The sequence below is a fragment of the Hibiscus syriacus genome, unplaced genomic scaffold (genome assembly GCF_006381635.1).
Source record: "Hibiscus syriacus cultivar Baekdansim isolate YM2019G1 unplaced genomic scaffold, ASM638163v2 tig00111105_pilon, whole genome shotgun sequence".
Classification (NCBI taxonomy): Eukaryota; Viridiplantae; Streptophyta; class Magnoliopsida; order Malvales; family Malvaceae; genus Hibiscus; species Hibiscus syriacus.
In genome coordinates, this window is record NW_024062987.1 from 2,479,023 (window position 1) to 2,551,111 (window position 72,089).

At 35.4% G+C, this 72,089-nt stretch overlaps 6 protein-coding genes across 8 annotated transcripts in view; 2 read left to right on the plus strand and 4 right to left on the minus strand.

Annotated features, from left to right (window-relative positions):
• Positions 1-6,787: 6,787 nt before the first annotated feature.
• On the minus strand, positions 6,788-7,956 carry LOC120154168 (clathrin light chain 2-like). Its single transcript, XM_039165979.1, has 3 exons — positions 7,499-7,956; positions 7,239-7,392; positions 6,788-7,141 (listed from the first exon to the last, which is right to left on the minus strand). Exons 1-3 carry the CDS (start codon positions 7,849-7,851, stop codon positions 6,803-6,805), a joined length of 846 nt encoding a protein of 281 aa, XP_039021910.1. The 5' UTR covers positions 7,852-7,956; the 3' UTR covers positions 6,788-6,802.
• Positions 7,957-8,637: 681 nt separating this feature from the next.
• LOC120154125 lies at positions 8,638-13,092 on the minus strand. The gene is made up of 8 exons (XM_039165944.1): positions 12,501-13,092; positions 11,869-12,272; positions 11,138-11,626; positions 10,925-11,020; positions 10,139-10,840; positions 9,590-10,031; positions 9,187-9,315; positions 8,638-9,119 (listed from the first exon to the last, which is right to left on the minus strand). Exons 1-8 carry the CDS (start codon positions 13,090-13,092, stop codon positions 8,638-8,640), a joined length of 3,336 nt encoding a protein of 1,111 aa, XP_039021875.1.
• A 473-nt stretch (positions 13,093-13,565) lies between these two features.
• Positions 13,566-15,119, plus strand: LOC120154126. The gene is made up of 4 exons (XM_039165945.1): positions 13,566-13,597; positions 14,164-14,348; positions 14,455-14,781; positions 14,941-15,119. The coding sequence occupies exons 1-4, from the start codon at positions 13,566-13,568 to the stop codon at positions 15,117-15,119; spliced, it is 723 nt and encodes a 240-aa protein (XP_039021876.1).
• A 4,183-nt stretch (positions 15,120-19,302) lies between these two features.
• On the minus strand, positions 19,303-21,833 carry LOC120154169 (laccase-7-like). The gene is made up of 5 exons (XM_039165980.1): positions 21,711-21,833; positions 21,448-21,599; positions 20,800-21,173; positions 19,754-20,710; positions 19,303-19,483 (listed from the first exon to the last, which is right to left on the minus strand). The coding sequence occupies exons 1-5, from the start codon at positions 21,801-21,803 to the stop codon at positions 19,353-19,355; spliced, it is 1,707 nt and encodes a 568-aa protein (XP_039021911.1). The 5' UTR covers positions 21,804-21,833; the 3' UTR covers positions 19,303-19,352.
• Positions 21,834-38,516: 16,683 nt separating this feature from the next.
• LOC120153673 (7-deoxyloganetic acid glucosyltransferase-like) lies at positions 38,517-40,097 on the plus strand. Its single transcript, XM_039165585.1, has 2 exons — positions 38,517-39,020; positions 39,101-40,097. The coding sequence occupies exons 1-2, from the start codon at positions 38,534-38,536 to the stop codon at positions 40,030-40,032; spliced, it is 1,419 nt and encodes a 472-aa protein (XP_039021516.1). The 5' UTR covers positions 38,517-38,533; the 3' UTR covers positions 40,033-40,097.
• A 31,871-nt stretch (positions 40,098-71,968) lies between these two features.
• LOC120153983 overlaps positions 71,969-72,089 on the minus strand; it is a 1,906-nt gene continuing 1,785 nt past the window's right edge. For all 3 annotated transcript variants that reach the window (XM_039165842.1, XM_039165841.1, XM_039165839.1), the window contains exon 5: positions 71,969-72,089. This exon is cut by the window's right edge and continues 298 nt beyond it. The gene's annotated coding sequence lies outside the window, so the exon portion shown is untranslated.

The following is a 72,089-nucleotide window of genomic DNA, read 5'->3' on the forward strand; positions in this document are numbered from 1 at the left end:
TTTTGTTATATTGCTGTTGTATGTGGATGACATGTTGGTTGCAGGACCCAACAAAGATTATATTGAAGAATTGAAGACACAACTGGCTAGGGAATTTGAAATGAAGGACTTGGGATCAGCAAACAAGATTCTAGGGATGCAAATTCACCGAGACAGAAGTAATAGGAAGATTTGGCTTTCACAAAAGAATTACTTGAAGAAGATCTTGTCACGATTCAACATGCAAGATTGTAAGCCAATTTCTACCCCTCTTCCTATTAACTTCAAACTATCCTCCAGTATGAGTCCTAGCAGTGAAGAAGAGAGGATGGAGATGTCTCGAGTACCGTATGCATCAGTAGTGGGAAGTTTAATGTTCGCTATGATATGCACAAGACCAGACATTGCACAAGCAGTGGGAGTGGTTAGTCGGTACATGGCGAATCCAGGCAAAGAGCATTAGAATATTGTAAAGAGGATCCTCATATACATCAAAGAGACCTCAAATGTTGCATTATGTTACGGAGGACCAAACTTACTAATCAATGGTTATGTAGATTCTGACTATGCAGGGGATTTGGATAAAAGCAAATCTACTACAGGATATGTGTTCAAAATTGCTGGTGGAGCTGTAAGTTGGGTTTCAAAATTGCAGTCAGTTGTGACTACGTCCACAACAGAGGCAGAATATGTAGCAGCTACACAAGCCAGTAAAGAAGCAATTTGGTTGAAGATGCTATTGGAGGAGCTTGGGCACAATCAAGAGTATGTATCTCTGTTTTGTGACAGTCAAAGCGCCTTGCATCTAGCAAGGAATCCAGCATTTCATTCAAGGACAAAGCACATACGAGTTCAATATCATTTCATTCGTGAAAAGGTGGAAGAAGGAACGATAGATATGCAGAAGATCCATACCAAAGACAACATAGCAGATTTCATGACGAAGGCAATCAATGTTGATAAATTTACCTGGTGTCGATCCTCCTGTGGCCTGTCAGAAACGTAAGCAACATGAAGGTACAAGGTAGAAAGAATGGTGTGAAGATATGATTATTCCAATCAAATCTTCAAGTGGGAGATTGTTAAAAGTCAAATAATTTAGGCACCAAATTAGGCACCAAATGATGCTTTGTCAAATTCAAAAATTAGGCACCTAATTTTTGTTGAAATTGGGTAATGGGATAATTAATTTTAGTCATTGTAATTTAGGGTATTTATAAGATTAGTCCTTAAGTTTCAATTATAAATACCCTAGCTCATTTAGCTTCAAAATCATCCCAAAGCATTCTAGCTTTCTTCCAATACTAGAGACATTTTAGAGAGTTTCTTGAGAGTTGTTTTCTCCTTTTTATCTAGAGAGAATTATCATTGTTTTCTCCTTAGTAGATCGAGAGAGGTTGTAATTCCTATTTTCTTATAGTGAAATTCTTCTACCGTTGCCCGTGTTTTTTACCCTAAATTTTTAGGGGTTTTCCACGTAAATTTTGTGTCTCTTTTATCTTTATTTTTATTTTCTCAAATTATCAATTGCAATTTTGCTCTATCCGATAGCCGTCTTCCGCAACAAAACATTTAAGTAGAAATTCACGTGTTCCTTGACGTTATTTATTCTGTTACTTGGGCACTATATGAATATAGCTTTATTTGATATACCCAAACAATACAAGTCTTGATTGTACTTACGTAATAATGACAGAACCGAAGGGTCATTGAATCGCATGTTTGTGTGTAGCCCCTCAAGTTAGCTTGAAGTATATTTAGAAAAGGAATATTGATGTTAATTTATATTGCTTATTGTTTAAACATATTCAGTGATGTTAATTTATTTCTTTTTGCTTTATTTTTTAACCAATTAAATAGATGCATTTATTTTAACTGTTAAATTAATATTAATAGTTATTTTATCCCAAAAAAAAGTAAAATTACATAGTATTTGTTTTCTTAATGGAAGTGTATATGCCAAAAATTTAATGCGACTGAAACCACAACCACCTATGCATTGGGTATGCGATTGCTGTGCAGAAGAGGTCGATAACCAATACATTCAAAATAAATAAAAAATGCGATGCAAAAGTTGATGTAAACCCCACGAAAGGCACTTGAAAGAATATTGACCAATATACTCCACCTGAACTGAAAATGCAGTTTATGTTTCTGATGAATGAAAATTCAATAAAAAAAAATTGTAAAGCCAAAAAATATCACTTATTTAACATATTCTTTCTAATATTAATTTTAAAAAATATTAAATAAATATTAAATTTTAATTTTATTAAAAATAAATAAACATTATTAATTGTTGTTAAAAAATAATAATTAATGAATAATAATTCATTTGATCCCTCAATTGTAATTAAAAGTTTATTTTAATATTTTTTATATTTTTAAACAATTAATTTTAAAAGTCAATAATTTTTCAAAAATATATGAAATTTATAATTTTTTAAATTATAAAATATTTCTTATCATCGTCATCATCATTTTGTAAAAAAAATACTAGTTATAAAACTTTTATAAAATTATTCATATTTTAAATTACTTATCCTCAAAGTTTTACTATACTAGATTATACATCTTGTGTAATTTCATGAAAAAATTAAAATTTATCGAGTTATAAAATAATTTGCAAAAGAATATTTAAAGATTTAAATGAAGATTTTTTTTTTTGCTTACACAAAAAATAAATAAAAAAAATTTGACGTTTTTACAAAAAATTTACCGTAACAGAAATTAATTACATATTAGACACTATTTTTAAAAACATTACGAAACTAGCACCAAGTCTTTACACGTGTCGTAAGGTGCGGCGATGGCGTAAGGCGCGGTGCATTGGCCGTGCCTTTTTGCAAAGGGTGTTAAATCTGTAATATTTTCTCTAACGGTGTTTGACACGTAAATAATTAAAAAAAATAAGTGATTTTTTGAGAAAACAATAAGTGATTTTTTGAGGAAAAAAATCACCTTTTTAGAGAGAGTTTTTTTTTAAATATATTAATATACTTTTAAATGGTCTTGAATGATTATAAATAATTATTTGTTCATAGTCGTTATTAATTATTAATAGCTTATGTACTTTACAAATATAATTACTCGAACCTCAATACTATAAGAAGAGCAACACTTCTTTAGAAAAACTAGAAAGTTTTCTTCATATTTTTCCAAGCTAACTACGGGTTAAGTTTTTTTTATTAGTATGTTACTATTATAAGACCAACTCTAGCGCATCGTTGGAGTGGTTGTAATCTTCATTTTGGAGATGAATTTCAACTCCAGCCCATCGCTACTTTAATGTTGGATTGTGGCGACAGCTACAGTTGCACGCTACAACTGGCGTTACACTGTAGTTGCACTACATATTATATTTTTTTGTTATTTTTCTGATTTTTAGTTTTTGTTATTTTTTTACTTTCTTTTATTATTTTCTTTTTCTTTTCCTTCTTTGTTACATTATTTTCACTTATTCTATCTTTTTATGTTTTTTATTGTAATTTTTACACAATAAAATAAAAATTAAACATAATATAATAAATTCAAATAGATTAAATTGCAAGATATATAAAAATATATTGAAATTAGATAAATAAATACACTAATTTTTTTATTTGTATTTTCGCAATGTTATTTATAAATGTTTTATTTATGCTTTTTATCTTGATATTTATTAGAAATGTATATGTTTTATTTTATATTTGCAAAATCAATATTATAATAGTTAAATATTGTGAATAAAGTAGAGTTTATGGTAATGTAGAGATAGTGCTAGAGATGAATTATTGTTTCATTTTTAGAGTAGAGATAGAGATGTTGTAGAGATAGAGATGAGGGGTTAGAGATGGCTTAAGATAGTATATGTTTGAAAGACTCTCAATCATTATTATATGATAATATATGTTCGAAAAATTCTAAAAATAATAATAATATTTCTAAATTCATTTGGTTTGTACAACTACAAATTAAGTTATTGTAACTAGGTCTGTAAATGAACTGAACGTTCAGCGAACCGTTCATGAACCGTGCGGCGGGAAGTTCGTTTATGTTCGTTTATTTATTAAATGAACGAACATGAACAAGATTTTGCGTTCGTATAATTAAATGAACGAACACGAACAAAGGGCTTGTTCGTTCATTTATCTTCGTGAACGTTCGATTATATGTTCGTTTATGTTCGTTCATTTATGTTCGAACATAGGGCAAGTTGAATATGTTACGAAGATTATTGAAGTTGTTTGGATTTCAAGAAGATTATTGAAGTTGTTTGGATTTCAAGAAGATTGTTTTGTTGAACAAATTAACTTTAAGACTTTATTATGTTCATATAGCTTATTTACGATTTATGTATGTTTTTTCGTATTCGAACAAATTAACTCTGAAGTTGCAGGTTATATTAATGAATTTTAAGTTGTTATTCTTGTTGTTTACTTTTTTTTTACATTAATTTGTTGTGTTCGAATAAGTTTATTTTTTGTGTTTGTGTTGTTCGTTTATTATATTCGTTTATGTTCGTTTTTGTTCATTTTATGTTCGTTTATCATTTAAATGAACGAACATGAACAAACTATATTCGTTTACGTTCGTTTATGTTCGTTTGTGTTAACACTTTATCAACAGATTATCAAAAACTAACTTGGTAGTGTTCATTTCTATTTTAATTTGATATAATTTGGTAATAATTTAATATTACTTAATACCTTGTCTTTAAAATTATTAAAATTTATAAATTTAACGTATGAGTGTCTTTTTTTATTTCAGTTTCATCTTTGTTGATTAAATATTCTTCATAGTTCACATTATAACTTTTACGTTTTTATTTATTATTCTTTCATTATCTGACGATTATTTCAAACTTTCATCACATCATTACTTACTGGTGTCATCGTAACAACATTGTTGCTTATATGACGATTTTTCTCAGACTTCCATCGCAGTTTTGCTCATGGCCGCCATCACAATAATGTTTCCCTCATCTGTCATCATCACTGTTTTTCTACAAACGAAAACCCTTAGAACACTACCTTTTCATCGTTTCCATCAGTCGCTCTTATAGTCGTCTGATGTCTATTGGCCCAAACTTTTGGTTGTCTGTAGAGAACCTAGTTTTCAAAATCAACCCAATAACTCGCATAAGGTGCATCTGAATCTGGTGGTTGTAAGGCCTAAACGATGCGGTAAGGGATTGGCGAGGGGTGTATGATCAGTGTGGAGAGCCAGTGACGACGAGTGAACAAACATGCAGTGATGATGACCAAGATATAGGAGAGAGAATTTGGAATTTTATGTTGGATCAAATTGATATAATTTTTAAATATTAAAGATTTTTTGAATTATGATCCATTTGATAGAAGGTAGTATAAGTTTTGAGGATTAAAATTATTATTACATCATATCATTTTTATTTTTAAATAAATTTAATTCTTAATATATTTTTTATATATATTTGAAAGTGAAAAAAAATCAGTGGACGAAATTTTATTTTATCCTTATTAAGACTAAATTTATTTGATTCATTATTTTGATAGCGATTCCATTTCATAAATACATGGTCTGGAGAACCGGTGGCCCAAAAACAAGGACAAAATAAACAAACTGGTGAATTGAATAAATAGGCTTCGTTTTATTTTTCCAAATACAATATATATCTGATGATGATGATAGTAATAATTAAAATGGATAAGAAATAAGCAGATTAATAAGAGGCTGGTAGGGAGGCAGCGAAGGCGGCCGCTCATTCCCAATCTAATCCCCAATATTATTATCTTCCCCACGTCCTAAAGTTTAGGAAAACGACTATTCCTCTTCACTTCATTTGCACATCAAAACTTTATGTTTAGGTGATAAATTTTTAATTTCTTTTATAGAATAATTTGTAATTTTTTTTAGTATTTTTCAGTTTCAAGGCTTCACTTTAATTAATCTGGATCGATTTAGATCGTACATTTAATATTAATGGGTGAGTCTTATGATAAGGATTTTCTACATACACAGGATTCTAACACGAGACTTTGCTTAAGTGATATTAAGATGCTTATTACTTGAACTAACACCATCAATAATAATTTATAAAATTTTAAAAACAAAGATAAGTTATTAATAATATATGTAAATATATAAAAAATTTAAAACTTTTAAAAAAATAAATACTCTTAGTTGCCCTCGATCTATTACTACCGCCTATACTTGTTCCTATTTGTTCAGACTTGGAGCTTCTCCTGCAACAAGTTTTCTCACTTCTTGGCAAATCTATGCGTTTCAAAAAGCACTCGACAATTACATATATAAGTATGTCCAATTAATTATTATAATTAATACATTTTGTCGAACTAATGTACTCAAAACATTTTATTGCACTCTCCATTTATGCACGTAAAGCACTCTCTTGTAATCGTAAAAAATTCTGTTCCTTTATTTGATGGAGATGGTAACTCATATTATGGATATATGTTTTTTTATTTATTATTATAGACTCAAATAATGTTTAGATTCAAATATTGAAGTTAATAATTATCAGTTCCTTTCATTTTTTTCAATTCATTTAATTTTCTATTTTTATAATTTTCCCACTCTTAACATGTAACGAGTTTTCTTAATTTGTTTTGTTTTCTCCAACAAGCAAAAACCTGGATGTAAGGGAATTATAAATGGCTAGGCCAGATATTGGCTTCGAAAGAAATGTCCAAAGCAAAGTTGCCTAATTTGAGATGATAACTACCTACAAACAGAATGCAATGGAAGGATTATACAAACTAGTTAATTAACGTATATTACAATCATGTTCTCGTCAAATGGATCACTAGGATCCACCAATCAGCAGCTTCATTCTCGACCCTCAGGCAGCAGCAATCGACTCCGGATTAGTTGCAGCTGCCACCTTTGGTGGAGGAGGACCACCGGGAGCACCTTTCTTGGCCTCTGGTGGCGGTGGGGGTTTTGTGTTCATGTGGGGAGGGGGATTATGCTTGAGCTTCACAAGTATCTTTCGCATCCTTGCGAGATCAGTTGGCTTTCCGGGCTTAGGTCCCTGGATCACAACGATGGAAGGTTGCTTTTCTTTATCCTTCTTTCCCTTCTCTATAGTCGGCAACTCGTGAGGGACGAGCTCTGCAATTGCTTTCCAGTAATTTTTCTCCGCCTCGCCATGGAACTTCTCCCGGTTTTCTACGTATATCTGCCAATATACCATCCAAAATATGAACTTGATGGATAGAGTAAATTCAATGGAACAAACACATGGGGGTACGAGAATTATGATTTTGATCCATCACCTTCTCCTTGTTTCTGTTGGATGTTCTGTTGTTTTCTGCAGCTATACTTATCTTCTTATAGAATTCAGCTTTGTACTCATCTGCTTCCTTTATTATTTGCTCCACCATCTCCTTCTCCTTCTTATCCTTCTCCTGCAGTCGGATCAGGTTCTTTCTGCGAATCAATCAATCCAATCTCAGTAGCGTCCCTTTTAAAAATATAATAAAGGATAAAAAGTCTTCCATATTTATATAAAAAGTTGAGTTAATCGTAAGCTTACCTGCGCCACTCTCTCAAAGCAGAGCCTTCTTCTGGCTCCATCTCAGCTGGTGGAGGCAAGGTCGGCCCATCCGATCCTCCAGAATGATCTCCGTTGACTCCCTCTCCGTTCTGCTCCGATGAGAAAGCAGAGTGTCCACCGCCGCCACCGTAGATCGGAGGTAGAGAAGGTGTTTCGGGCATCGATTGAGATGAGAATACGACATCTGCACCAGTACCGTGGGACTGATTGTTGAACATCGGAGGGGGATCAGCTACCGAGTCCTTGACCGAGTCGGCGTCGAAGGACTGGGATTGGTGGGAAGCGAGGCGAGGGTCGTAGCCTAAGTAGCCATCATCATCAAAAGAAGACATCGATTTTTGAAGGCTCTATTTGTTCCGACCAGACCGACCCTACCCTATCGCTGCTGTTTCAGTGAATCTCCGTCGCTCGGTATGTGTTTCTTGTTCTTCGCGGGCTCTCAAAAATGGCATTCAAGTTGACGAAGAACTGACAGATGGCAGTCCAAAAATAGCTGGAATCTAGATTTTGAATAATTGAGCTGATGTCATGAATCAGTGTGTGTTGGGATACTGGTTCGACTTCGACCTTTTTCAAAAACCATAAAACATAAGCCTGCTTTTAAACACCCATTGAAATGACCACTAACCAGATAACCCATAAAAAAAAAAAAAGAACCGTTACCTCATTGTATCTCAGAATAGTTCCACGAGCGTAGAGCCCGTTAAACATAACAATTAAATGCCAAATCAGAAAGAAAATTGAACAAGATAAGAAGAACGAGATTGGGGTTCGAGAAAATTGGACGTGACGCGCTCTCCTTGGCGACCCTTCACCATTTTAGGCTCGAAAGAAGTCTTTTTTTTTTTTTTGGATAATTTGATTTTATAACTCAAAGAGCAGTGAACTGCTACAAAATACAATCAATGTTTGGATTTACAAAGATCATCAAAAAAGCAAAAAGGCTAATAAAGATAGAGTTAAATAATACCCCATTGGTTACAAAGAGAAATATTAGCATGATGTAAGCGATTAATGTGCCTTCCCCTTAGTTTGAATCCAACAGTTTCCTTGATCGAACTGAACATAGCTTTAACCGTTGAAGTTTGAGATTGAAAAATCTTCTTGTTTCTTTCTTTCTAGATTGTGTAGATCAAAGCATTCGAGGAGAGTTTCATGATTAAAGAGAGAATGGAGGATCCCTTCCACTTTACCGTTGCCCAAGCGTAGAGAGCATCCCATGAATGATGGGTAAACCGAAGACCACAATAGGAGAAGATTGCAAACCACAGTGCAGTAGCAATCTTGCTCTCGAAAAATAAATGGTTTCTAGATTCCATACCATTACCACAAAATGTGCACTGACAGTCAGTGACGATCCCCATTCGATGGAGCCTCTCTTTAGTGGGGAGTCGGTCGAGGAATGTCATCCAAGAAATAATGCTATGTTTGGGAATAAGAAGAGAGAACCAAAGAATGGATTGCCAATGAACTTTCGGGTTCTTAACCCTAATGTCATTCCAAATGTGACCAATTTTCTTGGAGATAGAAGGCAGAATTGAGGAGGCTTCAGTCCTAAGCATCAAAATCTGTTTTAGGCTCCAGCTCATGTATGGTTTGACTGAAACAGACAAAAAAATTATTAGTTTTAAACTTGTAGCTCTTAAGCCAAGCTACCCACAAGGAACCTTCACCAGCTAGAATGTTCTTTATTAGGCTCATCATGCAAGCTTTGTTCCAAGTTTTTAAATCTTTAAGACCAAGACCTCCCTCAGATTTAGGAAGGCAGATTTTCTGCCAACTTACTCTAGCACCACCTGCAGGTTTATAAGCCCCTTTCCAAAAGAATTGAGAACATAATTGTTCTATCGTTTTAAAGATAAAGAGCGGTAAGAAAATTTGCATGCACCAATAGTTAGTAATGCTAAATAAAACATTTTTAATGAGATCTAATCTACCTGCATAACTTAAAGTCTTACCAGACCAGTGATGAAGACGATTTTTAATGATGGCAATGAGAGCAAAACAATCTTTTTCAGTAATTTTCCCTAGTAACCAGTGGAATGCCCAAATACCTTATTGGCAATCTACCAAGATTGAAACCAGTAATCATTTTCAGATCATTAAGAGTGGAATTAGAAACACCAGTAGTAAAGAGTTCACATTTTGAAGCATTTAATTTAAGGCCAGAAATTTCATAAAAAGTATCAAGAACAGAGGTGACTCCGATGATAGAGTCAACAGAACCTTTGCAGAAAATTAAAAGATCATCAGCGAAGGAGAGGTGAGTAAGACCAATGCGCTTGCATTTGGGATGATAACTGAAAAGGCCTTTAGACGCACCCAGATTCAAGAGCTTGGATAGAATATTCATAGAAAGAACAAATAAGTAAGGGGATAGGGGATCCCCTTGCCTAACACCTCTTGCTCCTCTAAAATACCCAGTTAGACTCCCGTTTAAAGAAACTGAAAAGCTTGCAGTCAAGTAGCAAGTTTCAATCCAAGAAGTAAAATTAGGAGGGAGGTTCATAGCCTTTAAAATAGCAGATAAAAATCCCAATTAAGAGAATCAAAGGCTTTATGGAGGTTAATTTTCATTGAACAACGAGGAGAAATATTCTTTCTATTGTATCCTCTCACTATTTCCTGAGCAAGAAGGGTGTTATCAACAATGGATCTGCCCTTCACGAAAGCGGTATGGTTGAGGGTGATAAGATGAGGAATTAAAATGGACAGTTTGTTAGCAAGGATTTTAGTAATAGCTTTATAAACCACAGAACAACAAGAAATAGGTCTAAAATCTTTAACCGTACTAGGATTAGGAATCTTAGGAATCAAAGCGATAGTTGTGGCATTGAAAGCAAGAAGAATAAAAGATTCCTGAAAAAATTGTAAAATAGCAGCAGTGGTGTCATCACCAATAATAGCCCAAGACTTTTTAAAGAAAAGGGGAGAATAACCATCAGGGCCAGGGGCTTTGTCATTTCCTTGACTAAAGAAACCATCTTTAATTTCATTCTTAGTAACGTCTTTGCTAAGATTTGCAGCCAAGTCAGCAGGCAAAGAGGAATGAAGGAGATCTTTGAGCACATTATGATCAATACACTTAACCATTGGGTCAGTAGAGCCAAGGATATTTGAGAAATAATTGATCACCTCAGAGGACATATCATCAAAAGATTCTAATCTATTGCCATAATCGTCAATAAGCAGTCTAATGGTGTCTCTTTTATTTTTAAGGGCAACAGAAGAATGGAAGAATTTAGAACAGTTATCCCCTTTTTTGAGCCACTGAACCTTAGATTTTTGCTTGAGGAACATAGCTTCAGCATCCTCAAGAAACTTGAGTTCTTTATGCAAGGGAATTTCCAAATCATAATAGGCTTTCCCTTTGAGGGTTTTAAGCTACTGCTGATCTAGATCTACTCTTTTAAGATTAACACGAGAAGAGAGATCACTAAAGAAAGAATTATTAAGGGCTTTAAGGAGAGGTTTAAGGCGTTTAAGCTTGGAAAAAAGAATCTGCATAGGGTTGCCCTTAATAGGGATAAGCCAAGAATGTTCAATTAGAGGAAGAAAATTAGAGTGGAGAGTCCAGAAATTAAAAAACTTAAAAGGCTTAGGACGATTAACATGTACCTCTTTGTGAGTCCAAAGAAGGGCAAGGCAATGGTCAGAAATGCCAGGAGCAAGGAACTCGACATGGGAAGAGCGAAAGGAACTGATCCAATTATGGTTGATAAAGACCCTAACTAGTTTTCTAGCAAGGAAATAAATTTGTTGTTTATTGCTCCAAGTAAAAGTAGGGCCGGTAAAGGGATGATAAAAAAGATCAAGATCCGAGAGAACATCCTGAAAATCTCTCATATCGGAGGGAGAAGGACCCAAAAGATCAAAGTCAGAAGATTCATAAGAGTTTAAGATGATGTTGAAATCACCGCCTATGATCCAAGGGAAATGGCCCAAGATCCTATCTAAATCCCGTAGTTGCTGCCACATGAGCCTTCTTTCCCTACCATCGTTGCTACTATACACAACAGTAAGGATAAAAGGGGAACCAGAATGCAAACCTTTAATGGTTAAGCATTGTTTGGAAGCATGACAGAGAGTGAAATCTATACCCTTTCTCTATAAGATCCAAATTCAACCATTATGCGCAAAATCATAATTAGTGAAGGCATTCCAATTAGCAAATTTATTTTGAAGAATAGACAAAGATTTGGCAACTTTAACTCTGGTTTCAAGCAGACAAAGAATATCAACATTATTAGAATTAGCTCTTCTAATGACACTAGCTTGCTTACGAAGACAATTAAGTCCTCTAATATTCCAAAAGACGCAAATCATGAAGAAGAATCTAGGGTAGTTACACTACCTTCTAACTCAACTTTTGTAACTTTGGTTAACTTATCTTTCTTTTTTAGCTTTAATTCATTAATAAGATTGGCAACTCCTAAGGAAGCTGATCTAATTTTCCTAGGCTGACTTTCAGGAAATTTAGAAGGGTTTTCCACAGTACTTAGAATGTCAAATATATTGTTAGATTCTGATGAGGTTGATTTGTTTTTTGATGGTATGCCCCTACCACGAATAAGATTAGGAATCTGAGAATAGCTTAAAATTTCAGAAGAACCAGCAGTAGATTTATTGGTAGTCAATTCTTTACTTACGTAAGGAACTGTGTTAGGAACATCATGAAATTTAGGAGAATCTACCGAACCTTCAGCTAATGTAACAGTTGGCTTAGGCACAGAGTCAACTGAAACACTTACGACTGGGATAGGAATAGAGGGTTTAGGTTCTTACAATAGTTTAATGCCTCCAACAACTGGAACAGACGGAAGAGAAGGATTAGGAACTTCCTTCTTTTTTCAAATTTGTTGTTTAACAGGTGCTATATTTTTCTGGTAATTACAATTCTTATCGCTATGACCAAAGACACCACATTTTTTACAGGAAGAAAGGAGCCAAGACACATCGACCACTACAGTGATGAACTTACCATCCTTAAGGACCACATCAATAGATTTGGGGATAACATCATTAACCCCAATCTCAATACAAACTTTAGCAAATTCCAAGTGAGTTTTAGCAGCGATGACAGAATCCATTGTGAGGGGGGAGCGAATGGCACTAGCAATATAACTCAAACCAGTTTTAGAGAAGAGTTCAAGGGGAACGTTAAAAAGATTAACGCAGCGAGATAAGTCAAAATGTAATCTTTTCCAGTTGGGTTCCCACTTCCTAAGGATTAAGGGCTTATTGAGAATATGCCAGGGTCTTGATTCGAGAACCCAATCCCTAATAGTTTCAGAATCGAAGGAAAAAATGTAGTGATTATTACCTGCGAAACTTACCTGAGTTTTACTGCCCCCGAGTGCCATTTTCCAGAGGTTATTGACGATACGTTGCATAGATGAAAGATTTGGAGCAGCACCGAGACATTGGCCAACAATTGAGAGCTTCCATTCATCAATTCCAGCGTCTAAGACCTCAGGAGGAGGGTGAACGGAGATAGACCCATCGCTAACCCTAGGTGGGTGATATTCTAAATCGAGGCCCTCTGAGCAGCCAAAGAGTTTTCTCCAGTCCATTGGAGATCGTTGAAGGAGTGAAGGACGGACGAGGAGAGAAGGAAAACTAAGAGCACCGAGAGAGGAGGGCTTGAACACCGGAGACACGATCGAAGTTTTCAGGAATTTTTAACCTTGCTAACGTGCACCCAGAGAAAAACCTAATCGTGCGCCAATGGACTAAAAATGTTTATTATTATAGGCTTTTCACCATTGGGCCTTCGTTTACCCATTTTAGCCTGACCCAATGTTCTATGTTCACCCCTGCGCGAAAGAAAGGGAGAAAACCAGATAGTGGATTAAAAATGTTTATTATTATAGGCTTTTCACCATTGGGCCTTCGTTTACCCATTTTAGCCTGACCCAATGTTTTGTGTTCACCCCAGTAATCATTTTACGTTGGTTAAATTGGAGTTCTGGTCCCTTTATTATGTTTCATCAAATAAGAGTGGCGTTTTTTGCATCAAATATAAATTTATATTTTAAGCATCACTATGACCTGGAAATATACGAAAACCGAAGGAAGGTTAGAATCTTAAGTTGTCAGAATTTATAAACATAATTATTATCGTATTATAACAGTTTTTGCTCATGTAATTTCAACTGCCTTTATTGTAAGCTAATTTCAGAGGCTGTGATGCCGTAACAGCTGTTCACATTAGATATTATCTGCAACTCCTACGTTAAAACATATGCCACTTTATTTTTCCTACTATTGGAGTTTCTTAAAAAATAAACTGAAAACAATTATTCGAAGAATTCCTTTGATTCCAAAGCTTGTCACATGTTTGCGTAGAACACACTCCAAAACTGAAAGGGAAAAGCCAAGCTTCTTTAGTTTGAAACACAGACCGGTATAGTTCCACGACGACATTTTTTTTGTTTAATTTGGTTTTAGTCCCTCTACCATGTGGAAATTTCGGGTTTAATTCACAAATTTTAAGTTTACATAGCAGGGTTTCCTTATTCTTACAATCTTAAACTAAACGAAAGAAGCGAACAAACCGTGAGACTGGTAAGAGGTCAAACGCGTCCAAAGGCAAACTAGAGGCTTTAAACAAAGCCCGTGTTTTTGCTTTCCTCTATATATAGAAACTGTAACATTCCCCTTTTTGTTTCATACAATACATTTGACATTCCCTCCACCAAAACATTCTCAACTATCTTCAAACTCAATTCCCATAGAAAATTAGCCTACATCTCTATTTTAACCATGCCTTCCTTCAAATTCCCTTTCTTCCTCTTCCTTTCTTCTCTCTTCCTCCATTCTTCTCTGGGTACGTAATTGTAGACGGAAACATCTCTTTTACATATATGTATATGTTCACGTAGTGAGCGTTTTTTTCTTATACTATATCGTATTCATGTTGTGAATTCCTGCAGCTGAGATTGTTTGCGAAGATTTGCCCCATGATGTCTGTGCGTTTTCGATATCATCTTCGGGGAAGAGATGTTTGTTGGAAACGGCGGTGGATGAAGATGATAAGGTAGAGTACCAATGCCGGACTTCGGAAGTGATGGTGGAGCGAATGGCGGAGCATATCGAGAGCGACCAATGTGTGCGTGCATGTGGTGTTGATAGGAACGCCGTTGGCATTTCATCCGATTCCCTTCTCGAGCCACAGTTCACCAACAAGCTTTGTGCCCCTGCCTGCTCCCACAACTGCCCCAACATTGTCGATCTCTTTTTCAATTTGGCCGCCGGTGAAGGTACTGAATTTTCCAAGCTTTTCTTTCTTTATAGGTCAAATTATGGTTTAGGTCCCTCAGCTATGCTTTAATATGAGATTTAGTCCCCCACAGTGGGAGCTATGTTGTATTCAATCAGCGGAATAAAAATGAATGGTATATCCCGATTGTTGGTTGCAGGAGTGTTTTTGCCAGATCTTTGTGAGGCTGTTCTCATCAACCCACGGCGGTCCATGGCGGAGTTCATGTCGAGCTCTGGGGCTGCCGCTGGTCCCGGTCCCATCGAAGCAGAGTTGTTGGAGGGTGATGCTTTAGCTTCAGTATCAGCTCCAGGTCCAGGTCCAGATTCCATGGAATGATCAAATTCATTTGTGGTTTTTTGTTACCATTGAATAATCAGTTCCATCAGAATTGCATTGATTCGAGATGTGAATTGATTTGAGGAATAACTGCTGAGAAAAGAGAGAAATCGAGGTTTGTTTATAGGAGTGGAGTTTGATCACAGGGCTGCTGCGTATTGTTTTCCGGATAGAGTTTCATAGACCACAATGACATTTTCATGTCTTCCATTCCACTCATTATAAATAAAACAACTATTCTCTCCCAATAAACTGGAGTTTACCCAATTCTTCCATCATTCATTTTATTGCATTCTTTTATAGAAGTATGCTTTTAGTTTCGTCCCTGCAATTATAACTACACTTATTACGCGTCTTTTACCCAAAAAAAATCATAAAAAATATGATTTTAATTTTTTATATAATATTTAAATTATTCATAACTTTATATCTTTAAAATAATTAAATAGAATCGGTTACACACTTCAAAACATATAAACTTAAAATCAATAAAAAAAAAGCAAAGAAAAACTTTATTTTACTTTTTTATGTTATGAATTGATTATTTTTACTTAGGATGAGTTTGCTAAGCTTGACGAGTACCGCTTAGTACAATTAACGATCAGTATCGTTCAACATCATTAATTTAATTTATAAAATTTTAAAATCCTCAAGGACTCTGTAACACCCTAAATTAGTATGATACACAGTCGACCGACTAGGATGCTACCCGGAACCACTGAAGGGGCTAACCAAAATTTTTCTCATTAATTTACTTTATAAAGGACTATTTTCATAAGAAAACCAACCATAAAATATAATTAAAACTTTACATTGGGGAGCTCCTGAAATAATTATAAACATTCAAAATAATACGGACCGACCTGAAATAAGTTTGTGACTCAACTTTACAACAAGGTTTATAAATATACATGCCCTTCAAAACTTGAGACGTACTCTGATCTGCTCTTGGTTTGGACCTCGATCACTCTAGGGCTTCCTCAAAAGCTCCACCTAATTTGCGTAAGGAAAAAAATTCCAAACACTGAGCTAACTAGCTTAGTGCCACACTAACAACTAGAACATACTAAAAGTGTGTCACTGAAAGGCTCAAGCTATCAAGTCTATTGCACTAGTTAGTATACTTGTATACTCACTCTCTACTCTATGGTATACATCATGGTGCGGCTGAGGGTTCTGCATCTCGGAGCTCCACACACCCTTCTAGTCTACCGAGGATGATTGCTCGGAATCTCTGCATCGGTCAAAACCCTCGACTAACCCACCCCTTGCGAGTGTCAGGACTTGGCCCTAGTTAGTCAGCTTAAAGTGCCTTGCACACTCCCTAAGGATATCCAAACTGATTTTATACTTTTGACACTGCTAGCTTTTCTAAAGGAACTTGGGTGTCATGCTCGTTTCCCGAGCATTCAAACAAGGTTAGTCTTATTTCACCATACCTTATCCCGTTTCTACGTTTGAATTAAGCATTATTATTGTTCTCACTTGTAGTCTTATTTTGGAAGAAATTAAAAGCTTTTGGGAAACCTCGCTTGCATCTATAATTTATCTCGATTTAAAGCCCAAAACATAACATTGGTATCAGTACTGGCCTTACAGTATCGATACTGGGACCTTAGGTATCGATACTCCCTAGAGTACCGATACCAAAATGGCATTCTGGAATCCCGATCTCAATACCAAACCCCCTAGTATCAATACACCTTTAAGGGGAATCGATACTGTTCTTTAACAACTCTAGATTTTATGTCTGAAACATGAACATTATCAATACTACTTCTTACAGTATCTATACTCACCCTTAAACATGCCCTATTTAGGCACAAATTAGTTATTTAAACTCCCTAATCTTTTTCTTTGAGGTTTCCTAATTGTTATTAAGTCTTATATGAATCATAAGGGTCATAAATAAGCCTTTAAACATGCTAAAATAACTTTAATAAGAATCTACCATGAAAACTTACTCAACAAGCTTCAACCACAACTCTCAAGCTAAAACTCATTTCTAATGACCCACAATCAATATGAGGAATTTGTGAGTGTGTTATTGTTTTCCTTGGCTGCTAAAACCTTTCCAAAGGGTCACCATTTCTTTACCTCTAGCCTTGGAACTTTCTCCCACTTCCTTAGCTAAACAAAGGTAAGAAAAATGGCTTACTAACTCATCTAAGACTTAAAACAAGATTAAGGATGCTCCAAACAACTCAAATTTACTAGAATAAACTTTAATCATTTGATTCCCTTAACCTTTCTTAAAATCCCATTTCTTAAAATAAGCAAGATTAAGGCTCTTACCTTGATTGACTCTAACTAGGCTTGAGATTCAAAAGGCTTCTACCTTTTTGTTTACTTTAGGAGTGTAAAAGAAGAATAAAGAGAATAGGAAATGGAAGAGTGTTTGGGAAGTTTGGTTCACGTAAAATCCTTCTATAATAAGGGGGTTTTATCCTCTAAAATAAGCTATGCTTAAACTACACTTTTGTTCCCTCTCCTTTTAATTCCAACTTAAAACCACCATTAACTTTTAACTGTTGGGCCGAACTTAAGCCCAATATCCTTTTGACTCGGTCAAAACTAATCTAGGAGATCTAATGGGCTCGGCTTATGGATCTCGGGTTAACCCAAACTACTAATCCAGAATTTAGGGTATTACAGACTGAATGTATAATTATAAATTAGTTAAAAATAAAATATTAATTATATTATTTTCCATAATATTTTTAAAAACAATTGGATCAAATACCAACCTCTAAATTAAAAACCCCTAAATATTTAGGGGTTGGTATTTGATCCAATTATTGTTAAAAAAGATTATGAAAAAAATAATGTACTTAATATTTTATTTTAAATAATTTACCTTTAGATTTTTAACTAATCTATGATTATACTTTAAGTCATTTAGGATTTAAATTTCTATAAATTAAATTATTGGTGCTCAATGGAGCTCATCATTAGTGGTGCTCAGAGGTACTCATCGAGCATTGTAGATTTTTTCTTTTCCTTATATATATATAAAAAAGTTTTTTTTGTTAATATAATAAATTGTTTGTTAATTCAAAACTTTACAAATGTAATTATATAAATAGATTAAAAATGAAAATATCATATAAAAACATTAGTTTTACACAGATTTAGGATTGTTTGATGAGTATAAGTGAAAGATTAAGATTAATTCCTTATATTTTCGGTGAATATTTTTTCATTTCCTGCTATTAATCTCAATCTTCTAATTTCACTCACCTAATGATTTTAAATTTGTGTAAAACTAAAAAGTTTCACATTATCTAATGAATCCTGAATATACAATATATATATATATATATATATTTACATCCTTCAATCTCGTGATGCTAAGGCGTGATATTTTTCTCTATTTGATCTTGTGACGTCCTTGTTACGGTCGTAGTCATGGTTGTTCACCTTCGATACCCCATCCATTAGAATGCTTAGTGTGTAATCATCTAGTCAAACCGTTCAGATATCACAATATAATTATTTTTTTTCAAAGGATGTATGTGATATGATGTATAACGTTATCATTTTCAAACTATATAATCTTTCCTTTCTTTTCTAATACGTGATTAATGTTAATATTTTTCTAGGAATAATATTAACGCTAATTATAATAAAATTATTAGCAAATTATTATATAATTAAGTTGTCAAACACTCAAATTAAATTTTGTTTTTAGAGAAGTTGTCAAATTGTTGAAGTTTTCCATGATGTGGACTTATTACTCACTCGTTAACTTATAAAGTAATAATGAGAACAAAATATAATCGTGATTAAAAAAAAAGAACGAGAGTATCATGCTATTTTTGATATTTCTCCAAGGATAAAAGACAATTTTACTCCTATAGTTTTTTTTTTCAGATATAGTTTTAGTCTACAATGGAAATCAACGATCACGTTTATAAATAATAAACAAGAACCTGCGACACGCAAATAGGGAAAACATTACAACATGATTGCGGACCAATTTTATTACCAAGCATTACCAACATAAACAATACAGGTTTTGACGTTTGGCAACAGGTATAATGAATAATGTATATATTATTACATCCACAATATCTTATCTTGTCTTGGAACGATGAAAGTGAAATTCAAACATAAACCAAAATAATTTTTAATTAAAAAAATCCAAATTAAATGAAATCAAAAAATATATATGTACGTATTGTCATAAAAAAAACATTTCCAACAACGATTTTCGTTGTCAATTAATTATCTCTAGCATTGTGGTAGATCCGCCGGCGGTGGAGGCAAGATTGTTTCCGGCGTCGGCCCATTCTCAACCAGGAACGCAGTGGCAAGGCCCACCGGCAAGTGCGCGTCTAAGTGGCAATGCAGTATCCATGCACCTGCACATGCACAGTTTGAGATCATGTATTAGGAACAATAATTTAAAGAAACCTCTTGGTCTAATTCTAGTCTTAGTCCTTCCACTATATATTTATTTGAGATATATCCTATTAAGATGACATTTAAATATTAACTAATTATTTCAGTAAAAGAAGAAAAAAAAAAAGGATTGATTGAACTTTCATTTTCATCTCCACTGTTACCCTAAATTAACAATTAGAGTTGACTAATCTAAGTTAAGAAATTAAGTAAATGATAGCGAAACTAACCTGGATTATTAGCAACGAATCTGATGACGGCCCATCCTCCTACTGGCACAGCAACTGTGTTGCGTATCTGTGGGTTAATCAAATTGAATTTCTTTCTATCAGTAATAGGGTTGTAGTTTCCAAACCCTTGAGCCAATATATGGAAATCAAAGCCATGTAGGTGCATGGGATGATTCTCCGGTCCGATGATATTAGTGTTTTGAAATATTATCTCCACAGTCGCGTTGAATTTAAGCTCGGTGATCTTTGTACTTTTTGGAGCGAACAGCATCGGAAGGTTGTTGTTAACGGTATCGTTGGCGTAGTCGAATTTGATGGGGGGCTTGATGGGGAAATCAGTGGTGTAAACGCCTTTGACGTTGTGGTAAAAGGCTTGCCCCAGGGAGACGCTAGTAGGTTCCACGAAGGATTCATTGTTCATGCTGGCCGACAGTTTTGGACCACTGCAACTTGTGTTCGCCGGGCAGGGCGCGAACGCCAACCCGATGGTGACGAACATTTCGTGGTCTACCTTAAGAGGGACCGGAACCCAGAAAAGTGCACCGACTAACGCTTTGAGGCTGGTGTGAAACTTAATCGCCGTGGGGGTGTCGTTGAATGCGGGGAGGTCCGGCATTAGCGGTGTCGCTTGTGACGGACAGCCATCATAGATGAGGACACCCCTTGTGGTGGTATTAGCAAATGGTACAAGTGCACCGGCTACAACTGCAGTTGCATATGGTCTAGCGGCCATGTAATATGACCCAACCGACTGATCCGTGGTTAACAAAACATCGACCGTCTGACCGGGGCTGGCTACCACGACATCGGTGACGTAAGGCTCGGTGTAACTGGAGTCAACGGCAACGACCGTCAACTTATGATTGGCTATCTTGTAGAAGAGCTGGCTATTGAGTGCGGCATTGATAATTCGTAATAGATAGGTTTTCCCTTGCAATACCTTAAGCTCGTACATTTCTGATCGGAAAAACAAGATTAAATCATACTCAAAAACGAATACTTTTACTTCAAGCAACTATATATAAATATAATCATCGTTGACTTACGTTGTTTGGAGCATGGGTAGAGGTCACCAGGCCATCCATTAATTGTAAAAGCATCAGAAAGGTTAGGGGAAGCGCCCGTAGCAACTGCCAGTCTCTGCACATCAACGACATTAGCGTTCCACAACTCACCTAAAAGGATGGGAACTTCCTTGTAGGGCTTAGGGAATGGATAGGAGTGGCCGTCTCGGGGGCTGATGATGAGTGCACCATAGACGGTGGCCCGGAGAAACGAGACGTGAGCATGCCACCAAAGGGTTCCCTCTTGTTTAGTGACTGTGAATTTATATGTGTATTTGCTTCCGGGTTGAATCGGACATTGAGTGATCATGTTAGGTCCATCTGCCCAGTTGCTCAGAATCTGAAACACTCCATGCCTGCTCAATCAATAATCACTAATTAATTACTCCATATAATTATTTTATGTGTATTAGCAGTGCTATTGAAAACCCATGAAAGTGTCTGAATATTATACAAATAACTAAAAATGATAATGGACTATAAAATTAGTTGTAGTACACATCAGTAGCAGCTGGACTTGTGCAATCATTTATATACTAACAATCAAACTAACTAAAATGGACCACGTTGAATAAAATATACCCAAAACCAAACTAAGCTTATTTTTTTTTTCATGAGAAATTAATTTACCAGTGAATGGTCATATTGTAAGGTGAGAGATTAATGACATGAACAATTAGTGTGTCCCCCTCTTGAACGCGAATCGTTGGTCCAGGATAGCTACCATTTACTGCAGTAATCACGTGCCTTTTGCATAGCCTACTAATAGTCAAATTCTTCACCTGCCAACAAAAATAAAAGTAATAACTAATGTAAAAATCATATTAACGTGCCATTTACACACTCCTTTTTGCTTCAAAGAAAACATGGGTTAAATTACGTAAAGAGATTACATAGAATGTGTGCTCCACTATTGCCATGGCTGAAGCTGCGGAAGCAGCAAAAAGAAGAAAACTGCAGGCAAACAAGAAAACATGGCGCCCCATCTTAATGGGAGAGGAAAAAAGAAGAAGAAGAGAGCCGGAGAATGAGATGGTAAGAAAAATGAGAGCTTCTCACTCTCTATATATATGTCAAACTACATCCATCCAAAATAATAAATAAAAAGGATGAAGCTTTGCCAAACCAATTGCGTAACAAAACTAGCTAAATATTTTATGCTTTTAAAAAATTGACGCGTTTATTATGATAGAATTTCGGTTGGTGAAGCAATATATATATATATATATATATATATATATGAGTGATAATAATATTTCAATGTACAGTAACAGTGCAATCTCTGAAATAATGTATTCAATGGATTTTTGCCAATATATAACTGAAGAAAGTGATGTAAACAACTACCCGTAGATTAGGATAATCTTTTGTGTATAGCTCAATGTCCTATAATATATGTGCAAAAGTTCAAGCAACCTGCAGCGTGTGTGGAATAAAGTCATCTGCGACGTTTTATATATGTATGTATTTGTACATTATTTTAGTGAGTCTAATGATATATAATTGGCCCAAGTAATGATCTTTAGAAACTATTACATGTCCAAGTCTGGATGCCTCACCCACTGATTTGATTTTTATTTTGTAGGAAACGTTTTGGGATTGGGTTGTTAGTTATCGGCGTTGACCAGATTATATAAAAATAGAGTTTGGAGATATAGACGGGGTTTGCTATACCTTGCGTTCAGGAGTATTACTCTTCAATTATTTATTTATTATGCTAATAATTAATTAAAATAAATGACATGGATTAAGGTTGCTTATAAAAAATTCATTATAGCGTATCGAATAATTATGTTTACAGATGTATTACAATTATAATAAATAAATCTGAATAATTATAATTAAACACAATCATTGTAAAGTATAGTCAAATTTATGATACGAATGTAATTGGATTTACTCTAGAATAAACATGCATAAATCCATATGGATAATATATATAAAAAGAAATCATATGTGATTTGCACTAGAGTCAAAAACCTTTGAGTACTTCACCATCATGCCGATGCCTTATGAGCTAATTATCCATATAATTAATTGAAATGAGACAAAAGAAATTTGTACCAGAGTGAAATTAAATTTTAAAGTGTTGAAAGTTCAAAATGCAAACTTTCAGTTATATTAATTTAAAATTTAATAACTTCTAGAAAGATTAAATTGAATTTTTCTCAAAAACCCTGGTGCCGCCCTGACATTAAATCAATCTGTTCTGGCACCTAACCTACTACCGTATGACTATGTAAATATTGTTGGCTCTTTTAAGTTGAAATTACATGACAAATGGAGACATCATTGAGAGGTGCAGTTACCCAATTCGCTTGAACTCCAATCAAAATACAGTCATCAGTATATAGCCATAGAGTAATAAGCATTAGCAGGAACAACTTTCTTCCCTTCATCAAAATGCCAAGTAATCAAATCAACTTTGAACTCAATCACTCTTTTAACAGCTGCAGGACATGGACGTCAATTATTAAAAAAAAAGACCGCTTAAAATGGCGAAACTGTTTATTTGCAGCAGATGCTGTGCTCTTGGCATATACGATGGGATAAGTTTGATTAAGTCCTGAATAGAAAATACAAACAAAAAACGAAAAGGTCAATGGATTTTCGTGCAAGTTTCAAGGAAAATGTAACCTGTTGCCGTTGGAACCTAAACATTCCTCCAAAGCAACTGAATCAAAGCCTGGATATTCTATTCTGAATCTGATATGGGCATATGGCACTAGGGCTACAGTTTGAGCATTGATTAATATCGAAGTAGCTGAATTATTTAACCTATCAAACAATTTCAATGGTTAAAATTAATATTATTTTTCTTAGAAAATACAATTATGTCTATAGAATATATATATATATATATATTATTAATGGTTTATTTTTTTAAATATATAATATCTCTTATAATTATCATTTACTAATAATAAAGTATATGAATTATCAAAAAAAAATCTGGTAGAGTTTGGGAATGTTGAGATGTATTTTTCACAAAAATATATTTAATGCACAGTGATGAGTATGTCTTAACTAATTTGAGCAGATCTATTTTTTTATATTTCCTTGGCTGCTGAAAGAAAGAAAAGTGTAGTGTGTATAGTTTATTTTTATTTTCCTTGGAGGAAAAGAAAGGCGATTACAGTTTGGTCCCTGGATTTAGTCCATATAAGTTTAATGGGTCTTTGTTCCGTCTACATTTTCACGGTTATTATTATTTAGTTTAATTAAGTAGTTCTGTCGTATCAAATGAATCTTAATGGAGGAAGATCCAAGAACAGGAGACTACATGTCGTTGCAGGAGGAACATAGTATACAACCTTCTCGTGAAAGATCAGGTTCACATACCACCCTGGAGGAAATAAGGGTAACCGATAAAGTAAAGAACAGGGATAATGGAGGGGACTGAAACCATGCATGAGTCGGTCAAGAACTCACAAGACATATCCATGCAAGACGTTAAGGGATGCCAAGTAAAAGCTGTTAGATTTGTCTAGAAATTAAGTTGACAAGTTGGAAATTTCATCTTAGTTGGTGGCCAACTTATTGGAAATTTCATCTTGGTTGGTGACCAAACTTTGAACATGTGAATTTCATATTTGGTGGCTAACTTGTACACATTGGAAAATTCTTTGGTAGGTGGCCAAACTTTGAACATATTGTTCTTAAAACTCAACTATAAATAGGCCTAAATATTTCCATTAGAAATCATCCCAAAAACAAGTTCTCTCTTCCTCTTGTATTCTTCATTCTCCCACTTTGAGAATTTTAAAGAATTCCATTTGTTGTAATATTGGCGATATAGTGAAGTTATCATCCGGTGTGGTGCCCGAGGAGTAGACAATATTCTCGTCGAACCTCGTAAATTTGGTCTGTTCTCTCCTTTATTGTTTTTATTCGGTTCTTTTCCATTGTGTTTCAATATCCAATAGTTTGACAGATTTATCCGCTGTGCAACCTTTGGTGGTTTTGATCTTGACATTTTAGGTCAATTTTGAAACTACGTTCGTGTGGGAAATAACTCGATTTCCCCAACAATTGGCATCAGAGCTTCGGTTGAGGTTATCCTGGTGGTTCCATTGTTGAAAAGATACAGTTCGTGCTATTGAATATTGTTCGTTGGAATTAAAATGCCAAAATACGGATCAGTTGAGACATCAAGCTCTTCATCCGGACCGGTGAGGAGGATGATGTCAAATGCAAATTTCTCGGTGAAATTGTTCGATGGATCCGATCATTTTGGCATGTGGCAAGGTGAGGTGTTAGACGCTTTATTCCAAAAAGGTCTAGACATCGCCATTGAGAAAGAAAAGCCCGAATATATGGAGGAGAAAGAATGAGGAACAATCAATCGCTTGGCGTGCAGCACGATTCGATCTTGTCTTTCTAGGGAGCAGAAGTATGGCTACAAGAACGAGACTTCTGCAAGTAAGATGTGGAAAGCATTGGAGGAAAAATTCCTAAAGAAAAGCTCTCAGAATCGTCTCCACATGAAGAAAAGATTGTTCAGATTTGATTATCAACCAGGCACCAGTATGAATGAACTCATCACTGCGTTCAATGAGCTAGTGGCAAACTTTTTGGGCATGGATTATAACATCCGCAATACCGGGTTAGTGACCAAATTGTAAAGTTTCAGAATTTGGTGACTAAAGTATAAGAATGAAATAGTTCAATGATTATTGAATATATATGATGAAGGTTATTTAGTAATTATTAAAAGAAGTTAAGGGTTAAATGGTCATTTGACCAGAAAGATTTTTTATCTTTCTTTTAAATGTGATATAAACGTGGGAAATGAGAAACATCCAGAGTTCTCTTCTCCTTTCTTCTTTTTCATACGTGGGAGAGCCAAGCTAAAGGTGAGTTTTCTTGTGGATCAAATTCTTGATGAATTTAAGGTTGCTTATTGATCCTTAGATAATAACTAAGCTTAAGGAAAGCTTAGATTATCTTAAAACCATAAGATGAGGAGTATATGAAGAATTAAAGAAAGGAAGTAGAAAAGTGAAATCTTGAAGTAGAGTTCATTTCTTAAATTGGAAGTTAAATTTGACTTGTCAATGGTTAAATTAAGAGAGTTGGAGTGATAGAATTGGATTTAGAACATATAGAAAATTTGGTATGATTCTTGAATCTCATAAGGAAGATAGGATTTTGAGGTTAAAGATTATTTACATGGATATAAGTTGGTTCAAGTAATGGTAGTTGAGTTTAATGTCATAAGAGGGTCTTAAAATAGAAGAATTAAGGGAAGAGTTGATGATTTACGTGCTAAAATGTCAGTTCTGGGCAATGTGCATCGATGCATATTCATTGTACACTGATGAATCGATGATAAATCCCAGAAATTGTTTAAGGTGCATCGATGCACATGCAGTGCATCGATGCATTAATTTAAAAAGAAAACATCGAATAGGATTTATGCATCGATGCATGGTGTAGTGCATCGATGCATACATTCATTAAAAGATAAAAATGACTCTTCTTTTAGCCCAAGAAATGATAGTTTAAAATATATTAATTAGTATACTGATTAGTATCAATGAAATATTATGTAGATACAGAGCCTAAACAAGTTCTGGAACTTATCAAGTAAGATCGATCAAGGAAAGATAACAGATCGATATTGACTAGTGAGGCCAGGTGAGTGCGTACTATTAGAATATACGTATTGTATATGGAAATTTGACTTGCGACAAGTCTGTTTCCAATATGTTGAATATGTGATTGTATGATTATGTTTGATATTACATGAATATGTTTAGTTGTATTACATGTTAGTTGGTATGAATTTATAAGATATGTGTTATATGGCAATGATTTATGTATTATAGGAATTAGATGAGTTATATGAACCTGAGATATAAATTATAGGAGCATGAACTATGTAAAATAACAATGATTTATATGATAACAAGAGAAAGGATATAAATTACATGAGTTAGATATATATATATATATATATATATATATATATATATATATATACATACATATATATAGGAATTTGTATAACCAACTTATGAGATTAGATGAAAAGTGAGATAAGTTAAATAACATTGATTTATAGGACAATATAAGAATAATATATAAATGAGGAGACATTGACAGAAGTGATTATATGAACATGTAAAATAAGTTATATGGAGAGGATATATGAGCTGAAATGAACATATAATACATGAGTCATATGGTAAAGATTTATGAATCTATAGGAAAATGTTATGGGAACTATGTGATGATAAGTTATGAGAAAATATTTATATAGGTAACAAGCTATGTGAAATTGAATTAAGTAATATATGAAACTAGAATATAATTAATGTGAAATAAGTAATTAGGTAAAACTGTGAGAAGTTATAGGGCATTGTTATTCGAAGTATATGAAAGTATGTATATGGATACCTGTATAAGTTTATATGTTATACTATGTGCTATGTGATATACTTGATGTATGAGAATCATATGAGAATAAGAGATGACAATGAGTTACATGCCATATGAACACAAGAGAAGTGTTATAAGCTACGTGACAGATGATTATGAAATCATATGAAAAGTGAAATGTACATGTGAATATGTGAAGTGATATGAATATAATGCCCATGTTATATGATACGAGAGCTATAGGTATAGTTGGCATGCCAAGAGTCGAGGGTTTTACCTATGTCTTTCGAGACATATGGACAGTATACCTATGTTCTATGGAACATATGGACAATTTACCTAGGTTCTTTGGGACCTATGGACAGTTACCGAGGTTCTTTATTACCTCTGGATAGTTATCGGGGTCTTTGTGACCTCTGGATAGGTCCTTCGGGACATTGATCGAGCTGTGGTGACAGCATATGTGTGCACAACCTCAATATACTCACATACCTTAAGTTCTCACTAGTGTACATGGGCTAATAAAGAGATTAAACAAACATACTGAATGTGATATGTATACTATGAGTTTATAGATGGTTATCAAAGGTAAATGGTTTGAAATGTGTTACATGAACCATATGATGTTATGTGTGTTTCTTAATGATAATGATAGAGATTATGATAATGATGGTATATGTTTATGTATGCTTTATGTTATATGAAATATTATATGTTTTATATGCCTCACTAAGTCAACGACTTAGCGTGTGATTGTTTCACACATAGGTTACAGAAGTGAGAAGAGTAAAGAGCAACGTGGAGCAAGACAGGTCAGTTCTTCTTACCAAAAGTCAGATCAGAAGAAAGATAAATAATATGTATTTGAATATATAAAGTTCTAGTTGGCATGTATTCAAGATAATATATTGTATAAGCTCTGAATAGTTCGATAAAGGTTTTGAATAAGTTATATGTAATAATAAATTTTAAATTACTCACTATTTTATACAAGTAAAGGTTTTTGAAAAGTCCATGTGGCACTTCGGACTCGGATCCGGGTCGGATATGGGTTGGGGTGTTATATTTAATGGTATCAGAGCTACGGTTTAGCCGATTCTCGGCATAAACTAAAGTCCAAAGTGTCATAAAATATGTACATGCCAACACAGAGTGAAAGTTTCTGATCTGATAGGGTAAGGAGTATGTTGTCTTGCCAATAGAACAAGATTTGTATAATATAGTAGAAATTGATTATAGAAATTGTCGAAGTGAATCGATAGCTGACAAATCTGATGGTGATAGCAATTCACTTGCCCTGGCCAGGCAAGATGAATAGCAGAAACCTCAGAAAGTGTCTTCTAAGATTAAAGGTTGATTTCATAAAGTTGAAATCATATTAGAATAGTGAAAGAAGATCTTTATTATTTTGAATCGGAAAAGCGATATAGATTAGTTTTGTTAGTATGTGGATAAGATAGAATATGGTGAACAAGTGTCACCATAAGAATGTTAAAAAGATCTAATGACGTGGTGAGTACTTATAGAAGAACTCAAGGATAAGTGCATCAGTGACAAGTGTATAAGATGTATAAAGTCAGAGCTTATGAGTTTGATGAAGTGATAGCATTGAGCATAAACAAGAGTATGTTTATGATAAGGGTTTGCAGTTAAGATGGAAAGAGTTAGCGTTGGCTAACCAGAGTATATGATAAAAATGTACTGGAATTATAAGATTATAAGATATTGTCAGGATATGATAACCAAATGTGAAATGGATCTGGATATAGTTGCATATTTGGATCATAGTAATGTGGTATAGTAAAGGAAAAGGAAGTAAGAATTTGTATATTTGAGTAAAGCTGAGGATTGATAAGAAGAGTTTGAGAATGTGTATATCGATGATCAGATTATAGGACACAGGAAGTCAGAATGTTGAGTTTGAGCAAAAGAAATTTTAGGATGTATGAGAATAGAGGTGAAATTGATAAGTTGAGTAAGCGAATTTTGAGATAATTTAGATTGGAAATGATGTATATGATTGGTATAATAGGGCTTGTGCCCTAGATTGAATAAAAGTTATTATCTAGCTGTCAAAGTAAAGGTGCTAGAGTTATAAGATTGGAGGAAAGATAAAGTGGAGTTAATCAAATATGATATGAATCTGGATGTGGTTATGTATCTTGATCATACAGATATGATGTAGGCAAAGAGATAAGCATTGGTATGTTTTAAAAAGTGGCTTTAAAGAAGAAAATACAAATACAAGAGATGATAAAGAATAAAGTTCGGTATAAGAAATAGGGATATCAAAGTTATGAGGATGCAATGAAGATTGTTACACAGAGATGAATATAGGTGATAAGACAAGAGTATGTGAACATGAAAGGAAATATATGATTTGTATATAAGGAATAAATAAAGGAAGAATGGAATAAAGAAATGAAAAGGGATTGAGTTAAAGGATCAAATACGATAAAGATTATATAGAATGTAGATGATAATTTTGATATAGAAGTAAGAAAAGTGTGTAAGGTTATGTGAATAGATTCTTTAAAAGGGTATGTTGAATCATATTTAAAGAAGATTTAAGGTCGTGTTTTGGTTAAATGATGATGGAAAACGAATTTGGTTAGAGATGGATTTAGGTTGTTGATTGATGAAAATGGATTGAAGTTACTGGTTGCTGTTTAAATGATAAGTGACATGATATGAATATATATATATATAAAGGAAAAAGGTAATTGAAAAGCTAAAGGATTGAAAAGTAAGTTTCTGATGATGACAAGAAAGATTAATTAAATGAAGCAACATGAGAACTTTAGAAGATATGTTTCTATCAAGATGTCCAGTGAAAATTCGAGGATGAATTTTCTTAAAAAGGAGGGGAGATTTATAACATCCGCAATACCGGGTTAGTGACCAAATTGTAAAGTTTCAGAATTTGGTGACTAAAGTATAAGAATGAAATAGTTCAATGATTATTGAATATATATGATGAAGGTTATTTAGTAATTATTAAAAGAAGTTAAGGGTTAAATGGTCATTTGACCAGAAAGATTTTTTATCTTTCTTTTAAAGGTGATATAAACGTGGGAAATGAGAAACATCCAGAGTTCTCTTCTCCTTTCTTCTTCTTCATACGTGGGAGAGCCAAGCTAAAGGTGAGTTTTCTTGTGGATCAAATTCTTGATGAATTTAAGGTTGCTTATTGATCCTTAGATAATAACTAAGCTTAAGGAAAGCTTAGATTATCTTAAAACCATAAGATGAAGAGTATATGAAGAATTAAAGAAAGGAAGTAGAAAAGTGAAATCTTGAAGTAGAGTTCATTTCTTAAATTGGAAGTTAAATTTGACTTGTCAATGGTTAAATTAAGAGAGTTGGAGTGATAGAATTGGATTTAGAACATATAGAAAATTTGGTATGATTCTTGAATCTCATAAGGAAGATAGGATTTTGAGGTTAAAGATTATTTACATGGATATAAGTTGGTTCAAGTAATGGTAGTTGAGTTTAATGTCATAAGAGGGGCTTAAAATAGAAGAATTAAGGGAAGAGTTGATGATTTACGTGCTAAAATGTCAGTTCTGGGCAATGTGCGTCGATGCATATTCATTGTGCACCGATGAATCGATGATAAATCCCAGAAATTGTTTAAGGTGCATCGATGCACATGCAGTGCATCGATACATTAATTTAAAAAGAAAACATCAAATAGGATTTATGCATCGATGCATGGTGTAGTGCATCGATGCATACATTCATTAAAAGATAAAAATGACTCTTCTTTTAGCCCAAGAAATGATAGTTTAGAATATATTAATTAGTATACTGATTAGTATCAATGAATTATTATGTAGATACAGAGCCTAAACAAGTTCCGGAACTTATCAAGTAAGATCGATCAAGGAAAGATAACAGATCGATATTGACTAGTGAGGCCAGGTGAGTGCGTACTATTAGAATATACGTATTGTATATGGAAATTTGACTTGCGACAAGTCTGTTTCCAATATGTTGAATATATGATTGTATGATTATGTTTGATATTACATGAATATGTTTAGTTGTATTACATGTTAGTTGGTATGAATTTATATGATATGTGTTATATGGCAATGATTTATGTATTATAGGAATTAGATGAGTTATATGAACCTGAGATATAAATTATAGGAGCATGAACTATGTAAAATAACAATGATTTATATGATAACAAGAGAAAGGATATAAATTACATGAGTTAGATATATATATATATATATATATATATATATATATATATATATATATATACATATATATAGGAATTTGTATAACCAACTTATGAGATTAGATGAAAAGTGAGATAAGTTAAATAACATTGATTTATAGGACAATATAAGAATAATATATAAATGAGGAGACATTGACAGAAGTGATTATATGAACATGTAAAATAAGTTATATGGAGAGGATATATGAGCTGAAATGAACATATAATACATGAGTCATATGGTAAAGATTTATGAATCTATAGGAAAATGTTATGGGAACTATGTGATGATAAGTTATGAGAAAATATTTATATAGGTAACAAGCTATGTGAAATTGAATTAAGTAATATATGAAACTAGAATATAATTAATGTGAAATAAGTGATTAGGTAAAACTGTGAGAAGTTATAGGGCATTGTTATTCGAAGTATATGAAAATATGTATATGGATACATGTATAAGTTTATATGTTATACTATGTGCTATGTGATATACTTGATGTATGAGAATCATATGAGAATAAGAGATGACAATGAGTTACATGCCATATGAACACAAGAGAAGTGTTATAAGCTACGTGACAGATGATTATGAAATCATATGAAAAGTGAAATGTACATGTGAATATGTGAAGTGATATGAATATAATGCCCATGTTATATGATACGAGAGCTATAGGTATAGTTGGCATTCCAAGAGTCGAGGGTTTTACCTATGTCTTTCGAGACATATGGAAAGTATACCTATGTTCTAAGGAACATATGGACAGTTTACCTAGGTTCTTTGGGACCTATGGACAGTTGCCGAGGTTCTTTATGACCTCTGGATAGTTACCGGTGTCTTTGTGACCTCTGGATAGGTCCTTAGGGACATTGATCGAGCTGTGGTGACAGCATATGTGTACACAACCTCAATATACTCACATACCTTAAGTTCTCACTAGTGTACATGGGCTAATAAAGAGATTAAACAAACATATTGAATGTGATATGTATACTATGAGTTTATAGATGGTTATCAAAGGTAAATGGTTTGAAATGTGTTACATGAACCATATGATGTTATGTGTGTTTCTTAATGATAATGATAGAGATTATGATAATGATGGTATATGTTTATGTATGCTTTATGTTATATGAAATATTATATGTTTTATATGTCTCACTAAGTCAACGACTTAGCGTGTGATTGTTTCACACGTAGGTTACAGAAGTGAGAAGAGTAAAGAGCAACGTGGAGCAAGACAGGTCAGTTCTTCTTACCAAAAGTCAGATCAGAAGAAAGATAAATAATATGTATTTGAATACATAAAGTTCTAGTTGGCATGTATTCAAGATAATATATTGTATAAGCTCTGAATAGTTCGATAAAGGTTTTGAATAAGTTATATGTAATAATAAATTTTAAATTACTCACTATTTTATACAAGTAAAGGTTTTTGAAAAGTCCATGTGGTACTTCGAACTCGGATCCGGGTCGGATACGGGTTGGGGGTGTTACATGGATGAAACCTTCAAAGATGAGGATTTGGCCTTGATATTGTTGTCATCTCTTCCAGATGAATTTGAGCACCTTGAGACAACGTTACTTCATGGTAAGGATAATGTTACCCTTAAAGATGTAACTGGTGCTTTGTATAGTTATGAGCTCATGAAGAAAACCAAGAAGGAGAGCAAGTACGAAACAGCGGGGGCCATGGTGGCAAGAGGTCGCTCGAAAAGTCAAAAGCCAAAGTGGAGAGGGAAATCAAAGTCGAAGTCCAGACTGGGAAAAGATGAATGTGCCTTTTATCATGAGAAAGGCCATTGGAAGAAAGATTGTCCGAAGTTGAAGAAGAAAGGAAAAGCTGCTCCAGATGCATGTGTTGCAGAGCATGATACAAATGACTCTTACATATCATTGGTTGCTTCATCAACAATATTCCATTCAGATGAATGAATACTAGATTCGGGTTGCACCTATCATATGTCCCCTAATCGGGAGTGGTTCTCCGATTTAGTAGAACTAAATACAGGAGTTGTTTATATGGGCAATGACAATGCATGTAAAACTGTTGGGATAGGTTCAATTCGATTGAAGAATCAAGATGGATCAACCAGAGTTATGACAGATATCCGATACGTGCCCAGTTTGAAGAAAAATCTCATCTCGTTGGGAGCCTTGGAATCCAAAGGCTCAGTAGTCATTATGAGAGATGGAGTTTTAAAAGTCACATATGGCGCACTTATGATGATGAAGGGCATCAAGAAAAATAATTTGTATTACTACCAAGGTAGTACAATTATTGGAGCAGTTGCAGCAGCTTCCGGAGGTGATGATTTTGACGCAACCCAGTTGTGGCATATGCGGTTGGGACATGCTGGAGAGAAATTCTTGCAAATTCTGGCAAAGAAAGGATTGTTGAAAGGTGCAAAGGCTTGCAAATTAAACTTTTACGAGCATTGTGTTCTGGGAAAGCACAAGAGAGTGAAGTTTGGCACTACTATACATAATACAAAAGTTATTGTGGATTATATTCACTCAGATGTATGGGGTCCTTCAAAGACATCGTCTTTGAGAGGAAACCATTATTTTGTAACTTTTGTAAATGACTTTTCCAGAAGAGTTTGGGTGTATCTGATGAAGTCTAAAGATGAAGTGCTCTAAATTTTCCTAAAATGGAAAAATATGATCGAGAACCAGACTGGTAGAAAGATCAAGCGTCTTAGGACGGACAATGGAGGGGAATATAAAAGTGACCCATTCTTTGACGTTTGCCATGAGTATGGTATTATTCGACACTTCACTGTTAGACATACACCACAACAGAATGGGGTGGCAGAGCGTATGAATCGAACACTATTGGAGAAAGTTCGATGTATGTTGTCTAATGCTGGGTTAGGCAAGGCATTTTGGGCTAAGGCTGTGACATATGCTGGCCATCTCATCAATCGTCTACCGTCATCAGTGATAGGATGAAAAACACCATTGGAGGTATGGTCTGGAAAACCTGCTACTGATTATGATTCCTTACATGTATTTGGATCCACTGTTTATTATCATGTGAAGGAGTCCAAGCTTGATCCGATAGCAAATAAGACTCTCTTTATGGGAATCACCCATGGAGTGAAGGGATTCTGCCTTTGGTGTTTATACACCAAGAAGATAATTTGTAGCAGAGATGTTATATTTGATGAATCTACCCTAGTAAAAACGGTAACAAGTGAAGCTGTCCAGACAAGTAGTACTCCGCAGCAGGTGGAGCATACTCCAAAACAGGTGGAGTTTCAGCAGACGATGATCCCAAAAGTTGATGCAGCTGATTCTTCAACTCCAATAGAAGAATCAGAAGATGAAAAGGTTCAAACCCAAGAACCATTGGAGACACCAGAACCACTTGCAGTTACAAGGCCAAGGAGAGAAATTCGTAGACCTGCTCGATTTGTTGATATGGTGGCCTATGCTCTTCCAGTTGTTGATGATATCCCTATCACTTACCAAGAAGCAATACAAAGCTTGAAAAGTGATAAGTGGAAAAGTGTCATGGATGAAGAAATGCAATCTCTCCAAAAGAACAACACTTGGAAACTAACACAATTACCGAAAGGTAAAAGAGCAATTGGATGCAAGTGGGTATTTGCAAAGAAAGATGGATCTCATAGCAAGAAAGATGTTCGCTACAAGGCACGGTTGGTAGCTAAAGGCTACGCTCAAAAGGAGGGAATCGACTACAATGAAGTATTTTCCCCTGTTGTGAAGCATTCCTCCATTAGAATATTGTTGGCCTTGGTAGCACAGTTGAATTTGGAGCTAGCTCAACTTGATGTAAAGACGGCTTTCTTGCACGGTGATTTAGAAGAGGAGATCTATATGACTCAGCCAGAAGGATACAAAGATGGTGGTTGTGAGAAATGGGTTTGTAAGATGAACAAATAGCTATATGGATTGAAGCAATCTCTGAGGCAGTGGTACAAGCGATTTGATAGCTTTATGAGGAGGCAAAAGTACACTAGGAGAAAATATGATCATTGTGTGTATTTGCAAAAGCTTAAAGATTGATCTTTCATTTATATTCTCTTATACGTTGATGATATGTTAATCGCTTCGAAGAGTCAAAAGGAGATAGATAAATTAAAGGCTCAGTTGAATCAAGAGTTTGAGATGAAAGATCTAGGTGAGGCCAAGAAGATTCTTGGTATGGAGATAAGCAGAGATAGACAGAGAGTGAAGCTTTGTTTAACACAGAAGCAGTATCTGAGAAATGTATTACAATGTTTTGGCATGAATGAAAATACCAAACATGTAAGTATCCCACTGGCTTCTCATTTGAAACTTAGTTCTCAATTATCTCCTAAAACTAACGAAGAAAGAGAGTACATGGCAAAATTTCCATATGCTAATGCAGTTGGGAGCTTGATATATGCAATGGTGTGTACGCGTGTTAACATTTCACAAGCAGTTGGAGTTGTGAGCAGGTATATGCATGATCCTGGAGAAGAACATTGGCAAGCTTTGAAATGGATTCTACGGTATCTCCAACAAACCGTGGATGTTGGTTTAGTTTTTGAACAGGATGAAACACTTGGTCAGTGTGTGGTTGGATATGCTGATTCTGATTATGTTGGTGATTTGGATAAGCGTCGATCAACTACTGGGTATTTTTTTACTCTTGATAAAGCACCAGTAAGTTGAAAGTCTACATTGCAATCTACGGTGGTCTTGTCTACTACAGAGGCATAATACATGGCGGTTTCAGAGGTTGTAAAGGAAGCAATTTGGCTTAACGGGTTGATTGAAGACTTGGGAGTTGTTCAAAGTCACATTAGTCTCTATTGTGACTGTCAGAGCGCTATTCACTTAGTGAAAAATCAAGTCTACCATTCAAGGACTAAGCATATTGACGTGAGGTATCACTTTATGCGGGAGATCTTTGAAGAATGAAAGATTCTACTTCAGAAAATTGCGACATCAGAAAATCTTGCAGATATGATGACCAAGGTGGTAACAGTAATCAAGTTCAATCATTGTTTGAACTTGATTAACATCCTGAAAGTATGAACACCTTCGGGTGTGTGGTGCTTGTGAGCGCAATTAGAGGCACTACAAATTTGGGGAGTTGAAGAAGTTGAGTAGGCTTGGTAATTTCAAGCCAAGGTGGAGATTTGTTAGATTTGTCTAGAAATTAAGTTGAAAAGTTGGAAATTTCATCTTGGTTGGTGGCCAACTTATTGGAAATTTCATCTTGGTTGGTGACCAAACTTTGAACATGTGAATTTCATATTTGGTGGCTAACTTGTACACATTGGAAAATTCTTTGGTAGGTGGCCAAACTTTGAACATATTGTTCTTAAAACTCAACTATAAATAGGCCTAAGTATTTCCATTAGAAACCATCCCAAAAACAAGTTCTCTCTTCCTCTTGTATTCTTCATTCTCCTACTTTGGGAATTCTAAAAAATTCCATTTGTTGTAATATTGGCAATATAGTGAAGTTATCATCCGGTGTGGTGCCCGAGGAGTAGACTATATTCTCATCGAACCTCGTAAATTTGGTGTGTTCTCTCCTTTATTGTTTTTATTCGGTTCTTTTCCTTTGTGTTTCAATATCCAATAGTTTGACAGATTTATCTGCTGTGCAACCTTTGGTGGTTTTGATCTTGACATTTTAGGTCAATTTTGAAACTACGTTCGTGTGGGAAATAACCCGATTTCCCCAACAAAAGCACCAGACAAAGTAGATAGTCAGACAACTGTGTAAAGAAACCGTCGTATGCAGCAGTGGCGACCAATCAACAAACGAATGACATCAATAAGACTGAAATTTCTTGAGGATGAGATTGTCTTTCATGAAGGGGATGTAAACATAGATCGCGGTGACAATGGTGGAACTCAACGTTATTGTCTAGGAGCAATTTAAAAAAAAATTGTCTATATCAAATAAAATATTTTAATATTTTTGTCGATATAAATTATATATCAAAATATTATAATAAAGGAAAATTTTATAAATCCTTTAAATTCATTTGTTTATATAAAATTTAAAGAAAAATATATTAATAATAATATTATCTAGAATTGTGTTTTAGTTTTTAAAGATAAAAACCCATGTAATAAATAAAGACTTTTGAAATAAAATTACAAATATAAATTGAATTAAAAATATTTAAAAATTACTTTCAACTGAAATGAAATTAAAAATTAAATATTTTATAACTTGATTGAAGTCCTAACTCAAAGAAGATGAACAACAACAAAAAATGCAAAGTTTTTTTTTTGAAATCATAAATAAAAAGGGAAAATTAATTTGCATTTATTGATATTTAAGTGATTTCTAAATTTTATAGTAAACACAGGAAAGTCTCACGTGCGGTAACCTAATATACGGTTAAGAAAATGCGTTATAGGAAATGTTATTATTTTTTTAACATTACCTAAAAAATTATTATTTCTACTGAAAATATTATTATTGGGTGATTTACCGAGTTTGTTAACATATCCGATAAAACGTTACCTAAAATATTATTTTTTATACCGGAAATGTAAAAAAATGTTAATGTTTTAGGTAAAAAAATAATGTTTTAATTAATTTTTTACTGAAAATATTAAAAAAAAATAACATTTCCGATAACGCATTTCTTTAATCATATATTAAGTCTACCGAAAACTTTATAGTAAACACATTTTATGGGACAACCAAATTTAGTAACCTATTGTACAGGTTTTCTGATGGGTCAGACTTAAAAATATAATATTATATATTAGAGTAAACTATACATTTAGCCATATATATTAGAGTTATTGGCATGACAGGTGATCAAAAACAAATATTCATTTGATAAATGGGGCCAGCCAAGTTACTGAAAGAAGTGGTGTACGCAATCTCCCAATGCGTTCACTAAAACATTTTGCATAAAACAAACACCCTTGATCAGATATCACGCTAAGTTGTTCAATCTCTGTAATTAAACAATCTCATGCAATTGGGATTGCTTTAAAGAATCTATAGATATAATCATAACAAAAGTGTGACTGGGTTATTCAAAACCCATTTTATAGCTATTGCTACAAAAGTTGAAGATCAATTAGCTTTCAATTTATGTAAAAGTTGATCAGAAATGGAGAATCTAAATCCCCACGTAGTCTTCTTGCCCTTCCCAGCGCAGGGCCACGTCAAGCCCTTGCTCAAACTAGCAGAGCTTCTCAGCCATGCCGGTTTCCAAGTCACCTTCATCAACACCCAATATATCCACCGCCGTCTCCTACTTTCCATCGACGTCGACGCCTTCCAACGCCGCTTCCCCAACTTCCACTTCTTGTCCATCCCCGACGGTCTGCCTCCTCACCATCCACGCTCCCTCGAATATCTCCTCCCATCTATAGGCTCCGCCACCTTGGCTGCACTTCGTCGGTTGTTGGTTTCTGATCTCCTCAACCGTACAGCCACCTGCATAATAGCAGACGGGATTATGCCTTCTTCTGCCGTAACCGCCGGTGAAGAATTCAGGATCCCTGTATTGGCGTTCCGCACGTTCAGTGCTTGCTGCACCTGGACTAACTTTCATTTGTCCAAGCTCATTGAAGAAGGGGAAGTTCCAGTACAAGGTTAGCTTAACCCTTGTATAGTTTTGTTCTTCTTTCAATCATATACATATATGTATTGTTTTTGAGTGAACAATTTGCAGATAAAGACATGGACAAGCTGGTGACTTGCATTCCAGGTTTGGAGAATGTTTTAAGACGTCGAGATCTTCCAAGTATTTGCAGGGTCCAGAAAGCTGGGGATCCCATCTTGGAATTCTTTATCAAGGAGGCTAAGGCCATGCTGGGAGCATCTGCTCTAATACTAAACACATTCGATGAACTTGAAGCTCCCATGGTATCTAAACTCACCTCTTTCTTCTCCAAAATCTACACTATCGGCCCTTTGCATGCCATCTCAAATGTCCGTATCAACGACGACCGATCACATTTAGCATCCACAACAGGTATTCTGTGGAGAGAAGACAGAGATTGCATCACTTGGCTCGATTCCCAGCCATTAGAATCGGTCGTCTTCGTTAGCTTCGGCAGCATAGTGAGCTTCGCGCATGACCAAATGCTCGAGTTTTGTCATGGCTTGGTGAACAGTGGAAACCCATTTCTGTGGGTCATACGACCCGACTCAATCATCGTAGAAGATGGTGATTCGGGTCAACTCCTGATGGATCTCCAAGAGAGGACGAAAGGGAAGGGGTTGATAGTGAGTTGGGCCCCTCAAGAGCAGGTGTTGGCTCACCGAGCCGTCGGAGGGTTCTTGACTCACGGGGGTTGGAACTCAATCATGGAAAGTACACATGCCGGGGTGCCCATGATTTGTTGTCCTGTTATATCCGACCAACAAGTGAACAGCAGGTTCGTGAGTGAAGTGTGGAGAGTGGGTTTGGACATGAAAGATAGGTATGAGAGGTCAGTGGTTGAGCAGATGGTAAGAGATTTGATGGAAGCTAAAAGAGACGAAATCATGACGATGATGGATGGGGTTGCAGAGCAAGCTCGGGAGAGTGTTAAACAAGGTGGATCTTCTTATCGGAACCTGCAGATATTGATCCAAGACATCAAGTCGATGACTACTTAATTTAACTCCACCCTACTTAAAAGTTTTAAGTATTTTATTTTATAATACTAATATTTAATTTATTAGTGAGTTATTTGAATTTAGAAATGTTAAAAGTTTTTTATATAATAATGCTATTTAGAAGATTTATGCTTTATTTTTTTAATACTAATGTTGTATTTAATTTAAAGAAGGTTTAAGGGTTTATTTTGTATATGAAGTAAATTAAAGTTAATGGTTTTTATTATTTTTCTAATTCCGTCAATTTGGTTTTTAAAATTATTTCATTGTATTAATTTTATCTTTGAATTAACATCGATTTTTGTAGTGTTGACATGATATTAATGTTTAATTTATTATTAAGTTAATTTAAATTTGAATATTTTAATAATTTATTGTAACATGAACTAAGTGACTTTAGTAATCAAATATAATATTGTTATTTTTAGAAGTCCTCGAATCAAGCACCAATGATTAAAGAGAATTCAAGCATTTATTGTCAAATAATAGAAAGTTTTTAGAACATGCTAGATTAATAAAAAAAAATATTATATAATAATATTATTTTTAAAAATTAATGTTTTAATTTGAAGAAAGTTTAAGGGGTCGAACTGATTCACTTGAATTTATTGGTGTAATGATCTTGTTTTAAGTTTTTCTCCAAATTTTCTCTATTAATATGTGGTTTATCCTTTTTTTTTTCTTTATTGATCAACCGTAACACCAACTTTAATGTTGGTTGTCGATCTTAAGTATTTTTTATTGTCATTTTTTATTTTCAATAAATCTACCAATATAACACATTTTTATCTATTTTTTATGCCATATTTTTGTAATAGTTTTTTTGGTCGTTTGGTTGTTGTTTTCACTTATCTTTTTTAAGGGTTGATTTGATATCGTCATGACTAATTAAGATGACGTTTATATGTTATATTGTTGATCTTTTTTTGCTTTGGACACTCGAATGAGATTTGGATATACGTTATGTGTTCGTGAATAGCTTTTTATGTCGCTCAAGTATGATTTGCGATTTTTCGGTGGTCTTTTAGTAGCTTAATTCCCTTTGTGATTCATTTACCGATGTGATCAGATCTGTTTGTATTTATCTTTGTTTGAGTTTCTTGGTTAGATTTTAATCTTTCCTTTTATGGTCTTTATGTGGTATTAAGTTGGTAATTTTGTTTTAATGATTATAGGCAATTGCTCTAATTTTATGCTTAATTCATGATTATGATTGTAATTCTTCATTGCAATTTTGAATATTTCCTATTTCTAATAAAATTAGTGGTTTCTATAAAAAAGAAAGAAAGTTTAAGGATGTCCTAAATGGTAATGGTAGAAGGAAATATTGTCCTCTCTAGAGGACTCAAGTTTGAGCATTTGTATTTGTAAGGTTTGTGCATTGTCGATAAACTAAAAATTCTAAATATATATTATATTGTAATCACCTTATATTATAATTTTTAAAAGATTCGATAATTTTGTCTCTTCTTTTTAATTGCATTAATTTAGCCATCAAAATCATTTAATTGTATGAATTTTACTCTTTGACCGATATGTGTCAATAGGCTAACATATCGATCCATTGAGTTAATGTGTTAATTCACTATCGTGACATGACAATCAGTGTGTGAATGATGAGGTGACATGAAATTGAACTGATTTTTAAGTCATCTTTAAATGCATAATTAATTTGTTGACCGAATTTAATGACATAATTAATATAATTGAAAGTTCATCAATTATTTATAATTTAAGAAAAGGTAAAAAAAAATATTAGGTTCGAGGCACTATTGTTCACTGGAATAAATTTAATAAATTCTTATTGAAAGATTAAACAAACCCTTGATATATTGATTATAATCAATTATGCATTTGAACTCAATCAAAAATCAATTATGTCCTTAAAATCAATTAAAATTAATAATTTATTCTCTCAATAATGTTATCATTCATATATCAATTGTCATATCAGAGTAAACCATCAAATCTACAATATTAACTACCACGTCACTATCGTAATGATCAATGTCAGTCGAATAATAATAAAATTTAATTATTTTAAGAATATAGTTTATTCAATTAACCAATTAAATTAAAGGTAGGCCTCTTAATATTCCACCCTTTCTACGTTTAAAACACGTGGAATATCGAAAACGGAAAATAATTCTACATCAGTCATGTCATTAAATTTTTAACAGTGAAATATTAAAATAAAACATAAACTGAACGTTACATATGATTTTGAAAACAACTAAATTCTGTATTAAAATAGGACAAAATTATTATTTTTCTAGTTATACATCTTATTTTTCTTTTATTTTTGTGTGATAAATTTAAATATAAGTTTTAATAAAATATTAGATTTAACTTACCGGATAAGAGTAAAACCCATCTTTCTTTTGACAAGGGATCATGGATTTGAGTGAAATGTATTTTAACTTCTTAATTGATTGTCTTTAATAACATGAGTGTCTGATAGGCTTCCAAAATGCATATTTTTATTGGAAACGTGTTCCACAAATTTTCATGAATAAAGCGTCTGTTTGGTTCCAAAAATAAAGGATATGTTCATTTTCTTAGAAAATAGAAAATGTTGGAAAACGTGTTTAGTTGTAAAATAAGAAAAAAAATTAAAAATGAAAATTTAAAAAATATATAAATGGTGTTTTCAATGTTTTCTTAGAAAATTATTTTCAGAATTCAGGAAATTATTTTCAAAATTTAAAAAAATGAAAAGTTACAATTTTACGTTTTAACTTAAGAAGGAAACAAAACATCCATGTTTATTTCTACAAATAGATTATGAAATCTAGGTTTCAATGACGGAATCAACTTTGAAAACTTTAAAGCTTATGTTATTCTCGTCACTCATAACTTGTATTTTGAGGATTTTTCAATAGTATCGATATTTAATTTTGTTTTGTTAAAATTTATGATATAATTGGAGGATCTTTCTGCATTTTTTTACTTTTGTCGTAACCGTTTTTTTAAAAAAGGAAAAGTGGAATTTGAAAACCACGTCATTTTTAATTTATTTATTTTGATTGATTAAAAAAATAACATGAAACAAACCTCTCATTTCGAAAATTTAGAAATTATTTTACAAATAAAAAACATATGGTTCGAAGAGTCGCCACCAATCTTTGATTAGGGTGTGATTGGACACCAAAAAATGTTGTCATTTTAAATAAAAATTAATTTTAATTAAAACGACAAATTTGCGGTCTATGTTACCAAAATATGGGTTCGGGAGTCGATGACGCGTGGGGAAGGATTAGCACTCCCACAGCGCTCTAAATCGGTACCTCGTCGATTAATTAATGTCTTTGCAATGAAATTTATAAATTCAACTTTAATTTAATTTTTGATCTCTTAAAACAACAAAATACGAATTTTATAGCATTCAAAAGCCACGAAATAGGTTAAATTAAAATTACCAAGCCATTAGAAAGATAAAAAATATTCGATTATTTAAAAATATTGAGACCAGATCTTTAGGTCAGTTCTAACGACTTTTTCTCAACAGATTTAAATAGTCGAACATTTCTTTTTCTTTCACTCCCAAATTTTAAGGTGAAGAATTAATTTTTTAGCGACAATGATGGGATACACTTGTAATTTAAAATCGTCAAGAACAACTTTCCTATAAGTTGAGAAAAATCATTTTGACAGTTTTAAATTAAAAGGGTATTATCCTTAATCCGATTATGTGACTTGGTTGAATCGTACATATGAGGCTAACATGCAAAAAAATAAATAAAAAAAACACTTAACAAATAATATATACAAAACATTCCTACAATATGACACTTTAAAATAAAAATTATATACCTATTTTATTACCACACATTATACTGTATATATATATTAATATGCATCACAAATATGAATCAAATGCAGAAATAAAAACATAGCCTACCAAACTATAAAGAAAATAATACATTTTAAAATGATAACTAAATTATATTAGACATAATTTTACTATCTAAAATACAAACAAAATGCTAATTGAAATGGACACATGAATAACACACATAATAAATAATGGAACCAAAATTAAAACAAATCATTACCATAAGGGACTAAAATTAAAATTACCAAAAGATGTAAACCAAAATTAAAAGGAAAAATAAATGAAGGCATGACTAAGTGACGTGGAGACAAAATAAGAGGGACTGCATAACTTATTTACCCTTGTTTATAAAAGTATGGTTTGATGCACTGAATTATTGCCATTTTAATTAAATAATATTTATATTATTTTAGAACTAAGCTAAACCCTATAGCAATATCGCACTATTCTTTTCTCTCAGGCAGTCCCTCTCACTCTTTTCCATCTCTCATGTACTGCCGGAAATAATGGCTCCTCAAGCCAAATAAATCTCGACCGGCCACCATCTCTTCTTCACTCACGGCCGTACCCCAAAGACCCAAGAGTTGCCACCGGCCACCGCACGGCCACCATACCGGTGAGGCCCGAAACCAAACCAAACCCTCTAAACCTAGACCTAGCTACCTCAACCGATTTCTCTCAAAAAACTACCCGAAACCCACTGTTCGGGATTTAACCACTTAGCTCTCGTCCTCCACGCTCGCTCGACTCCGGTGAGAACAACGGCTAAACAGGTAAGGGTCTAAATCTCTTTTCTTATTTCGCTTCGAGCTTTAAAGTCTAAAAATCAACTCTCTAACTCCTCCCCTCATCTTCAACAGTGGAACCCGAACAGCCACGAAACGGAGCCGACGAGGCCCCACCGGCGTTCACAACCTAGGTAAATCTGCTCTATTCCTCTTCTTCTCTTTATTTGTTTTGAACACACACACACATCTGGAAAAAACGGGAAAACGAAAACAAATAAAAAATACCTTAAATCTCAACTTGTATCTCAATTGCTTTCTCGACTTCCCTGAATACAATGGTCAATTTTTTTTACAATCTATTTCCACGGGTTTTTTGAAATACCCTGATTACATAGAATTTTTTTTTTGACGGAACTTTGCTCAACTGCCCCTCCTTTTCTTGATTGCTAACCTCTCGTTTTTTCTCTCCCGTGATAAACGATCCCCTATTTATAATTGTTTCGAATCCACCTTTTCCTTTGATTAGTGCTGAAGCAGGTATCCCTAATCCCGTAATTTTCGGGATTTTTTCTTTATTTCAAAGGTTTAGGTAAACTTTTAATCTTTTGTTGACCTTGATTTTGATCCACTCACATTTGCTGAGATGGCCAGATGATGACAGCTTCTAGAGGCATTTGGTGGTGGCTCTATGTTGGCTTGGCAGTTCGGCGAAAATGATTCTGAATGGTTATGTAATTGGACTGGCCTACAAAATATGTAAATTATTAAATTATTAGCATTAATAATAATAATATAATAAATATATATATATTTTTAATCCCGATCAAAAACGGGTGTCTACAGCTGCCCCTCTTTGCGCATTCTTGTGTTAACAAGAATAGGGAAAAGATGAAAAAGACAACCAGTTTTTGTCCAGTCTTCCTTCGTTGTTAGATTGAACAAGTTCTTCGCATTATGAACTTCTTCTCTCTTTTGGATGAGTTTTTCTCATTATGAACTCTTCACTGAAAATGTTGATCCCTCAAGCGAGGCGTCCCTGACTCGAAATGCTGTGAATCGAGTGATAGGTCGAACAAGCTCTTCTCATTATGAACTTCTTCTCCCTCGTTGGATGAGTTCTTCTCATTATGAACTCTCCATTGAAAATGTTGATCCCTCAAGCGAGGTGTCACTGATTCGAAATGTCATGAATCGAGTGATAGGTCGAACAAGCTCTTCTCATTATGAACTTCTTCTCCCTTTTTCGGATGAGTTCTTCTCATTATGAACTCTCCATTGGAAATGTCAATTCCTCAAGCGAGGTGTCACTGATTCGAAATGTCATGAATCGAGTGATAGGTCGAACAAGCTCTTCTCATTATGAACTTCTTCTCCCTCTGTCGGATGAGTTCTTCTCATTATGAACTCTCCATTGAAAATGCTGATCCACCTCTTTTTGTGATGGAACCAAACCAAGGTTGAACAAGTTCTTCTTATTATGAACTTTCTCCTTTAGGACGAGTTCTTCTCATTATGAACTCTTCACTGAAAATGTTGATCCACCTCATTCTGCGGTGGATCATAATTGTTATTGACTCTCTCTGAATTTCTGTCAAAACATTCAAAGCATTTCAATGAATATGAATGAATGAGCATGCTCCTATTTATAGATGCCTATTAATGTATGCATGATATCATTTTAATAATATGAGCTTTGTGGTCTTGTAAATCTTCATTTCAAACACGTCATTCAACCTTTCATTTGCACCCCACACTTTGCTTGGGCTATTTCTCTTGTTCCCATACAAATCTTTTTCTACTTCCTTTTGATCTGTTCATCTTTGTCAACGTATCAAAATATCAGTGTTTTCAATGTGCTTTTTCTCAGCTCACATGCATTTTCTTTGGTCATGCCTTACCCTACTCTCTTCGAGTATTAGGGGTTAAAATTTCTGATATGGAAGTATTAATTCAGAGTAATACCAAGAAGTCTTTTATTTATTTTTAATGCCATGTCAATCTACTTATAAGAAGAATGAATAAAATTGAGACTTGAAATAAAAACTTTAAATTTACTGACAAGGAAATGAATTTTCAAAGTTATGACAATCACATAAATAGTAGAAATTTATAACCACAAGTCAAATGTCCCTATAGAACATTAGCATGAGTGTTCCTGAATCAATCCATTTGATATAACTATTGAGTTGAGCTTCTGTCTGAAGGATTTCAAGGTTTGCCAAAAGTTTTGTAAATGTGAAGCTTCTCTCAAAATATCAGACTTTCGAGAAGATTTAGCTGCCTGATGCCTAATCTCAAAATGCCTTTGAGCCGCCATTTCAGATTTTCAACTCAAAGTCTTCCTTTGGTTTCAAGATGTCCTTTGTGGATTTTCATCTCGAACCCTCCTTCTTCATTTTTTCTTTCTTTTTTTTTCTTTTTTTTTCTTCTTTTTATTTTTTCATTTTTTTTCTTCAAGCATAGTACTTCTTAACAGAGTCTGAGTTTACCGGATTTCTCAGTTTTTCCCCATCTATCTCTGCTAAAATCAATGCTCCCCCAGAGAAGGCCTTATTGACAACATATGGACCTTCCCAATTAGGCATCCATTTTCCTCGGAAATCTTTATGAATTGGCAGAATCTTTTTTAGCACTAGATCACCCTCTCGAAATTCTCTAGGATGAACCTTCTTATCATGAGCTCTCATCATCCGTTTCTGATACATCTGACCGTGGTAAATAGCTTTTAATCTCTTTTCTTCAATGAGATTCAATTGGTCAAACCGAGCCTGAACCCATTCAGCTTCATCCAACTTCACCTCTTTCAGAATTCGAAGTGATGGGATTTCTATTTCCACTGGCAAGACTACCTCCATCCCGTAAACTAAAGAGAAAGGTGTTGCCCCTGTCGAAGTTCGCACTGTAGTACGATATGCATATAAAGCAAAAGGTAATTTGTCGTGCCAATCTCTGTAAGTCTCAGTGGTCTTTGTGATGATCCTTTTAATATTTTTATTTGCTGCTTCCACTGCCCCATTCATCTTTGGACGATAGGTCACTGAATTAGAATGCTTTATCTTGAAATGAGTACAAAGTTCTACTATCATTTTATTGTTCAAATTGGTGGCATTATCTGTGATGATTCTTTCTGGCAACCCGTACCAGCAGATTATCTCTCTCTTTATGAATTTGCAAACTGTAGATCTTGTGATATTTGCATATGAGGCAGCCTCAACCCACTTAGTAAAATAATCAATTGCCACAAATATGAAGCGATGTCCATTCGAAGCCTTTGGTGTAATTGCCCCAATGACATCCATGCCCCACATAGAAAACGGCCATGGTGCAGTCATCACGTGCAAAGGTGACGGAGATGCATGGATCTTATCACCATAAATTTGACATTTGTGACATTTTCTTACATAATCAACACAGTCTGAATGCATAGTGGCCCAATAATATCCATATCTCATGATCTTCCTGGCCATAGAAAGCCCACTTGCATGTGTTCCACATATCCCTTCATGCACTTCTTCAAGTATACTTCTTGCTTCTCGGGCATCTACACATCTCATCAAAACTTGATCACTACCCTTTCTGTACAAAACTTCCCCATCTAATACATATTCAGCAGTCATCTTCCTTATTGTCTTTTTATCGATCTCAGATGCATGTAGTGGGTAAATTTGATGCTTGATGTATTGCAAAATGTCATAATACCATGGACGATCATCTACCTCTTCTTCGATATCATAACAGTGTGCCGGGGTTTTATATATTTGCATTTTAATTGGCATCATATCAACTCTTCTATTTGCTTGGAACATTGCAGCCAGTGTGGCCAAAGCATCTGCCATTTGATTATCTTCTCGAGGGAGATAATTGAAATTGACATCTTCAAATTCTTTTACCAATTCAAGGATCAATCTTCGATATTCCACTAACTTTGGATCCTTTGTCTCCCATTCTCCTCGCAATTGATACACCACTAATGAGGAGTCTCCATATACTTGGAGCACTTTGATTTTTCTTTCTATAGCTGCTCTTAATCCCATAGCACAAGCTTCATACTCTGCCATATTATTGGTGCAAAAGAACTCCAATCTGCTTGTAAAAGGATAATAGACATTTTCCGGGGAAATCAGTATCGCTCCAATTCCTTGTCCTAAAGCATTAGATGCCCCATCAAAATACAACCTCCAGGATTTATCATCTAAAATTGTTTCCTCCTTGGTTGTAATGCACATCAAATCCTCGTCTGGAAAATTAAAGTTCAAGGACTCATAATCATCTGAAGCACGACTTGCAAGGAAATCTGCTATGGCACTCCCTTTGATTGCTTTTTGATTCACATATACAATGTCAAATTCTGATAACAACATCTGCCATCTAGCCAATCTACCAGTTAAAGCCGGTGATTCCATTAAATATTTCAAAGGGTCAAGCTTAGATATCAACCAAGTAGTGTGGTATAACATGTATTGCCTGAGCCTTCGAGTAGCCCATACCAAAGCACAACATAGCTTTTGAATTGGCGAGTATCGGATCTCACAATCGGTGAACTTTTTGCTTAGATAATAGATGGTTCTCTCTTTCTTTCCAGATTCGTCATGCTGCCCCAACACACATCCCATCGAATTCTCAAAGACCGTTAGATAAAGGATCAATGGTCTACCAGGAACTGGTGACACCAGAACTGGAGTATTAGACAAATATCTCTTGATTTTCTCCAAAGCCTCTTGGCACTCGTCATTCCAAACTTCGGGGTTGTTCTTTCGAAGTAATTTGAAAACTGGATCACATTTTTCAGTTAATTGTGAAATGAATCGAGATATATAATTTAACCTTCCTAGGAAACCTCGAATTTCTTTCTGTGTACGAGGTGGTGGAAGATCTTGAATGGCCTTTACTTTATCTGGATCGATCTCAATTCCTCTTTGACTAACCACGAAACCCAGAAGCTTCCCTGATGTTACCCCGAAGGTGCATTTAGTTGGATTGAGTTTCAATTGATATTTTCTCAGTCTTTGGAAAAGCTTCCTCAAGTTTTGAATGTGTTCTCCTTCAGTCCTGGACTTGGCAATCATGTCATCCACATACACTTCAATCTCTTTGTGCATCATGTCATGGAAAAGAGTCACCATAGCTCTTTGGTAAGTTGCCCCAGCATTTTTCAAACCAAATGGCATCACTTTATAGCAAAATATGCCCCACATAGTCACAAATGTGGTTTTTTCCATATCTTCAGTGTTCATTTTTATTTGGTTATACCCCGAGAAGCCATCCATAAAAGAAAACCACGAATAACCAGCAGTGTTGTCCACTAAAGTATCTATATGAGGCAATGGAAAATTATCTTTTGGGCTTGCTTTATTAAGATCTCTGTAATCCACACACATGCGAACTTTCCCATTTTTCTTTGGCACAGGGACTATGTTTGCGATCCATTCCGGATACTTTGCCGCTTGAAGAAACCCTGCATCAATCTGTTTCATCACTTCCTCTTTAATTTTTAATAACATTTCTGGCTTCATTCTTCTGAGCTTTTGCTGAACTGGCTTACACTCAGGCTTTATCGGAAACTTGTGCACCACTATGTCTGTACTCAGTCCTGGCATATCTTGATAAGACCATGCAAAGATATCCTTGAATTCTCGGAGCAGATCTATCAATTCTTGCCTTATCTCAACAGAAAGTGTGCTGCCGATTTTAACTTCTCTCTTGTCATCATCAGTTCCCAAGTTTATAACCTCAGTTTCTTCCTGGTGAGGTAAGATCTGTTTGTCCTCCTTTTCTACCAGTCTTAATAGTTCGTTAGGAACATCACATTCTACCTCATCCTGACATTCATTGATTTCTTCCAAACATATGGGCTGCTCAAAGTTTATCTCAGTATTAAATTCAGAAACATTCATGCTATTGATATTGTGACACCTGCAAATGGAAATATTGAATCGAATATATATTTGAAAGGAGACCAAAATTTATGAAATGAATATAAAGAATGAAAATGTAAATGTAAATAATGATAGCCATTTAAGAAACAAAAGACTGTCTTTTATTGAAAGCAAGTAGAGTTAACATAGCTGCCCTTATGAAAATTCCTTAATACTTGCGGCACAAGTATAAGGATTAGTACTGGGTATTACTCTGAATTAATCTTAAAAACTACAGGGAGATCCTCTGCAGTCCAATTTTTCAGTGTTTCCCCTGGGAAGCAAGGACGGATTCCAGCCAAATATCTTCCCGCTTTATCATCCCCAGTTATCATGTTAATGACCAAACCCTCCATAGCTTCATTGAACAAGTCTCTGTCTTTCATCTGCTCTTCTTCATCAATTGCTCTGGCTAACTGTTGCTCTATATCAAAAACTCCCCCAAACATGAAAGAGCTTTCTAGGGGAGGGAAAAGCATACGCTCCCATGGAATATCCTCTCCTTTTAGTCTAGCTCTTCTCACTTCACCTCTCTTTTTCATTTCTTTCTTTCTTTGCTGAAAATCAGGCTTAAATCCCAGCCCGAAGCGATCGTTCTTCATCATGACAAATTTGGAATATAAACTCCCTTGCAAGCATATACCGAGACCCTTTCCTGTCTTGGCTCCTTTTCCTAGAGTCTCTCGCACAGTCATCTTAGTACAATCAGATAAACGCGGGCGAGGAATCTTGTTTCCTTCAGCAATGAAAGTAGCGTTGACAAATTCTAAAGTTCTGAAGGAACACTCTAGGGCATTCTCATTCGTCTCAATATATGGGGCGTCAGTCGTCACAGAAGCAAGAATCTCTTCCTCTGCCCCAATACTAATCAACTGGCCATTTGTCACGAATTTTAATTTTTGGTGCAAGGACGAAGGGACTGCCCCTGCAGAATGAATCCATGGCCTCCCAAGCAAACAATTATATGAGGGATTGATGTCCATCACCACAAAATCAATATTGTAGACAGTTGGTCCAATCAACAGTGGTATCTCTATCTTTCCAAGCACATCCCGTTGGGTTCCATCAAAAGCTCTAACAATGTTTTGGTAGGCCCTCATATGTGAGCTGTCCACCGGTAACCTCCGTAATGTGGCCATAGGCATAACATTAAGTGCAGACCCATTGTCAATCAAAACGCCTGACAAGACATGACCATGACAATGAGTTGTGATATTGAGGGCTTTTACTGATCCCATTCCACCATCAGGAATTTCATCATCAGTGAAAGTTATGTAGTTGTCAGCAGCTATGTGCCCTACAATTCGATCCAACTTGTTCACTGATATATCCTCAGGCACAAATGTTTGATTGAGCACTTTTAACAAAGCATTCCGATGTACTTCTGAATTTATTAACAACTCCAGAATCGAAATCCATGCTTGTTGCTTGTGTAGCTGTTCAACTACATTATACTCACTATGTTTTAAAAACTTCAAGAATTCTTGAGCTTGCGTTTCTGTTACCGGCTCATTGATCATTGGTGGGAGTTCATCATCAAATATCTTTTGCGGTACCACCACAGTTTTTCCTTTTGCCTTCACTTTGTCCATTTCTTTTGACATCTCAGGAGAATAACACCTCCCACTTCTTGTGAAGTGCCCGACTTCATTCACTATTCCAGTCATCAAGTTGCCTACTGGTGCTTCACCTTCAACTACCTTTATTTTCTCTAGCGAACCAGATTCTCTTATTAATGAAACATTGGCCGTGTAATTCCAAGGCACCTTGCGGGTGTCTTTAAACGAAAATGGTGAAGGAGCTGTGATTACAACTTTTGGCTGACGACCCAGAATTCATTGCTGATGATTTCACAGTGATGACTACTGGCTTGTTTGTTTTGTGAACGGGCTCAGAATTTTCTGTCATGAAGACGTCTTTTTCTCTTTTTTCCTTATCTTCCTCAAAGAACTCTACCTCCTTATTATCCATCAATCTTTGTAGTAACCCCCTGAATTCAGGGCAAAGCTGAATTTCATGCCCTTCTTCTTGGTGATATTCACAATAGTGTTCACACTCATTGGTCTTTGGCTTAAGATCTTGTCGAATCATGCCAGCCTGATAGAGTTGTTGGAATACCCAACTGAAGGGAGATTTGATTTCATGAATGTTTGTCTTTGCCTTCCTCCTATTCTCCTCATGGATGGTATTTATCCCTTTACCTCCATGATTCGGTAGTGGGTGTGTTGATGCATCTGGTGAATCTAATTGTAATCCTCCTGTGTTAATCAGATTCTGCACTATCTTTTTGAAGGCATAACAATTCTCTATAGAATGGCCAGCAATTCCATCGTGGTAATCACAATGCGCATTTGCGTCATACCAATGAGGGTACGGTGGTTGAAGAGGGGTCAAACGGTAGGGGCGTACCACATCTGCCTTGAATAACGAGGCGTATATCTCTGAATAGGGTACGGGTAATGGTGTGAAGGACACATTCTCTCTCTCCTTACGAGGTCCCCTGAAATCATTTCTGGTGGTATTCATGTCATTCCTCTCAGCCCTTGATTGGGTTATTGTGACACTATTTGCAGTATTCTTGTGGTAGACATTTGCACTGTTAACTTCATTTTCCTTTTTTCGGTATACAGGTTTTTTGGAGCTAGACCCTTCAACTACTTCAATCTTGCCACTTCTTATAGCATTTTCGATGAGCTCACCAGAGATGATCAAATCAGCAAAATTTTTGGTGGTATTTCCAAGCAAATGGCCCAAATACGGAGCTCTCAAAGTATTGACAAAAATTACAATAGCCTCCTTTTCGAGTAAAGGGGGTTGGACCTGTGCAGCAACATCACGCCACCTTTGAGCATATTGTCGGAAAGTTTCATTGCTTCTTTTTTCCATATTTTGAAGAGTCCACCGATCAGAAATTATATCTGTAACATGGCGATACTGTTCTAGGAATGCTTTTGCCAAGTCCTTCCATGATTTGATATGAGCCCTAGTTAATTGGTTATACCACTTAGCGGCAGAACCTGTCAAACTGTCTTGAAAACAGTGAATCAACAGTTTTTCATCGTTCACATGGCCAGCCATCCTCCGGCAAAACATGGTTATATGAGATGAAGGACAAGTGGTTCCATTGTATTTTTCAAACTCGGGAACCTTGAACTTTATAGGGATAATCAGATCTGGGACCAAACTTAACTCCCTAGCATCAGACCCATAGAACGGTTCAATCACTTCTACCGATTTTACCCTTTCTTCCAATTTCTTCAATTGTTGATTTATCTGTTCATTGGCTTTTTCCTTCTCGGCTAACTCGTTCAGATCCGGGGTTAAATGCTCGGTATTAAATTCCCCTATCCTTACACCTGAAACAGGCTGATAAATGTTTGGGAATGTGGATCCCATGTGGTGCTGCTGATTCTCATTGCTAACATATACATGAGGTCGAGTTTCTTGAGGTACCGAAGGATGAGCGGATATATGTATAGGTGTGAAACCAAGAGGAGGACGGGATTCTGGTGTAAACCCTGGTGGGTACTGAGGGTCAGAAGTAAACCCCGCAGGATGTGATGCTCCAGCTCCAAACCCTGGAGGATGTGATGGATCTTGCTCGGATGAAATTAGTTGGTCATCCGCAATCCTTCCACCTGTAGCATGTTTCTTAAACATTTCTTCCATCCTTTGTAGTAGACCGGCTTGCGAGTTTGTTATCTCTGCTTCCATCTTAGTTAATCTATCTCTCATTTCTTCTTGAGCTTATTTTTGTTCTTGCTCAAGTTGGATCATTCTAGCTTCCATTTTCTTTGTTGTATTCCGAGTATCGTACGGGTGTGAGGTGAATGCCAGAATAACTACAATGATTGGAAATCATATTTTACATTATTTTTGGTGTTTTAATGAATGAATGCATGTTACGTGGTAATAAAATGATAAAAGTGCGAATAAAATACAGAAAACAATACTTAAACAAAATGCAAATGTATGCAGAAAGGCATTGATTCATAAGACGTGATCAATCTTTAGAACAACTTTCATTTAGGACAAAACCCTTATCATTACAAGAAAAATTTATTACAGAAAAGGCCTAGCTCTAGTGCTCAATTCCATTATCTCATTGACAAGCCAATTGACCCTTTTTCCTACATCTGATGTGGGACTTGTATAACTCTGGATAACTCTTGCTTGAATGTCCATCTCTCCCAATTGTCTTGCAACATCGCTTAATTGATTCATGGTTTCAAGGATTATGCTATTCACATTCGTTTTCCAGTCTTCAAAACGATCACTCGAGTTCTGCCACTGCTGTCGGGTACTTTCAACAGTACGCTCAAGACTAGAGATCTGTATTTGACAGCTTCGCAAGGCATTCTCTAAATCATTAACCTTTCTTCGCAAAGCAGCATTCTCTTCGAGACTAACCCTTAAATCTGATGGCCAGCGCTGACTATTCTCTGTGAACAAGGAATTTTCAAGCTGCCGAATGTAAACACCATACTCTTCATTCTTTGCTTGAGCCTGAGTTAACTTTTCCTCATGCCTTGCTTCTATCTCTTGCATCTCTTGATTAAGGACCTCTATTCGTTCGTTCTTTGTTACACATCTTTGCATCCAAATGAACACTTCATCCTGTTTGCCTTTAAGCACATGATCTTTATGTTGTCTTTCTAATTTCAATTCTTCATTAGTTCGTATCTTTTCAGCTTCGAGTTCACCTATTCTTTGTCCTCTAATCTCAAGTTCATTTTGCATGTTGTTCACCTCCATTTCGAACCCTTGAAACATATTATTTTTCTCAATTTCTAACTGTTCTATCCTTCGTTTTCCTTCCTTAATCTCGCTTAATCTACTATGCTCTTCAACTTTGAGCTCCTCAATATTAACTTGCAACCTTTGTACTTCAAAAGTGAGCTCCTCTTCTCGTTTCTTGCTCAAAGTATGCCTTTGTCTTAACTCTTTAGCTTCTTTCCTTTCGTTATTCAGTGCACTAGCCCAGGACTTCTTCTCTGACTCGAGTTCATGATCTTTTCTCTTCTTCTCCGCCTCTAGTTCTCTGACTCGGCGCTCTCTTTCGGCTCTGACATCCCTAACTCGACGATCCCTTTCAGCCTTGAGCTCCAACCTCCACTGTTTTGAAGTTTTTTCGAGCCCAAAAATTCTTCGGTAATCATTCTGTAAGTTAGCAAAATTAGCCTCAACCTTCTCTTTTCTCTCGCGCATCAACTCAAATTGTTTATTATAAAACCCCTTATCAATGTCCAACACAAAATTCTTTTGTCTAAGAGCCTCACACTCTGCCTCCTTTCTGGCGATCTCTGCTTCGAATTCACTCTTAAGTATCTCCAACTTAGATGGTACGTGTCTGAATTGTGCTTCCAAAGGAATTACTTGATCACGATCCGCCAAGGGAATGACATCATTCTTTCTTGTCGCTCTCCATACCACATAATCTGGTGTCAGCATGACCTCGGCTGCTACTAAATCAGTTCTAAAGATTGACTTCCATGCATCTGACATCACTCGAGCAGTTTTCTTGTAGTGATCTCCGTAGTACACAAATTCAGATGTCTTTAGACCGTATGTAATTGGGACGAATTGGCGTGCCCCAAATTGTCGTAATACCATTAATGGAGCATAACCTACTCCACCCCATAACCCTAATAGGGTTACCCAATCAGAATCTCCGCATTTGTACAATACATCAGCAAAAGCTAACCAGGGAACACGCCACACTATATCATGAACTTGTAGATTTCTGAAGAGTGAAATCCAATCTTTCCTGGTGAGATGCTCCGGCCATTCCTTGGTAAGGAAATCTTTTAATGGTGAATAGGCAATTGAAAACCGGCGACTGTACACTCGATCCATCTTCCAGAAGTGGCTACGTATCCAAACAGTAAGCAACTGGATACACCCAGTGAAGTGACTACTCTCTGCTCTTCTACAACTATTAAGCGCCCTGAATGTCTCTGCCAAAATCGCAGGAACAGGATTCACCTTCCTTTCCAAACGCTCGAATAAATCGACTACAGCGGATTCTACATGACAAAGAACTTTCGGGAAAATCACTAAACTGTAAATTCCCAAAGCAAACATCTCCATTCTCTTCTCAATATCGTCATGTTTGACAATAAGTTCTTTCAGGCACGGCCAAGGGAAACAATCAGACTCTCCTTTCTTTTGGATTCGATCAGTAACCCACTTCTCCCCCATTCCAATAATTTTTGCAAGTTTGCTTTTGAAGGATTGCACTCTTGTGGCCTTTGAGTAAATCCTATCCAAATGTATCGTTTCGAAATGAAATAGGGAAGTGTACTCTTCCAACGTGGGAGTCATGTCTTCCTTGTTGAAGGTGAAACAACTATATGATGGATTTCAAAACTGGATCAAAGCTTTAATCAGGGGTTTGTTTACTTTCACGTACAACAACAGGGCTATGTCACCATATTTTTGCCAGAAAGCATACTTCACATCAGAATTCCAACCCTCCCAAATTTCACGTAATTCTTGCAGATCGTTTTGCTTTAGACTGACCGGAGCAACTTCTGGTAGTACCGATATATAGCCTTCAGTCAGACTATCGCCTTTCTTCATCTGAGTTTCCTCTGACCACGACCTCAATTCCGCGTTTTTTATTTCCTTGTTATGAAAGCTCTTGTCCATTTTATGACCACCTTCTACTTTGATGACCACTTCATGAACCAACACCTTTCTTTATGAATGATAATGTAATGCAACAGTAATAAAACACAGAAACACGAACACAAATAAAAATGTGTTAGTATATATAATAAATAATCAAGAAAAACAATATAATAAATAAAGCTTGAAAATATATACATCCTAACCCTTATCCATATGGAATCTACCCAACATGATATTTACCCACATGCTTTGTCATTCAAAAAAAAATCATAGCCACATTTTTCTAGATCACAGTCTTTGTACGAAAAATATAAAACCTAACCGCATGTTTTTCTAATTCTTATACATATTGCAAAAATAAATTCGAGGAAAAGGTTAGAATGAGTTTCCCCTTTGTGTCTGCGGACAGAGTTTCATCATAAGACGGGCAAAGTTTTGGTAACACTAACAGGGTCCTCAAATTGTGTTTTGCTGGTGCCCCCTTAGGCTTGCCAGACCCTCGACCCTCACCCATTATAGGCTTAAACGGGTCAAGTTCAATTCGAGAGGATACATTTCTTTATGTCCATGCGAGAAAACGCAATGTTTCACTCGTAAACATAAGGCATATGTACCCTAGAGGTTATTTGCTAAAGCCCATGCGGAGAAAAGCAATTTTTCTCACGTAAGCGTAGCGTTCACCTCTACCTAATGGGACAGAGCACAGTTAGAAGGCTCTAAATATCGAAGAGTTATAGCGACAGTGGGGAAACTCATAATCCTTTGCCTCGATCCATGAAAATCAACAGATTAAAGGGAAGGTCAGAAAACTGAAACATGTAAATCACACGTTAGTACAACTATTTATTCATTAATCAAATTACAAATTAAAATGCAAACAACAATTTAAAACAAACCAGGGATCAAAAACCAAATTAGAATGAATTTATAACTTTCATATGCAAAGACAATTGACTAATCGATTATCGGCCTGACTCTCTAAAAAAATCCCCAGCAGAGTCGCCAAGCTGTCGTAACCGTTTTTTTTTAAAGGAAAAGTGGAATTTGAAAACCACGTCATTTTTAATTTATTTATTTTGATTGATTAAAAAAATAACATGAAACAAACCTCTCATTTCGAAAATTTAGAAATTATTTTACAAATAAAAAACATATGGTTCGAAGAGTCGCCACCAATCTTTGATTAGGGTGTGATTGGACACCAAAAAATGTTGCCATTTTAAATAAAAATTAATTTTAATTAAAACGACAAATTTGCGGTCTATGTTACCAAAATATGGGTTCGGGAGTCGATTACGCGTGGGGAAGGATTAGCACTCCCACAGCGCCCTAAATCGGTACCTCGTCGATTAATTAATGTCTTTGCAATGAAATTTATAAATTCAACTTTAATTTAATTTTTGATCCCTTAAAACAACAAAATACGAATTTTATAGCATTCAAAAGCCACGAAATAGGTTAAATTAAAATTACCAAGCCATTAGAAAGATAAAAAATATTCGATTATTTAAAAATATTGAGACCAGATCTTTAGGTCAGTTCTAACGACTTTTTCTCAACAGATTTAAATAGTCGAACATTTCTTTTTCTTTCACTCCCAAATTTTAAGGTGAAGAATTAATTTTTTAGCGACAATGATGGGATACACTTGTAATTTAAAATCGTCAAGAACAACTTTCCTATAAGTTGAGAAAAATCATTTTGACAGATTTAAATTAAAAGGGTATTATCCTTAATCCGATTATGTGACTTGGTTGAATCGTACATATGAGGCTAACATGCAAAAAAAATAAAAAAAACACTTAACAAATAATATATACAAAACATTCCTACAATATGACACTTTAAAATAAAAATTATATACCTATTTTATTACCACACATTATACTGTATATATATATTAATATGCATCACAAATATGAATCAAATGCAGAAATAAAAACATAGCCTACCAAACTATAAAGAAAATAATACATTTTAAAATGATAACTAAATTATATTAGACATAATTTTACTATCTAAAATACAAACAAAATGCTAATTGAAATGGACACATGAATAACACACATAATAAATAATGGAACCAAAATTAAAACAAATCATTACCATAAGGGACTAAAATTAAAATTACCAAAAGATGTAAACCAAAATTAAAAGGAAAAATAAATGAAGGCATGACTAAGTGACGTGGAGACAAAATAAGAGGGACTGCATAACTTATTTACCCTTGTTTATAAAAGCATGGTTTGATGCACTGAATTATTGCCATTTTAATTAAATAATATTTATATTATTTTAGAACTAAGCTAAACCCTATAGCAATATCGCACTATTCTTTTCTCTCAGGCAGTCCCTCTCACTCTTTTCCATCTCTCATGTACTGCCGGAAATAATGACTCCTCAAGCCAAATAAATCTCGACCGGCCACCATCTCTTCTTCACTCACGGCCGTACCCCAAAGACCCAAGAGTTGCCACCGGCCACCGCACGGCCACCATACCGGTGAGGCCCGAAACCAAACCAAACCCTCTAAACCTAGACCTAGCTACCTCAACCGATTTCTCTCAAAAAACTACCCGAAACCCACTGTTCGGGATTTAACCACTTAGCTCTCGTCCTCCACGCTCGCTCGACTCCGGTGAGAACAACGGCTAAACATGTAAGGGTCTAAATCTCTTTTCTTATTTCGCTTCGAGCTTTAAAGTCTAAAAATCAACTCTCTAACTCCTCCCCTCATCTTCAACAGTGGAACCCGAACAGCCACGAAACGGAGCCGACGAGGCCCCACCGGCGTTCACAACCTAGGTAAATCCGCTCTATTCCTCTTCTTCTCTTTATTTGTTTTGAACACACACACACATCTGGAAAAAACGGGAAAACGAAAACAAATAAAAAATACCTTAAATCTCAACTTGTATCTCAATTGCTTTCTCGACTTCCCTGAATACAATGGTCAATTTTTTTTTACAATCTATTTCCACGGGTTTTTTGAAATACCCTGATTACATAGAAATTTTTTTTTTTGATGGAACTTTGCTCAACTGCCCCTCCTTTTCTTGATTGCTAACCTCTCGTTTTTTCTTTCCCGTGATAAATGATCCCCTATTTATAATTGTTTCGAATCCACCTTTTCCTTTGATTAGTGCTGAAGCAGGTATCCCTAATCCCGTAATTTTCGGGATTTTTTCTTTATTTCAAAGGTTTAGGTAAACTTTTAATCTTTTGTTGACCTTGATTTTGATCCACTCACATTTGCTGAGATGGCCAGATGATGACAGCTTCTAGAGGTATTTGGTGGTGGCTCTATGTTGGCTTGGCAGTTCGGCGAAAATGATTCTGAATGGTTATGTAATTGGACCGGCCTACAAAATATGTAAATTATTAAATTATTAGCATTAATAATAATAATATAATAAATATATATATATATTTTTAATCCCGATCAAAAACGGGTGTCTACAACTTTGAAGTAATCTCTTCTTAAAAACTTTTATATGTTTTAAGTGTTATAGTCATACTAGACTAAAACAATGTTCAAATTCATGTATAATTGTTCTTCGCATCGGAAGTAATTAATATCTTTCAGGGTCATTAGCACTTGCCTTTTTAAAAAAATAAAAGATTTTTTAGTTGTTAATTGTTTTTTGCATCGAATGGAATTAACATCTTTGTATAACTACTTTTTAATTTAATTTAATCATATTATATTATTGTTATTATATATTTTAACATTATTATTTTAAATTAATTATTTAATAACTGTTTATTTTATTTTAGAAAATTGAGTACCAAACACGTTTTCATTATTTTCATTTTTGAAAATAAGTTTTATATTTGTTAACCAAACATGTTTCCTATTTTTTGAAAACTGAAATTGTTTTCTGAAAATAAAAACATAAAATATTTTTTAGAACCGAACGGATTAAAAATATCTCTAAAATTCAGAGAAAATTAAACAAATAATACATGCAGAATAATTAATAAACAGAATAAGGTATTTTTTCCAGGATCAGATCAATTCGACACTTCAAGAGAATACGAGAATACGGACTTTTTTTTTTTTTTAAATAAGGTAACTTTGTATTAAAAAATTACAAAGTTACCCATCTCAAGATTCCGTTAAAAAAACTTCCTAATTCTATACGGAGGAAAAAGTGTGTCCCCAGGATGGGAAAAAACCGAGTAGCATAAAACTACCAACACAATGTACAACCTTGCATGGCAACAGACGCAAACCAGCACCCAAAACCACAGAGCTACTCGGAATAGCCATGGACAAATTGGCAGAAAACAAAACAAACAGAATAAAAATACATTGGCACACACGAAAACAGTGTACTCCAAACCAGAAACAATAGATCAAGATAAAACACCAGAACAGCAGCGTAAACCTGAAAACCAAATCGCAGCTTGCTTGATTATACACCACGAAAGAAAGCTTCAGGGTTGCACACGAAATCATTCACTGCTGGAACCAACAACGGCCATAAGTATTTCGCCCAGACCCCAATCTGCTGTATTACTCTAAGGAAAATCTGATCTGCCGAAACGAAAACCCCCTTAAATCTAAAATGGTTCCTGCAAATCCAAATTACCCACACAAGACCAAAAAATCCAAGTCTCCAAAGATTCCGAAATTTCCTAGATATTTTTTGGGAAAACCAAGCCTCCAATAATTGTTTAATATTCTTCGGAAACACCAAATTTACTTTCCATAAGCTGCACCAACGTTGCCAGACAACCCATGAAACAGAACAATGGCATAGTATGTGGTTGATTGTTTCCGGCTCGCTATTGCAAAACAGACAATTTAACTAATCAACACAGTTTATTCCTCTTTTCTGCAGCTCATACATAACTGGCAGTCTTTGGTGAACTGCTTTCCACACAAAAGCCGAAACCTTTTGAGGAACAAACTTAAACCAGACCATTTTCCACGCTGGGTCTGCCCACCTGCCTTCACAAGAGACTATTAAACAATAAGATTTCGGATTAAAGCTTCCATCTAGCGCTCCAGACCAGCTGATTCTGTCTAAACCTTGATTGAGAGGAACCGCTCTATTCAGAACATTAATGAAATAGCACCAAATTGGCTTTTCCCAATCAAAGAATTCTCTTCTCAGTTCAATCCTTCACTCCCAATTACCATGTACCCAGTGCCCAAAATCCTTAATCTTTCCACTTTTTTTAGCTGCTACACTGAAAATTCTCGGAAAAGAAACTTTTAGAGAAGGTGAATCAATCCAAAAATCAGACCAAAAATCAATCTTGTTTCCATCGCCCATAACAAATCTCAAATCCGAAAGGAATTCTGCCGAGTTAATTAGGTTGCGCCAAACCCAGGAAGAGTTTCTTAAATTCACAGCTTTGGGAATCAACGAATCTATATCATAGTTATACTTAGCCACCACGATTTTCCTCCATAAACTGTCAGACTCCTTGCCAAACCTCCAAATCCATTTGTTAAGCAGGGAACAATTTCTAATTTTGACATCATAGATTCTCAACCCCATGAGATTTGGGTCTACAGATGTTTTCCCATTTAACCCAATGGATACTCCTAGCAGTCTTAGAATTCCAAACAAAGTTCGCTATACATCTATTAATCTTCTCAGCAATTGATATAGGCATAGGGAGAATAGACATATAAAACACAGGCAAGTTTACTAGGACAGACTTAATAAGAGTAAGTCTACCACCCAAAGATAACATTTTACCTTTCCAACTTTGAAGTTGACCAAAAACTTTGTCCAACGTGGGCTGCCATATAGCTTTTGAGTTCTTCGTGTTAGGAAAATAAACCGAGTACAAGTAATTTCCCTATAACCAGATTAGTGAGAATGCGAAATAAAAGCGGAAAAATAATACCCGAAAATTGATAACGGAGTTCATCCAATTGTGCTTACGTCTCCGGGCTGCTGCAGATCTTTTACTAAGAGAGAAAATTTACAGGTGTTTACAAAACACTCACTACTCACAAGAAAGCTCTCTAGTATAGGAAGAAAGAAATGTTTTGGGATGATTTTGAAGCTAAATGGGTAAGGGTATTTATAGTAGAAACTTAGGGACTAATCTTTGAAAACACCCTAAAGTGCAATGACTAAAGTGAATTTACCCATTCCTATTTTCAACAAACATCTACCAAAATTTTACCAAACTTTGAAAAACATTTTTCAAAGAAACATTTACCAAACTTTGAAAAAAAACATTTTCCAAAGTTGGTTGCCAAACTTTGAAACTTTTAACAATCTCCCACTTGAAGACTGATTTTAATATGTCTTCACACCTCGATCAATGCAGCAGCATGTCTGGTCTTGTTATTCTAGCATGCCAACTGAAGTTGAACACAACTTCAGTTTGTCCGTAGTCACCGTCTTTGTCAACATGTCTGCCGGATTTTGAGCTCCACTAATCTTTTCAAGTTTCAAAATCCCATCTTCCAGAAGAGACCGGATAAAATGATATCTCAATTGTATGTGCTTTGTCCTGGAATGAAAAGACGGATTCTTTGCTAGATGGATAGCACTTTGACTGTCGCAATACAAGATATTGTTTTCTTGTTTCTTGCCTAACTCTTCCAAGAAACTTTGGAGCCAAACCATCTCCTTGCTGGCTTCCGTAACAGCGACATATTCTGCTTCAGTTGTGGAGAGAGCAACTATCTTCTGTAGTTGAGAAACCCAACTCACTGCAGTTCCTCCTAGAGTATAGACATACCCTGTAGTGCTCCTTCTGATGTCGACATTTCTGGCTAAGTCGGCATCTACATAGCCTGTCAGTATCATATCTCCACCTTTGAAACAAAGTGCTTTGTTTGTGGTACCCCGAAGATACCTGAGGATCCATTTGACTGCTTCCCAGTGTACCTTGCCCGGATTATTCATGTACCTGCTAACAGCTCCCACTACATGAGCAATATCTGGTCTGGTACAAACCATGGCATACCAATTGCTGAGGCATACGGCACCTTCACCATGTGTGCACGTTCTTCCTCCGTCTTTGGTGATTGGTCTTTGGAGAGTCTGAAATGAACACCTAAAGGTGTACTTACTGGTTTAGCATCTTGCATGTTGAACTTGGAGAGTACTTTGTTGATGTACTCAGCCTGTGATAACATCAAAGTCCCCGACTTTGTGTCTCTCTTGATCCTCATCCCAAGAATCTGCTTTGCAGCGCCCAGATCCTTCATAGCAAACTGCTTCGACAATTTTTGCTTCAAGTGTATAATCTCTTGTATGTCTGAGCCTGCAACGAGCATGTCATCAACATACAATAATAAAATAATGAAGCTGTTGTCGAACCTCTTGATGTAGCAACAATGATCTGCTTGGCATCTGATAAAACCACTGCTACTCATGAAGCTATCGAACTTCTTGTACCACTGTCTAGGAGCTTGTTTTAAACCATACAAGCTCTTCTTCAACCTGCATACCAGGTTTTTCTTGTCTGCCTCTATGAAGCCTTCTAGCTGCCTCATATAGATTTCTTCCTCCAAATCACCATGAAGGAAAGCTGTCTTTACATCTAACTGCTCAAGATGTAAATTCTCTGCAGCTACAATTTTCAACACCAGTCTGATTGTAGACAATTTTACGACTGGAGAGAAAATTTCATTGTAGTCAATACCTTCTTTTTACTGAAAGCCTTTGACAACCAATCTTGCTTTGTAGCGTTTGCTCCCATCGTGCTCTTCTTTGATCCTGTAAATCCACTTGTTGTGGAGCGCTTTCTTGCCTGGTGGTAATTCAGCTAATTCTCATGTCTGATTTGACATAAGCGAGTCCATCTCATCTTTCATGGAAAACTCCCACTTGATTGAATCCTCCACTTGCATTGCTTCATCATAGCACTCTGGTTCACCATTGTCAGTCAGCAACAAGTAGTGTAAAGAAGGAGAATACCGTTGGGTTGGTTTAGGAATTCTGGAGGAGCGTCTCAGTTCTGGTGTGCCTGGTTCTTCTTGAACTGCTTCAGGATTGATCTGAACATCATTTCCAGAAATCTCCTCGAACTCAGCAAATTCCTTTGTTTCAGCTTCGGTATTACTTGATTCTGCGGTTGACCTATCTTTGTACATCATATTTTCATTGAAAATGACGTCTCTGCTTCTGATGATCTTTCGATTTTCGTAGTCCCAAAACCGGTAACCGAACTCATCACCACCGTAACCAACAAAGACGCATTTGTTGGACTTGGCATCAAGTTTACTTTTTTCAGCAGAGTTTATGTGTACATAAGAAATACAACCAAACACTCTTAAGTATGAAAGGTTTATTTCTTTCTTGCTCCAAGCTTCCTCTGGTATTCCGCCATCCAAAGGAACTGAGGGCCCACGGTTGATCAAGTAAGCTGCAGTGTTGATAGCTTCAGCCCATAGAAATTTGGGCAATCCGACATGTATCCTCATGCTTCTGGCACGTTCATTCAGAGTTCTGTTCATGCGCTCTGCTACGCCATTCTGTTGCGGTGTTATGGGAACTGTTGTCTCCATCTTGATCCCATTGTTTGCGCAGAAATCTCTGAATCTACTGTCTCTGTATTCTCCTCCATTGTCAGACCTCAACCGCTTGACTTTCAAACCAGTCTCATTTTCCACCATGGCCTTCCATTTTCTGAAGGTATCAAAGACTTCTGATTTCTTCTTCAGAAAATAAACCCACACCTTCCTTGTTGAATCATCGATGAAGGTGACATAATATAGTGAGCCCGCAAGAGATGGAACTGGGGATGGTCCCCATACATCAGTATGAACCAACTCTAACCTTTCTGCCTTGGGTGTCTTGCCAATCTTTGCAAAACTGACTTTCTTTTGTTTGCCAAAGATGCAATCCTCGCATAGTCCGACATCTACATTCTTTAGATCCGGCAGCTTCCCTTTTGACAGAAGTATCTTCATTCCTTTCTCGCTCATATGGCCAAGCCTTTGGTGCCATAGGTTTGATTTTCCATCAGCATCTGCTACTGCAATGATATTCTCTAAATTTGAGGTTACATAGAGAGTACCAGTCTTCTTACCACGAGCAATGACGAGTGCTCCTTTGGTAATCTTCCATTCACAGCCTGAAAAGGTTGTGCTATATCCTTCTCCATCAAGCTGTCCAACAGAAATCAGATTTCTTTTGAGGCCAGGAATATGTCTCACTCCTGTTAGCTTCCAGGTGGTCTGGTTTGGCAACTTTAGTCGGATGTCTCCTTTTCCGACGATCTTTAAGGTTTCATCATCAGCAAGATGAACCTTCCCAAAATCACCACTGACATAGTTCTCCATGATTTCTTGGTATGGGGTGGAGTGGAAAGATGCCCCTGAATCCAAGATCCATGATTCAATCGGACTGTTGACGCTTAGAATCATGGCATCACCTGTCTCCTCTGTCACGTTGGCAGATTCCTGTGCACCGGTATCTTTCTTCAGTGCTCGGCAATCTCTTTTGAAGTGACCCTTCTTGCCGCAATTATAACAGGTAAAATCTTTATTTCCTGTTCTTGATTTGCCCCTTCTGGATTTTGATCTGCCACGATTTGAATTTCTTTCTGAAGTTCTCCCTCTAGACTCGGTGTGCAAGGCTGAGGAGGTTGATGCTTCACCCGATTCTCTTCGTCGAATTTCTTCACTCAATACCAGATCCCGATCATCGTCGAATTTTAATTTGCTGTTTCCCGACGAACTGCTGATTGCTGTAACAGTAGCATTCCAACTGTCTGGTAGAGATGATAAGAGAATTAAAGCTCGAACTTCATCATCGAACTCAATTTCCACTGAACTCAACTGGGTTGTGATTGTGTTGAGTTCATTTAGGTGTTGTGCCACCGATGCCCCTTCCGCCATCCGCAAATTGAATAATCGCCTCATCAAATGAACTTTGTTTGAGGCCGATGGCTTCTCGTACATACTGGAGAGAGCCGCCATAAGACCCGCCGTGGTCTTTTCCTTTGCTATGTTAAAAGCAACATTGCGGGATAACGTCAGTCGGATAACTCCGAGGACTTGTCTGTCGAGAAGAGCCCAATCTTCATCCTTCATGCCCTCTGGTTGCTTTCCTGAGAGAGGTTGATATAGATTTTTCTGGTACAAAAAATCTTCAATCTGCATCTTCCAAAAACCAAAGTCCGCACCATCGAACTTTTCAATTTTCACCTTCCCTTCGTCTGCAGCCATCGCTCCCACTCGAATCTGGCTTCGTTTGGATCGTTTCTGACAATTCTTGCGAATCACCGTGTATTAGAACACCACTGTCGACAAACTCGTATCGCCGATCGAATTTCACTATTCACGAAATTCACTATTCACGTGAATAGTAATCAATGGTAACCTCGCAGAAAATTTGAAAAAATTCACAACCAAAAGCTTTGATTACCAGTTGTTAGGAAAATAAACCGAGTACAAGTAATTTCCCTATAACCAGATTAGTGAGAATGCGAAATAAAAGCGGAAAAATAATACCCGAAAATTGATAACGGAGTTCAGCCAATTGTGCTTACGTCTCCGGGCTGCTGCAGATCTTTTACTAAGAGAGAAAATTTACAGGTGTTTACAAAACACTCACTACTCACAAGAAAGCTCTCTAGTATAGGAAGAAAGAAATGTTTTGGGATGATTTTGAAGCTAAATGGGTAAGGGTATTTATAGTAGAAACTTAGGGACTAATCTTTGAAAATACCCTAAAGTGCAATGACTAAAGTGAATTTACCCATTCCTATTTTCAACAAACATCTACCAAAATTTTACCAAACTTTGAAAAACATTTTTCAAAGAAACATTTACCAAACTTTGAAAAAAAAAACATTTTCCAAAGTTGGTTGCCAAACTTTGAAACTTTTAACACTTCGGATGTCCCAGCAGAAGACCCAGATACGTCGACGGTAGCTTCGCCCAACCACAATAAATCAAATCAGCCCAATACCCAACTCTACTGTCCTCAATGTTGAGTCCAAATAACTTAGATTCATGTTATAATATTTTTTTCCAAAAAAAATATTTTTAAGTTTATTTTCGGATCTAAGTCATTTGTTACAGTCAAGGATGTGTAAATTCGAATATCGGATCCGATTCGATTTGAAACTTTAGATATCCAAAAATTTCATATACCTAATAGTGATCCATATTAGATCTAAAAAAACAGATATTTAAATTTTAGATCGGATACATGGATATTCGAATCTGATTATAAAATTTAATTTGAAAAAAAAATTATATTTTGTGATTTAATGTAACTTATCTGATACATACATACATATATATATATATATATATATAATTACTCACATACTACAAATAATTAAATACCCTAATTTTTATTTGATTAGTGAGTTATTCATTTATTGGGCTAAATGATATCTAAAATTTAAAAGCCCATTTTTTTAATTTTCTGATAATTCGAAATTAAATTTATTCGATCTGTATCCGATCTGATTATCCTAATTTTTTTTCGGATATCCAATCCAAATTATTCAAAAAATAAAAAATGAATCAGATATCTGAATTTTCAAACCGAATCATCAAATTAACATATCATATCAGATCTTTTTGCACACACTCTAACTACAATGCACATGAAACTCTTCACATCACGTGACGAGTTTCATAAAATATATTAAAAAATTATAATACATCATATGATATGGAACAAAATTGCATAGAACTCGTCAAACTCTCATAAGGAGTTTTAATTTTTTTAATATATTTTATATAACTCGTCATATTCACATAACGAGATTTATTACACTATAACAAATGACCTAAATCTCAAAATAATTCTTAACCATCATCTATCCCTATATTTCAAAAATTAAATTCTGCCTTGGCCGAGTCGTCTTCTCATATATCTCGAGGTTTTACAGATGTTGGAAAATATTAGAGAGAATAAGGGTGATTATCGAGCGAGTCGATCGTGAGTTTGGCAGTGCTCGACTAATGCTCTTTAAAAAAATTTGTTGCTCGACTCGTTGCTCGTTAAGCTTATTAAAATTTTGCTTGACTCGTGCTCGTTAAACTCGTTGCTCATTAAGTTCGTTACTCGTTAAGCTCGATACTCATTGCCAGTCTCGTTGTTCGTTAAGCTTACCGAAATTTTTAGCTTATTTTCTTAACTATAGGTAAAATCTACTAATACTATATAGAACTTAATATAAACATAAATTAATAAATTTAACAAAAAAATTATCAAAAGAGTGTATGAAGTAATTTTAAAGTCTAAACACCAATGTAACAATCCACAAATACATTAAAATAATAAATAAGGTTTTATTTTTGAGTGTATGAAATAATTTTTTGAGATAACTAATAAAAATTATATATATATATAAAATTAACAAGTTGTTCGCGAATTTATCGAGTCGAGTTGGACTTTGCTCGACTCAACTCGTTAAGGTCTCAAGTCGAACTCGAGTTTGAGTTGAGTCAACCTGAGTCAAACTTTTACCGAGTTTTGATCGAATCAATTTCGAGCTACTCAACTCATTAATCACCCCTAAGAGAGAAATTGGATACAATAATAATTTCATTAAGCATCTGAAATGGTCTATAGATCCAACAAGTTCATGGATGATGTTGAGTGTTCGTATCTGCAAAATGGTGCTGGAATGGAAGGAGAGCTTGCTTGGACCGTTTTGCATTCTCCTCTTCATCCAGATTGAATCTATTATTGCCAAAATGGATATTTCTGGTTAGGAGGTCTTCTTGTTGCTAAAAGAAGTAAGTTGAAAAATGGGAGTGTATTGTCTAATATCAAGAGCTTGCAGAATAAAATTGCTTATGCCTTTTTCTATTTGGCTGATCAAATGAGAAAATCATCATTTTATGATTAAATGTAATTTTTAAAACTTAGTAACCAAAATAAAAATCCATTGAAACTATAATGAAGAGGAGTATAATTCATCCTACTTTAATTTAGGTGAATTCTGAAGTCCAATTATTTTGAGTTGAAAATATTTAAGTTTGAGTGACTTGCAACTCAGGTTTAGACTTAACTTGCAGAAATGGACATCTCCAAATTCTCCTGCTGCTAATCGTCAAATGGCGTCTTTAATTTTCCTTACGGCACATAAATGGATAATGAATTACCATAAATGATATATTCACTTGTGTTGTGTGCTATGCCATGAGAGTGTTGAGGCTACAAACCATTTATTTTGCCACTGCCACGTGGTGTAGAGAGTATGGCAGCGATGGGTCTCTGAGTGGAACATCAATTTTGTTTGCTCAGTTAATCTCAGATCTTTCTTATTTCAGTGGGTAAATCAGCCGGTGAACCGTATGGGTAAATTGATATGGCACATTGTTTTTTTGGGGTTCGTTTGGTCCATATGGTTGTGTAGAATATGCTATTTAACAAAAAGATGTGCTGTGAGGACCACCTTTACAACTCTGCTTTGGCCAGGTAGGGTTCTGGTGCAAGGCCAATTGACCTTTAGCCTGCCCGTCGACTCTTAACCTGTCCAGATGCCCTAAATCCATTGCTGCAATAGTTTAATTGTTGGTTATGCTTCTCTGCCAATGAATTGTTCCTGATTGTTTGTGGCCTAGTGCTTCAGTCTCTAAATTGTGGTACCGTCCTTTGATGTTGTTAACATTTCTAGTTGCTTCTTGGCTGGTTGAGTTGGTTGGGTTTGTTTGGGGTCCATGTTTTTTGTGTGCATGATAGTCTTGGGTTCATTTCATTTGTCTGCGCCGAATGTAGTCTGCCAAGGCTACTTGCTGAAGGGTGATGGTATGTAATTTGGTGACCCGCGGTTATATTGTTTCATATGCTGGTTTGGGGTAGCAGTTGTGCAATGGATTGTGGTTGCTTCTACTATTGGGTTTGGTACCTGTCTTGTTTTTCGGTCGTCTGTTTTAGCTGGGCCTTCTAGGCAGATTGGTCCCTTGCTTTTTTATCTTTGTTGGTTATAGTCTGGGGCTCCTAGATTCACGTTTATCCGTTGCAGGGGTGTGTGAATATGGCATTAGTGTCCGTGCTCGGTGATATCTGCTTGTTTGTTGTTAGGGTGAGATTTTAATGGCTGAAGTGCCAGAGGTGGAGTTCATGAGTGTAGCTGCAATCTGCGTTGCCTAGCACTTTCCTAAGGGAGTTTTTGTCCTCCTAATTGGCAAATTAACACGCTGGTATCTCATCGTTTTTGTTTGTTGGTTGATTTGATAAAGCAGCAGCCTGGGTAGTTGGTTTGTTTGGCCGCTTATTAGTGCCTTTGGGTAGTTGTGTGATGTTGGCTGCAATCTGTTTAGGAGAGTTTAGTGAAAGGGTGGGTAGTATTTGATGGGAATTGTTCTGTAGTAATTGGGAGTAACTAGGTTGGCCCTGTTGAGGTTAGAGACGTTATTGTAGGTGGTTGTTGGAGTCTTCAAATAGAACACTTGGCTGTCAGGCGCCCAAGCTTTGCTTCAGTAGCTGTGTTCCATTTGAGTGTTGGTGTGACTGGGGATTGAAGGTCCAGTGCAGTATCAGGTGAGGCGTTGGGGAGTTTTGATTGGGTTATCATAGGTGCTCGGACCGCTGCTTGGGGTTTTATTTAGCAGTACTCTGTTGATTCTTATGGAATTGCAGGCCTCGGTTCTTTAACTGTTTGTATCGTCTAGTGCAGAATGTTATGCATGTTAGTTAAATCGCGAACTACTAGGGATTGTATCGATACCGTGTGGGAGCACTTTTTTTCTTTCATTTACCGATGTCTTTTTATTGTATGTGTTACTATCTAATCATACAAAACCCCCTCTTAAAAAAATGATCTGTCAATAAATTTACCCATCAATAATCACCACACTGCATTAATCTCCATTAATATTTTTCTTTTGGCAGCTCCTCAATAACAGGTTTGGTTGGTTGGATATCTATGAAATGGGGGTTGAATATAGTTAAGATTAATTAAAGGGGTGAATGATTAAGAAGCATAGGGGTGCTAAGATTATCACCCCAAAAACATAGCTTACGAAAGAGTTGCCCCCGGCCCAAA

Coding starts and splice junctions, on each gene's coding strand:
- LOC120154126 (XM_039165945.1), top strand. CDS start 13,566: ATGACCTGGAAATATACGAAAACCGAAGGAAG. Junction 13,598..14,163: donor TATACGAAAACCGAAGGAAG/GTTAGAATCTTA, acceptor CTCTATATATAG/AAACTGTAACATTCCCCTTT. Junction 14,349..14,454: donor CTTCCTCCATTCTTCTCTGG/GTACGTAATTGT, acceptor GAATTCCTGCAG/CTGAGATTGTTTGCGAAGAT.
- LOC120154125 (XM_039165944.1), bottom strand. CDS start 13,092: ATGGACTGGAGAAAACTCTTTGGCTGCTCAGAGGGCCTCGATTTAGAA. Junction 9,316..9,589: donor GATTACTGGTTTCAATCTTG/GTAGATTGCCAA, acceptor ATAAACCTGCAG/GTGGTGCTAGAGTAAGTTGG. Junction 9,120..9,186: donor GAACATTCTAGCTGGTGAAG/GTTCCTTGTGGG, acceptor TGTCTGTTTCAG/TCAAACCATACATGAGCTGG.
- LOC120154169 (XM_039165980.1), bottom strand. CDS start 21,803: ATGGGGCGCCATGTTTTCTTGTTTGCCTGCAGTTTTCTTCTTTTTGCT. Junction 21,600..21,710: donor TAGTGGAGCACACATTCTAT/GTAATCTCTTTA, acceptor TTTTGTTGGCAG/GTGAAGAATTTGACTATTAG. Junction 20,711..20,799: donor CTACCCATGCTCCAAACAAC/GTAAGTCAACGA, acceptor TTTTCCGATCAG/AAATGTACGAGCTTAAGGTA.
- LOC120154168 (XM_039165979.1), bottom strand. CDS start 7,851: ATGTCTTCTTTTGATGATGATGGCTACTTAGGCTACGACCCTCGCCTC. Junction 7,393..7,498: donor GCTTTGAGAGAGTGGCGCAG/GTAAGCTTACGA, acceptor ATTGATTCGCAG/AAAGAACCTGATCCGACTGC. Junction 7,142..7,238: donor CCAACAGAAACAAGGAGAAG/GTGATGGATCAA, acceptor GTATATTGGCAG/ATATACGTAGAAAACCGGGA.
- LOC120153673 (XM_039165585.1), top strand. CDS start 38,534: ATGGAGAATCTAAATCCCCACGTAGTCTTCTTGCCCTTCCCAGCGCAG. Junction 39,021..39,100: donor AGGGGAAGTTCCAGTACAAG/GTTAGCTTAACC, acceptor AACAATTTGCAG/ATAAAGACATGGACAAGCTG.